A 72,089-nucleotide genomic window follows, 5' to 3' on the forward strand; every position below is an offset into this window, starting at 1 on the left:
GAAATGTATTTGTTAAAAAAATCGCAGCCTTTAACTTATAGTCACTTGAGAGATCTATAAATTGAGCCAAATTATATACATGTTTTATGTCAATGAATACCACTGTTTGTGCATGTTTTGTTTTTTTTGGAGGGCAGGGGTCTTATTTGCGCAGTGCTCATAGTTTTTTAGTCGATCAATAAAATTCATTTAAAGCTTACAGACCAGCTATAAGGGCAAGAAGCTTATCAAGCACTCATGGTTTAGATTTTTATTAAACACACATTAATATACATATAAATGTACATTAAACAGAAAAAAATATTGATGCAAGATGTCATTCAACTTTTACTCTTTTATGTATAGGACAAGAACTATAGAAGATACAGAGAAATAATATACAGCAGAAATGATAGGCAATGTAAAATTTGCAGAAGCCAACTAAACCTAAATGGTAAGGCACTTTTTAATTTTAAAAAAGTTATTGAACTTGAAAGATGATTACTAGTATCATGATTACTATAAAAATTCAAAGTAGTGGTATATATATTAAATATGAAAACTATCATGGCTTTGAGAAAGCAATTGTAGGCCTGTTACGACCTTCAATAATGAGAAAATCCATACCCTATACTATAGTCAAAGTAGGCAGCTATAAAAGACCTAAAGATGAAACATTGAATCAATCCAAACTGTAAAACTAATCATGCTAAATGTCTAGTTTATAACAAAATAAATTACAAAAAATAAATATGACCGGTATGAAACAACAACAACAACCACTAAATTTTAGTGTATGACTAAACTGACAAAAACTACAGGCTCTGAACTTTGGACAGGCACAATAGGAATATGGCAAGGTTATATAAAAATAAGATGTGGTATGATTGCCAATAAGACAACTCTCCACCAGACAACCAATGATGTAAATTTCCTGCAAACATGGACTTGACTACTGTAAATCAACTAATTTTTCGTGAATACTTTATTTGGCATTTTATACTTTCTAGTCTACATCGCAGTTATTTATTTTTCTCGAGTTCAAGTTTACTTAATGTATTTTAATAAGGAAAGATACACATGAAAAACATTTATTGCTGTTTCTCTATCCATTTATAACATTTTATTTGTTTATTTTGTGTATTTATAGGTGATCAGACATCTTGGCTTTCATGATCAATAGGTCATTACTGAAGAGGAAACTTAAAGTTGAAATTTATTTACATAGTGCATAATTGGATTAATTTGAAATGGAATGTGTGCTTTCCTGCAAAAAAGAAATAGGAAATTTCAACATTATCACATGATAATGACCATATAAAACAAAATGGAGTTCTATCATAGATACACAAAAACACTATTGCATAGAAGCAACAACATATCTTAATCAAAAGAAAGGAGAATGCAGAACAAATACTATTTTGTTGTTGAAAAAAGGAACACCAGTTTTATCCACTCATTTACATCACTCCCTCATATCAAATATACAGAAGAAGATCATTGAAGAACAATTTGCAAAAATGATTTCTCTTAGAATTGAAGGGAATTGTTTAGTGAATGGAATAATGTATTCACTGAATTCTTACATAGTGGATTGAATAACTGTACACAAGCTGAAACAGAAGAAATTCTAATTTAAAATAACACGAAAAGTGTTTATTTTATTATTTAATCTGCAAATATATAAACAAATTCTTTAGAACACCACAAATGATATAATGACATTCAAATTGGTTGCTGATTAATGTATCGCATTGAAACAATTACAAAGAAAACAGAAGCATTTGCTCCAAAAAAATTATAAATCAAAGTTAAATTTATATAAAAAGTATAAACAATACCTAGATCTAAACAGTCAGACTGTATTATTTTCAATGTCATTAAAATGTTGAGTCAAACATTTATTAAAGTTTTAAATATCATTTGCATCAATTATACAGTCTTTTAATAATTATATTCATACTGTTTGTATACATGGTGTAGTGAAGAAATGTTTAACAAGTAAAAATAATGAAAAACATTTCCTTAAGGGAAATTTGATTTTCAGAAATTTCCTTGGAGGAAATTTGACGAACAATGATTTCCTTAGAGGAAATATGTTGTCTTGAACTTTAAGTATTTCCTCCAAGGAAAATGTGAAGCTACAAATTTCCTCACAGGAAAAAGTATTTCCTCAAAGGAAAATTTGAAGCTGCAAATTTCCTCAAAGGAAAAAGAATTTCCTCTAAGGAAAAAGAATTTCCTCTAAGGAAAAAGAATTTCCTTTAAGGAAATAGAATTTCCTTTAAGGAAATAGAATTTCCTCAAAGGAAATAATTATGCAGCAAATTCCCTAAGGGAAATCTTTTTCCCTTGAGGAAAAAACAAATTCCCTTGAGGAAAAATCTTTTTCCTTCAGGGAAATTTGATTTCCCTTGAGGAAAAGTACTTTTCCTCTGAGGAAATTGTTGAAAAAAGGGGCATAACTTTTTCAACAGTGGTGCTAGAGCCAAAAAATTTTAGGACATATATCAGAGAACCAATACCAACCAAGTTATCAACTTTGTTTTGACTTAACTCCAAAAATTAAGGTGACAACTTTTGCACTCAGCGGAATTGCAAACTTGTCCCGGAGACTGTTATATGCCTAATAATTTTGGGTAATTCTCCCCCCTCTCGTTTTTTAGCATGCAAAGACTAAAACAATGTCTTATATGCTTACTCTGTAAAAGTCAGAGATCTGAAATAGTTTTCATCGGGCCACGCTTTATTATCAATATATTTGGATCTACTCTTCAACAATTTTGGCCTTCAACATGACTTTTGTAAATTCATAACTCAATTTTGTTTTATATACTATAAGATCATTGAATGAGGCGAATGTCATTTTGATGTTTTAAATACATCCTTTACTTTGAAAGCATGTATTTGTGGCCTTTGTGTGTTGTCTGCTCCTTAGGCAGGTTGTTGTCTTTTAGACACATACCCCATTTCCATCATTTTATTTGTAGACACAGCTATCCTGGCCATTCTGTTATGTATTTAAGTGTCAACTAGAATGAAAGTGTTTTACTATTGCCTTCAAAGTGGACACCCACAATTATAAATCATCAAATAAAGATATGTTTATAGATAGTCACAAGAGAATCATAAGACACGTCCTAAAGAAATATAAGAGGTTAATAACATATGTTGCGATAATTGAAACATATCCTTATTTTTCGATTTTGTACAAGTTAAAATTATTTGTAAGCAATATTTTGTACAGGTTATAACATATACGAGGTACTTTTGTACATGTTATAACTTGTATTTTTGCTTTATACAAGTTATAATATGTACAATATTTTTGTACATGTTATAACCTGTACAAAATCGCAATTGTACATGACATATATATAAATAAGGAGTTTTGCTACTCAGTTTAAAACAAAAGCTTTTCATAACACTAGTATACATTGATAGGGGATTAATAAAGGAACTAAAAAGCAAAACAAATACATAATTTGTCAATGTGTCTCGCAATTGTTATCATTCAGTCAACATTGTATATTATAATATCACATACATGTAGTGTAATTATTTTCAAAGAAAATCCTTGTATGTATTATAATGCATCGATATTAATAGAAACAAATATCAGCATCTCTCATTTTTTCTTACTTTAAATCAACCCATTCAAAATAAAATCTGTATAAAAACAATTTTCATCTGAAAAGTGCGATTTTCAATGCCAATAGTTTTCGTGGTTTACCCCTCTTGGTTTCTTATTTTTAAAATAAAATAAAGTAGGTAGTATATGCCGGAATGAGAAGTTATATCAAAGAAAAACTATCAATTATATAAACCAATGCTAAAGTTCTATAACATTAAACAATTTAATTAAACGCGATACATACGTTATTACTTTTAATAAAATTAATGTCAATCTAATTAGAAAAAAAACTAAGCAAATATCATCTAAAATTCGATTTTCAATATAATAGCAGCATGATTGTTAAGGGACCAAGTTAGGTCTCAAGACAAAACATTTATTCATATGCATTTGTTGCAAAGATTGCAAAACGTCATGTCCAGGTATTAACCTCGATTATTGTGTAATTCTATATGTAGTTGTCGATTACGTCCCTAGTGTTAAGATGGCTTAATTGACATATCAATACTGAAATCATACACTAGCTAATACCTGATTTAATTATTCCGAGTTTGCAATTGATCACATTCGTGAAAATGATGTTGATGCAAAAAGGAGTATATTTCACTGTGATTTCGATTGCTGTCATACTAGGATCAGGCCGTAAGTGATAATTTTTTCAGATAAATATTTAGGCGTTTCATATATTATATCTAATAATTATGTATCGTTTAATTTGAGAGCATTGTTTAATTACTCGAAACAATATTATTTTACAGATCATTTACTGTTTGCAATAATGGAAATTGAATTTGTATTGATTTACCTATCGTGATAATGTTTAATAGCTAATGTTGTGATTTTGTTTTCATTCTTTTCAGTATCCAAAGATTTACGAAAATTGTATGTTATATATACAAATATATATACATATAAATAAGTTTTAATTGTAACTAAGGTTTCAACTTCATCGGGCAAAGTTGGTTTTAGATTTATTTGGCTATTTATTTTAGGTATTTTTGACATAGAGATCTTTAACGGTTTCGGTACTAATTCATCTTCGGATTTCAAATGTTCGGCTTTGTGCGTTCCTGATGAAGATAAATCCAGAAAAGCGCTTTCGACGCAAGGAATTATCAAAAGTGTTGTTTTAATTTTTTTTTGTAATGACTTTTATCTGCAAATTATGTATACATCTACAGAAAATTGTATTCACATGACAGGTCAATAAACGGCACAGATTTTAACAACCTGGATAAATTTGGAGTGCGTTATCTTAAATCAAATTTATGAGTGGCCGTTCATGTCATTTGCGCGATTATATACGCGTATATAATTTTCAACGCGTATATATACGCGTATATTGTGGTTTTCAACGCGTATATTGTGGTTTTCAACGCGTATATTATCGTTTTATACGCGTATATTGTTAAAATAAACACGTTTATACTTTATTCCAATTTATTTATCATATACGCGTTAATATACGCGTTGAAAACCACAATATACGCGTATATATACGCGTTGAAAATTATATTATGAGTGGCCGTTCATGTCATTTGCGCGATTATATACGCGTATATAATTTTCAACGCGTATATATACGCGTATATTGTGGTTTTCAACGCGTATATTGTGGTTTTCAACACGTATATTATCGTTTTATGCGCGTATATTGTTAAAATAAACACGTTTATACTTTATTCCAATTTATTTATCATATACGCGTTAATATACGCGTTATTTGCATAAATATACGCGTTAATATACGCGTTAATATACGCGTTAATATACGCGTTATTTGTGTTAATATACGCGTATGAAATCATTATATACGCGTTAATAAACATTCGTTTGTCTTATTGTTTTAACCAATGAAAGCTGCGTTCTTAAACTGGTTTGCATGTGACAATTGTATAACGGTCCGTGTAACACTTATCAAATCAAAGCTTTAAAAAGTTTTGAAATTTTAGATTTTTGGAATTTTGATCCAAGTTTTAAAATATCAAAATTTCAAATTGTGTTAAAGTTTTGAAATTTTGAAATTTTAACCAAATTATTAAAATATCAAAATTCTTAATATCGTTTATAAATTTGATAGTTTAGAAATTTGATCAAACTTCTAAAATACTAAATCTAACGCGCAATTTTAATTATTTCACTTTTTGAAAGTTTGATTTTTCAAATGTTTGCTTAAAATATCAAAATAGAAAAGGGGCAATAAGAGGGATACCTGTAAAAAAGCGAAAGGAAATAAAAGCGGAACGATAAGAAACAATATGAATTAAAAACATACTGATACTTAAAAGTTTATGTATGAAATAAAACGGACAGTTGTAAGCGGTGAAAAAATAATGACAAAATTAATATTTCTTCAAAGAAGATACCAGACGTACGGCTCTGATATTGACCATTTTACCTGCTGGTTTTTCTAGCACCCATATTTTTGGAGAAACAGGAGTAACAGTAAAAACTGAACAACTCGCAGTAGTTCATATAGTATGGTTATGTTGAGCATGTATATATACATTTTCTACTAAACTCTTAAGCAATAAAAAAGCCCAATACACGATGTATTACTTCTTTTGATTTCATTTTTTTTTCTGTTTTGCTTTACGACTTCTTACTTTCTGCAATCATGTTGGCTAAAGAATATGTCATTTCATGTACAGAATGAACGATCATCTTAAACGTTTTTATCTATTCTTTGTAAGTTGTTTGCCCTAAATATTCAGCTTTAAGCGTTCCGTAAGAAGGTTGGTCAAGAAAAGCGCTTCATGATACTGAATGCACGGTGTCCTAATTAAGGTTGTGCTAGTCCACAACGTGGGAGGTTTTTAATATAATCTTATTTACGCTGAAATTAAGACGGTACTAAGATCCAATATCACAAAATTGGAGCCAAGATATTGTTACAAGGTATCTACAACAACTCATCATAGATTGATACCAGGTTATAAATTTTGCCGCTTTTTTCGCCAGACGCGCGTTTCGTCTACAAAAGACTTATCATTGACACTCGAACCAAATTAAGTTAAAAAGGCAAATAAAGTCAAATTAAATTGAAAAGGCCAAATAAAGTAAACTTTTAAATCCAACGTATAGCTCTGGTTTTGTAAAAGTTGAAACCTTTCATATCATATATAAATGTATACCATAAACATTATTTTCACGAGCATTTATATTTATGTAATAGTTACCGCTGTACTACATTTAGCACCCAACCGTTTCATTCATGTTTATGTAATATTTGCCGCTGTACTACATTAAGCACCCATCTATCCAGTTGTAGGTGTTGGCATTTTGAAAGTTGAAAATTGTTTTCAAAGTTTATATCAGCGATAAATAGTAATCTTCTGGGAAACCAATATTTAGATAGTCACTATTTGTCACTATGTAATAATAATATTCTGTGCCAGCAGAGGACAAAAGAAAAATTCTCCATGCCTTTAATGTTAGATATGAACCAGATAAGTTGATTAATAGCGATGAAAAACTTTAAAAAAAAGTTAGCGCTTCGACACATTTAAAAAATAAAACTTTCAAAAAGTGAAATTATCAAAATTGCACGTTATGTTTAGTATTTTAAAAGTTTGATCAAGTTTCTCAACTATCAAATTTATAAACGATATTTAGCATTTTGATATTTTAATAATTTGGTTAAAATTTCAAAATTTCAAAACTTTAACACAATTTGAAATTTTGATATTTTAAAACTTGGATCAAAATTCCAAAAATCTAAAATTTCAAAACTTTTTAAAGCTTTGATTTGATAAGTGTTACACGGACCGTTATACAATTGTCACATGCAAACCAGTTTAAGAACGCAGCTTTCATTGGTTAAAACAATAAGACAAACGAATGTTTATTAACGCGTATATAATGATTTCATACGCGTATATTAACACAAATAACGCGTATATTAACGCGTATATTAACGCGTATATTAACGCGTATATTTATGCAAATAACGCGTATATTAACGCGTATATGATAAATAAATTGGAATAAAGTATAAACGTGTTTATTTTAACAATATACGCGTATAAAACGATAATATACGCGTTGAAAACCACAATATACGCGTTGAAAACCACAATATACGCGTTGAAAACCACAATATACGCGTATATATACGCGTTGAAAATTATATACGCGTATATAATCGCGCAAATGACATGAACGGCCACTCATAATATAATTTTTAACGCGTATATATACGCGTATATTGTGGTTTTCAACGCGTATATTAACGCGTATATGATAAATAAATTGGAATAAAGTATAAACGTGTTTATTTTAACAATATACGCGTATAAAACGATAATATACGCGTTGAAAACCACAATATACGCGTTGAAAACCACAATATACGCGTTGAAAACCACAATATACGCGTATATATACGCGTTGAAAATTATATACGCGTATATAATCGCGCAAATGACATGAACGGCCACTCATACAAATTTTACTAGGTTAGAAACGGTTCCGATTGGTTACTCCTACATATTATTCTGTCTATGAACCTAGACAAATATTCGGTATTAATCACAATTAAATGCCAAGTGTGTGGATCCCAATTTTTTTATCGGTGCTTATATTGTTTACAGAAAAAAGTTTTTTTACAGGTATTCTGTATTTTTCAGTCACGTTTGTATCCTCGTACAGTGTCAGTGATGCAGAAAATATACACACAGCTTTACTGACAAGTTATAACAAACATGTTCTCCCAGAAGAGCCCGTAACTGTACAGGCTGAGTATAATCTTCTTACTATTAATTCACTTGTAAGTTAATAAAGTTATAAAGTTGTATTAATAAACCAGTGTCCATAGTGAAGGGGATTGTCCAATCTTGACTCAGAAGAAATTCACTATGACATTAGTTGTAATATGATGTATTTATATTTATTGTAAATGTAGAGTCTAGTGAAAATATAAAGTACGGTGACCTATAGTTGAAAATGTCTATGTCATTTTGGTCTTTTGTGGATGGTTGTCTCATTAGCAATCATACCACATCTTCTTTTTTATATATCAGTTTGAAATAATGAAAAACAAGAATTGAATTGTTCTCCATTGTTTTCTTTGCCTAGCTTTGTTACAGTTGTTGGGATGGTTTCATACGTATGATCAAATAGTTTTTAGATAAGTAATTTTACGTCATCTAAGTGTTATCTCAACACACGAACCACAATTATAAGTCAACATAATGCCATGTACAGAAAATTTAAGAATGTGGGTTACAGTCTTTACCAACAAAGAAGTTTGACCGGTTTGATCGCATGTCCATTAATATTAAACGGGTTCTTTCCCACTTTTGACAAATTAAAGATAAAACAAATCTTATTCATTTGATGGGCATTTAAAACAGTTCTATCCAACTTCTGACAAATTAAAAAGAAAGAAAAACTGTTGAAACGCTCGTCAACGCTTAACAGAGTTTAGACGATGTATGTGATATTAAATTATTGCCAATAAGACAACTATCAACAAGAGACTAAAATGAAACAGACATTAACAACTATAGGTCACCGTACGGCCTTCAACAATGATCCAAGCCCATACCGCATAGTTTCCTATAAAAGGCCCCGTAAAGACAATGTAAAACAATTCAAATGAGGAAACTAACGGCCTTATTTGTATAAAAAAAATGAAAAACAAATATGTAACACATAAACAAACGACAACCATTGGATTACAAACTCCTGAAAAGCGGTCCCTTCTAAAACGATCTTGTCATATTGGGACCATTTATAGCTGACTATGCAACAGGTATTTCACTCATGTTAAAGACCATACAGTGCCCTATAATTGTTAAGTTTTGTGTTATTTGGTCTCGAATCGAGAGTTATCTCATTATCAATCATACCACGTCTTTTTATTTTTATATTTTTTTTTATATATACATGATTTGACCTTAACGCTTGGCATATCAAACAAAAAAGATAAAGATTACATTTTAAGCCCAAATCATCCAAAGTATAAAATAAACTGATTACTAATTTCGTCGGGCCTTTGTAATAAGTCAATGAATTTAATGATCTAAGCACAGATTAGAAACTCGTTACAGCTGTTTTTTGCTGGCGTAATTGAGGATGTTTTCAGTTTGTTTATGCCAAAAAAAATGTCGATATTTTACCCTTCTAATATATCAATGTAATTAAAAACTTTGGCTATAATGGATTTACATCCCCAATCGGACAATACCAATGAATAGATAATTGAAATAGTTTAATGTTTAAACATTTCAATTTATCAATTTACTGAAATGTCATTATTATAGGAGAGTAATGAAGATGAATTTATTTAACAAATTTCTTTTGAACGCCTTGATCAATAAGAATCGACAAGTTGCATTTTCAGCTATTTCAGCTCTAACTTCAAAGTTATGTCGATGCTTTGATGTTTTAATCGCAGATCAAGAACTAGGATCAAATCTCTTTGTTCTAAGTGTGTATTTTTCCCATTTGAAATATCTATTAATGTTACATGTGTTTATACAGTATAAACAACTCAAAATGAAGTTCTGTTTTTTCTAATATAACATGTATAATGCCATGGAACATTTGGCTATTAACATGATTAGCTAGATTTTCTCATTAACTGTTCTCTAACTGTAGATTGGATATTATATCATTACAATCAGGGGTTTACGAACAAATTTCAACATTATCCTCATGTATTTAACCCTATGTTAATAGATTATTAGATAAATAAGTATTCCTTAATTTTTCAGAATTACTTACGCTGTTAGGAAACTTATAATGTTTCAAATATTATTTGTATGCTGATTTTCTATATGAATTCCTGTTAATGAGACGTGCATTGTTCGAATTACTGAAGTTCCTCCCTAAATATAAATCCTTACTGTATTTGGAACATTTTCTTATGTGCAATGCTCTTTGATTCCGTATTTTATTTTGCCTTCCAATAGTTTCATTTCGAACACCACTTATTAGTATATAAAACGTTCTTCATGTATGCCCATTTAAGTTGTAAATTTGAAATCTTTGATGATATTCTTCCTTCATAATAAACAAATACATAACTTAAGATTACAACAAGTTGCTTTCTTTAAAAAAAGAAATGCAATCGTAAACCCAAATGCTTGTTTGGCCTTATATATATTAGATAATTGTTTAATAAAGATGTATTGTCTTATAATACTTTTGTTGCGCATAAGAATTAGAAACTGACATTGCCGGTTTACTTAATGTAATACCGGCTTCACACATCAACGTATAGATCCGACGTACGTCGGCCGTGGTAAAAAAAAATCATGCACGTTACCAATACGCTAGTAACTTTGATGCATTCAACCTGTCAATCATATCTGTATCGTGTGCACAACGAGCTTAAAGCGTGTATTGGTTGTGTGTAAAGCGTACCTAAGCGTTTCTCCTAGTCTTTCTATATTCCCAATTGCAGGTCTGTCTATATGTGAATGTTTGTCAATAAGTCTGTCACATTCGCCCTTCTGTTTATATGTTTACCAGTCCGTCTATGTCCACTGGTTCGTCTCCTACGTCGTTCGGGTTATTGGGTCATCTCGTGCTATGCAGATTAAATACCATATACCGACTTGCTTGGTCAATAACTATAACATAGAAACATGTAAAACAGCAGAACAACAAAATACATATTAACCCTTCGACGGGAAAGGGGAGGCGACTGCCATAGTCCGCGCTTTCCCCCTCTTTCCCGCATAACATTCCGAAAGACTACATCACTCGTCCAATATATACTGCGTAAACCCCTGAGGGTTTACGCAATAAAACTTAATTTAAAATCTAAATCATCAAAATCCTACACAGCGTACCATAGGTACCGTATCATACATCTATTTCAACATTTGAAATTGCCTGTACCAAGTCAGGAATACGACAGTTGTTTTTGATGTGTTTTGTCATTTGATTTTGCCATGGGACTTTCCAATATTATTTTTCTCGCAGTTTAGTATTTTGGTGATTTTACTTTGTTTTCAAAAGGAGGCAATAAAACGCAAAATTATTATAGTAAAATATATTTAAAGAAATATGTTAAACATTTAGATTTATTATTGTATTTCTTTTGTTATAGGAAATGAAAACTCAAACATTGACAACGTCTGGATGGTTTACCGTGGTGAGTATCATTTGCGGCAACATCATTAAAATGTCTGTCTTTTTCGAGAAGTTGGAAATATTGTCCAGTGTCAAATGTTTCTTTCTCTTTAGTGATCAATTATATGACCGGTCACCCTTTCAAGTATATGGTAATTTTTATAAATTTCCTGTTTCAAAAAGCATGTTTTTTTTTCAAATACTACAGATTTTCTTATCACAGGCATCGATACTAAGTAGAATTGGCACAACATTTTGGAATTTGTGGCCCTCAATGCTGTTCTACTTTGTTCTTGTTTGGCCTGATAACTATTTTGATCTAAGTATCAATGGTGAGTCTAATGTGGACGTAACGCGAGTCTGGCGTATTAAATGATAAGCCTGCTTCATTTTATAAATATATTGGGGTTTTAAAGCTGTGACTGAAGGCCATTTGGTATAAAGCGTGGGAGCGCTTCATTCTTAAAAGGTACGCACGGTCAACGCTTTTACAACCCTAAGAAATTTCAATGAGCATTCACTAGTAATAATTACATTGTTTTACTAAGATCATGGAAAGAAGATTGGAATCAAGTTTTTTTTGTTATTCTCCTCTGAACTTTTTTTAGGAAACGTGTGTCATCATGAATGTTACAATTTGTTTTGAAATGAATGACGCAAGATTGCTGTAAGCCTCTCCTGATCGACCATTTCATATTTTCAATCGGAGTTAAATTAGCTACATGTAGATAGTTTAATTTCACATCGAGGTACCTTTTTACAATACAATTCTGATTTTAGGTTTGGAATGATAGCAGACTTGCATGGACAAAATCTTCTTATGGAAACATAGAACATATTTACGCTTCGCAAAAAATATTATGGCATCCTGAATTGATCGTTGAAAACTCGTAATTATGTTTTTCTTATATTTTTATATCATTATTATCGGATTTTGATTAGAAACAAACAAGGATTTACCTCTTTTATGCCATAAAAACACTATCACTTAGTTAATCCTATATAAATATAGAGACAAAACAATCTTCTGAATATTTTCCTTGATCCTACAAGTTAACCTGTGAAGTATCTCATCACGGCTTCGATAAAAGTATGAAAAATTTTAATTGATCGTTGGTTGGCAAACTTTTCAAAAGTGCATGATCAGAGAACAAAATAACAAAAAGGAACAAAATAACAAAAAGGAACAATAAACCTGCAATAGCCACAATCCGAAAACTTTGGAGTCACACTCACAATTATAAAGGGTAATATAATTCATGATAGGGACCTTGCAACATGTAACTCCCGGGTCCCCCTTAAAGTTTATGGAAGGATTATCGCCGCGTGAGAAATTTTGGTGCTCTCTCTAGACATGAGAAGTCATGATAAGTTAGCTGATAATCAGGGCACTTGTTGAAATTATCGATTTTTATCTGTCACTTCCCTTATTCAACATTTATATTCATTGTACCTATTAGCTATCAAGTTTTTTTTTTTATTGTCGTTCACGTTTTTATGAGTGTTGCTCCCTTTGTCAGTGTGATGTCGGTTGACTAAGTGTAGATATTCGATTTCATTACAATTATGTATGTGTTACCGACAAATCTGTGAGGTTGACTGTCCCTCTGGTATCTTTCGCCCCTCTTTTTTTTCAAAACCTTATAATTACTTACACATCAATTTATTTTGAAAGATTAAAGAAAGTCGTATACAACTTTTATTTTTAACTTCAGGGTTATTGGTTTAACAAATCTTGGTCAAGACGACATTCAGTTAAGGATACAGTATGACGGAGAAGTACGATGGGAACCACCCGCAGTTTTGTCTACGTCATGTGACATGGATGTCACGTTCTTTCCATATGATATCCAGACATGCGAAGTAGAACTAGCCAGCTGGGGCTTTCCTTCAACGGCAGTTAATTTATCTTTTTTGAAAACTCATGTTAACCTTAATAACTACAGGGAAAATGGCGAATGGGACCTACTCTCTACTGACCAACACCATGGCGAACTAATTGAAGACGACTTGACCTTCTCTGAATTGTTGTTTTCCTTGCACGTGCAACGACTTCCGGGTTATTATTTAATGAGTGTAATATTCCCTGTCATTGTCACAGCTGTACTGACATCAGTTACGTTTATGTTACCAGTAGAGTCTGGAGAGAAGGTTGGATATATCTTAACTGTACTTCTAGCCTTAGCTGTATTACTGACATTGTTTTCGGATAGTTTGCCAACAACTTCAAAACATACTTCCGTTCTGGGTAAGGATGTATTTTGTTAAATATTAAAGTTCATGGGTGGCTGCACAAATAACACACTGTAGCAAATATTAACTTCTATCAGTATCTGTTCATACTGTGCAGGTAGTGTTGATTGTCGCATTGTTAAACATGATTGTTCCGCATTTGTTTATGGTGTTGACATGTTTTTCTATCAATTCCCAAATTCAATTTGATAACATACACATGTATTATGATACTGAATCAAATTTAAAGTACACGTATTTATTCAATTTAGATAGTAACTGAGCAATAAAAAACACAGAATATAATGGTTCATACAAAAAAAAAACGAGCATGCATATGAAATGATATATAAATAATGTCTGTAATGGAACTAGGTGGTGATGTGTGATTTAATTGAGTAGGATGCATGTTGAACAATGAACTGGTGTATGTTTTAAGTGCTTAGTTTACCGCACCATTCGTGGATATTATTGACGTGAGATTTCAAACAAAATTAAATGACTTAGTATATTACATGAAATAATCAATACTTGCTTGCCTTTTGAATGAGAACAATATTATCTTCAATATATATATAATAGATATAGGAAGATGCGGTATGAGTGTCAATGCATATAATAAACATTTTGCCTCATTTTGATATGTTTTGTTTTATTTTTTCAGTCATATTTCTAACCGTTACGCTTGGACTAGCTTCGTTTGTTATCATATTGACCGTACTTATTATCAGACTTTACCATAAACCTGATAGTGATGCCATGCCTCATTGGGTCCATCGATTTGCAAACAAATGTAGAGGAATGAGATGCAAAACAGCTACAGTGGAATTATCTGACGACAAGGTATCTAGAAAGGTCAATACTAAACACGGTGGCAAGTCTGCATGGAACAATAACGACACGGTTCGGCCTTCTGAAGAGGATAAAAATACCAACAAAGACCTTGCTGAATTTTTCGACAAATTCTGTTTTTTCGTGTTTACGATTGTCTATCTGATTGTTGTTTTAGGATTTACCATGACACTTGGTACGTCTTCATAATTTAAACAGTGCATACAGAAGTATTGACAAGTATTGAAGAGTGCTCTTTTCAGTAGTACAATACATTGTTGTGTTTCTTCGTCACTGACGTGTACCACGCACTTCTTGTTGTTTAAGATTTGGAACTTTCTAAAAATGTTGTATACTCAATTTAAACCTTTGTTCAGTATTAAACTATTTATTTTCTAATTGACATTCATAAACGGCAAAGCATTGCTGACCTGATTTTGCCCATTATAGCGAACAATGAAATAATCATTGACATAATGTGACAGTGAATCAGAGTTATAAGAGTTCTAGATTCATGCAATGTCAGAAATTATTTGTGAATGTAGACTATGTTTCAAGTTTCATCACGTGATCAACATACAGTATGGGCTTTGCTCATTGTTGAAGGCCGTACGGTGTCCCATAGTTGTTAATGTCTGTGTCTATTTGGTCTCTTGTGGACAGTTGTCTCATTGGCAATCATACCACATCTTCTTTTTTATATACAGGCGTTGACATAATACTTAATGGTTGAATATTGTTATGAATAAATGATATTTTTATTATATTTAGGACAAGGTGAACCCTTAAGGTTTTGCTTCATTCATAAGGGGGTTGGGAGATGACAAGAGAGCAATACAAACATGAGTCAAAAAAGATGTTTTTGTATAACAAACAAATATTGAGTAAAGTTCTAATTCAGACATCAAGTAAAGTAATATATGTTTTTCCGTTTAAGGTAACAATTACGACATCCTTCTTTTAAAGAAATTCCATATGTATGACGCTCGCTGTGTCTTGTTTTAAAAGGCTTTGAAACTTAAAAAATGATATTCAATAAAAATTCCTGGAGTTTTTACAAAATTTGGATAAGCGTTTCTTCATTGATATGAAATTGGACGCTACAGATTTTTCTTGTGTTTTTTTTAATCATAGAATATATTACATGGATTTAGTACATTTGGACAGTCAACATTACGCGTTCACAAGTTGAGAACAGCAACAATAGGAACATGTAGAAATAAAATTGAGAATGGTAATGGAGAATATGTCAAAATGACAACAACCCGATCAAAAAAACAGAAACAGCCGAAGGCCATCGCACTGGAAAATATCCTGCAACGGGAGCGTATTTCAGCTAAACAAAACTCTGTGCTATAGTTAAAAGACGTCATACTAAACTCCGAAATATTTAAATGAACTAAATCAAAATTAAAAATCATACTAAACTAACAAAGGAAAGGGGCTCATGACTTGGGACAGGCGCAAGCAATGCGGTGGGGTTAAATATTTTGTTAGTGAGCTCTAAACCCTCCCCCCATACCTCGTGACAATATAGGGGGAAATATACAGTTATACGCACAGTAACAAGTAGGGTTAAATTTAAAAGAAGTTCGAGTCCGATGTCAGAATAGGTAACAAAAAAAATATCCAAATAGTCATTGCCAAAATCTACATTTCAAAAATAACATCTTATACGGTTTTCCAAATGGTGCACTGCTACACATTTAGGTTTCTGTTTTTGTATATATTTTTATTTAATCTGCCGTGAGTGGTCTTCTACCATGTTTACAAATGGACTGGTATAGTTTCATTCACAGTCATCACACTTTCTAATCTCCAACCGCATTAGTGTACATGTAGATACATGTAGGAGGTTGTTATACTATAATTAAATTAATTAACATCAATAAGATGTCTAATCTTGGATTTGTCCTATTAATGCTGTCTATGATACGAATTATTCCTGTCAATCACCCCACGTTTGATCAAATATATACATTGTACATGTATAATAAGACAAGAGGGATATTAATTACATGTAGTACTACATAACTGATTAAAAGGATATTCACTGTGTATTGAACATAAAAACAATTTCACGTGTTTATGTACTCATTATACAATCTTGGCTTTAATATGTTTGGCTGCTGTCGTTCCTGATTAAAGTAATAAGAAAAAAGTCTTCGGATGAAACTATTTATTATTTTTCATTTTAATGAGTAATACAAATTATGGAAAACGGCGTAGTTTGCAAATTTTTGAAATTTTGTTAAGGCTATTCTGAAAACAGCTTTTTATAAAATATTTCTGTTTCTTGTAGTATTTATAAAGCATGCATTGCCAAAGGACCATCCCTTTATTGAAAATGCCAGCGTTTAATCAATTTAAGTTTAAAGACATAATCCATATCCGCTGTTCCTGTTTCTTTTAAATGCTATTGTAGGTTTTTTTTCAAGAAGGAGATTAATGAAATGTGGGATCAATAATCTTTAAAAGACTTGAAAAGAACATTATATGAAAATGAACAAATAAAAGGATTATTAAACAAATAAAGGAAATGATATACTACGATCAAAGGATGACCTCTACAGAGAAAAATCCGGAGTACATTTTTTCTTCCGGAAGAACACGTCGAGTACGATTATCATTCTGGTCCTGTTTAATACGTGATCGATAGTACAAGTCTTATTCAATAGAATGAATTGAACGTCAATAGTTATTGTAAGATGTGGTATAAGTGCAAACGAGACACCTCTCCATTCAAGTCACAATTCGTAAAAGTAAATCATTAGATAAGTCGTATATAAAAAAGAGGAAGTGGTATAAGTGCCAATTAATGCGACAACTCTCCATTCAAGTCATAATTTCTAAAAGTAAACTATCATAAGTCAAAGTATAGGCTACAATACGAAGCCTTGGCTCACGCCGAACAGCAAGACCAACAGTATAATATATATAAAAAACGGGTACATGTTGTATAAACCACATCAACAAACGTCAACCACTGAACATGAGGATCCTGAAGTAGGACAAGTTTAAAGAAATTATCGCGGGTTTAAACTTTTGAACTCTATCAACCTTCATCCTTACCTGAAACAATAGTGTAACATCTTAATACTTTTAGAAAGACATGCATGTGTTTGCAGACGTTGCAACAGCTCAGGCGACACACATATTGCTATACCTCTAAGGATATTCCGTGACGATTGAAGTACAAAATACACAAAAAATGTAAACTTGTAGTACATGTATGTCACTATATATTGTCAACACTTCCATTGTCAGCGTCATCAAGCAGTGAGACCTACGGGCCTACGCTCCAATTTTTTTCAGTGGATTGAACTTATTTCAACTTTTTTGTATAGCATAATTATATTCTTATTGATGGCCAGAATTTTTTTCACGTTGTTATGAAAGAGGACATTTATTTTCATTGTATGTTTGGATTTTAATATCATGTTGTAATCTTCTAACCACATTCATACACCACCAGGTGATAAATAAAAAGTATCCACTTCAGATGAAATGTCCGTTTGTAAATAATAAGCCTACCCGGGGCTCTATGAAATAAGATTCAGTTTTCGACATTAATATTTACAAGTATAAGGTACAGATTTGATACATGTACAAGCATCGATCAACGAAAATATTATTGCTTATCTTAAAAATCTTAAATAACCCTATCCCGGGGCTCTTTGAAATAGGATTCCATTTACGACATTGATAATGTAGGTACAGATTTGCTAACAGCGTCGATCAACAAAAGCATGCATGTAATTGCTTATCTTAAATATCTTTAATGAACAGTCCATGCAAATCGGGCTATTGCCTACTAATTTAATCTTATAATCACCATTGCTTAATCAATCAGTTTGTAAAAATAGGGATAACATTAATAATAAAGTTACGCAGATGTATCATCAGAGGCAAATTGTTTATTATGTATATAAAGTATTAATTATTGTTTATTATTTTTTGTTATTGGTCCTTAATTGTTATCAATCATGATACTGTAAGTATTAAATGGATGTATGTTACATTTAAAATGTATCACATTCACATACATTTTGGAGGAACCGACATATTTTCAAATTTTTAATCGCGACATCTCGATCTGACGTTATACATGAAGCATTCGGACAATATTTAAGCAGATTGGTCGATGTACACAAAAAAAATGTATTTCTATAAATTATTTGACCGTGCTTAATCAATTACGTTGGACTGATTAGTCTCAGATACATACTGTTTGTATAAGTTTTTATTGGCTTTGAACTAGCTGCTACATAAGTAAGAGCGAATACTACAATTAGATCTTCAATTAAATGTAGACTAAGTGACTTTAGTTTTTAGGGATCCTGTATCCGGTCTCGTCCGTTCTGTGGTGATGATTTTGTTTCATGTTTTTCTACGCTTATATCAATTTGAGTTTGTTGTAATGTTACATCGCTATCCAATGAATAGGCGGGATTGAACGCTCGCTAACATGTTTAACCCTTCCTTATTCTGGACAGACAGCCGAGGATTGACCTGTACTGCAGTGTTTGTCGTTTGCTGCTACATATCTTTTTGTACTCTGTTCATTAGTGCCCCACTTAGTGGTGGATCGTCCTATAGTAATCAGTCTGTCTTTCTATCCTTCAGTCCGTCCGTAATGAATTGTGTCCATTCCTTATCTAGTGAATCGTTTTAATTTCATACAGTAATTTATACTTTGAACACCAGAGGTTGTGTAATAATGTTTGTTCAACTACCTTGTCCAAAGGTCGAGGTCAAAAACTTTTGTTTTAGTTGACAACATCATGGCCTATGATCATAGTTAAAAGATCGGGTGCGCACTATATATAATAAGAACTGTTTTCAATACACATTTATTTACCACACGTTATTTACAGCTATCTTCTACGCCATTTTGTCACCGGTGGGGAGTTGTCTTTTTGGTAATTACATGCATACCACTACCACATCTTATTTTTATATACTTTCATCACTTTGTTGATTAAAACTTTTATCCGACTTGAAATAAAATCATACGCTTCTTTTCTTTAAAATATTCTGCCTTCAAGCTCAATTGTATTTGATATTTTTACTTATTATAATTAACTTTAGCATATACATATTTGCTGTCTTTACAGTAGATAAACCATGTCTCTGAGCCTGTAAAACCTCAAACGATGTCCATTTGAAAGTCTACTTCAGATGCAGATCTGGATTTTATTATTTTTTGGTAAGGGGGAGGGCTATAAGCTTTTATTAACTAGGCAGCGTAAGTATATAGAACTTGTAAAAAGTATATATAAGTCAGGAGCCTCTGGCCTTTGATAGTCTTGTATTATTTTAATTTTAGATCCTTGTGTACAATTTGGAAATTAGTATGGTGTTCATTACCACTGAACTAGTATATATTTGTTTAGGGGCCAGCTGAAGGATGCCCTCCGGGTGCGGGAATTTCTCGTTACATTGAAGACCTGTTGGTGACCTTCTGCTGTTGTTTTTGCTATGGTCGGGCTGTTGTCTCTTTGACACATTCCCCATTTCTATTCTCAATTTTATATATTAATCACATATAAAGAAAATATACAAACGCGTAGAATGTAGTTGAAGATCAAAATAATTTCAATCGTGTTGTGATTATCTTAAGTTTAACCGTATATAATAATTGGATAATATAGTTTTTGTAATACATTTTTGCTGTCAAAACTTCGAATCATAGCTAAATATAGTATACAAATAAAAAATGTTCAGATCATTATCATTAATTTAAAATATAATCCAACATAGAACAAACAGCCTTATGAATATTATTTTGACTTAGATTTGTAAGTGGTTTTTTTAATTGCGTTGTATGCTGTTTCTCCAATTTTTTTCTAATGCATTTATAATTTTAAATAATACATTATTCACATAACATTTCAGTCTTAATATTATATAAATAAAACACAGTGTGATTGAAGTAGAAACTTGTTTTCATTCGCTGTAATATTGTTCGCTGGACTTAGTTACTATCAATATACGTGTAGTTGGGTTTTTGTTTTATAAAAAAGGAGATACAACAGAGGTTATCGAAAATCTTAAATAAGTTAAGGGTGTGACGTTTTGGGAATGTCGTATTTAAATAGTGTATAGGGTATTCAAGTCTCTGGGGGTCTGGGAAAAAGGAGGGACAAAAATGGAAAGTGGTTTAAAATTCCTAAAAAAAAAAGGAAAAAAAGAGCATTGATACGTCACCTTAAAAATAACCCAAACGAAATCGATCATATCCGAGGATATAAAAACGGCGAAACCACAAGCATCTGTAAAATTAAAAATGACGTTTTTAAGCATTTTGAAATTTCAACATCTTTATTAGCCGATACGGAACGAAATCCCTAGGACGCTTTAAAAATGAGTCCACATTTATTATCCAATAATATTTATTATTTATTAAAGGATTTTAATCATGACTGAACATTTCAACAACAGATAAGATCATTTCATTAATAGTTACCACACTTCAGTTTAATACTCAATGGTACATGTATATCAATAATGAATAGCTTAATACTGTAATACCACTTAGTTCTTCATCAAGTACATGTATACTTGTATATATCTGTAACAATACATACAGATGAAAATATTGTAAATATTGAATGTTGTTAAATTGTTGTGATTTCTATTTATAAATTACATAACAGAAGGGTTAAACTTTAAGCGCAATTTAAAACATTTATGATTTAAACTTATTCATCAAATTTGTCTAATATATAGAGAATAATACATGGCAAAATCCGTATCATATGTCGTATCATCCCGAGACATCAATATCAGCCCAAGGGCCTTTAGGCCCGAGGCATGATATTGGTCGAGGGTGATACGGCATGTGATACGGATTTTGCCATGTATTATACGCTTTATCATATATTTCAACAGAAGAGTTTTATATTATATGAACTGTTTTCTGATCCATAGCACTGGGTTACCTTCAGTTCTGCTTTTGTCTTGTTTCAAAGCTTTAAAATAACTGCTCAATTATTTATACGAAGCACCTAGGTTACCTTACAATCTGTTGTTTTGAAAATATTTTGTTTATTATTGTATTATTGAGTGTTTTGTATTTTTTATAGTTGCATTTAGTGTGCCAAAAAAATTGTTGTAAAAACTTGATGTTCGTGACGTTACATACCAAACAATGACGTCATTCAAAAAATTGACCTATTTTTAGAAGAAAAAAAAATCTTTTTTTTTTTAAATTTTTAAATTTTTTTTTTTTTTTTTTTAATAGAAAAAAAACTCTTAAGCAAAAAAAACCCTAAAAAACTGACTTAAGTTTAAAAAAAAAAAAAAAAAGGTATGCGATACGGGTTTTACCATGCGATACGGGGTATGCGATACGGGTTTAGCCATGCGATACGGGGTATGCGATACAGGGTAGGTGATACAGACTGGAAAAAAGAACCTTTATTAGATATACAAAATAGCTGTATTTTGTACTAAATATATGATAAATGTTTATATTAATTATTGGTTATAGATGAAGAAATGTATTAATCCGTTTTGATAATGTTTTAATTTATTTTGACATAACTGACCTAGTTATGATAAGAAAATCCGTGTTTTGAAAATTCAAAAGAAAACACACTTTGTGTCCAACCCTCTTTTTCTTTTTCTTTTTTTATTCAGAAGTAACCCCCCCTTTGAATCTTAACTAATTGTATTGTACAATGGTTCCTCAATAAGGATTGGTTACGTTTCCTCCATGTAATTTATATATAATAACTAATTTCGTTGAGTTCAATGTATTGTATGTTAAAATTTGAAACGGCAGGAACTCAGAGGTCGTTTACAGAAGTTTTAGAAAAATATTTCGTCGATCATTTCACCTTTTACAACTGGCACCTTGGTCAGAAACGAATAAAAAAAAACCAAAAAAAAAAACAATACCTGCTAAAATTTCGAAGAGGGAATTCAAATCTTGATTGACATTTAACCTATAAGCATGCATAGTCATATTCATTGTCGATTTTTATTTCGCCGTTTTTGGTTTTTCTTCGGTTTTGTTAGTCTTTCTTTACGTTATGATCTTTGATTGGACAATTTTTTTTATTCGCCTTTTTTTTAAGGATCGAAATATACGCCGTTGCACGTAAGGCTTCATATAATCAATACATTACAATGTAAATCGACTGCTCTCTTTCTGTTTCCTGTTTAAATGCCATTGGACAAAATGATTTCTGTAATCTTTAAAATTTGGTAGAACTTCATATCGATTCATACACATGCGTGCTGCATGCTGACTGAAATAAAGTATCTTTTATTAGCTCTTCTGGTTAAATGGGTCAGGTTAGCTTTTCTCATCAATTGCCGTTCGTTTACTTTTACAAAATTCTTCTCCTCTGAAACTGCTAGGCAAAACTTAACCAAAGTTTGCCAACATAATTATTTGGGTTCCTAGTTTAAAAGATGTGCCCGATGACCCCAACCTATATTAGATACAGATAAACATTAAATTGCAAAACATGAACAAGACAAGTTCTACAAATAAGTTGTCTAGATCGTCCGCTAAATCCTTATTGGAGCTATAACTCTTTCGTGAAAATGTTTACCATTTTTTTGCGTTTTTACCTTCTTTCGTAAAAAAATTAATAGATACATGCAGATAGAAACTTTAGTAAGTATTTATTTATCCTCTTTTGAGCTTTGGGCAAAATACTTAAGAAGATAGAAAGAAACTAAACAGATTAAATGATAAGCAATCCAAGATCAACATAACACAGATTTTTGTCAAGAATTTTATTTTCGTCTCAGTCATTGTTGAAGAGTGACCTGTGTTGGTTATGCACATAGACTAAGGTGACTCAGAGCTACACAGGCTCTATAAAGCCTCTAGTTTTCATGAAAAGTCATATTCTGTTCAAGCATCTGATATATAATTTTTCGCTAAAGATTAAAGCGAAAGATTAAAGATACAGAAAAGGAAAAACATTTATCATTAATTTCTCTGGAAACTGCAATAGAAAAACCAACACAACTACATTGTAAATAGTTTGTAATTGTCATGTTTATATATCTTTAGTAAACTTCTAATCTGTTACATGTACACCACTGTCCCAGGTAATGGGTGGATTAATGCGCCTTCACATTCTGTATTAAACTGTCCCGCGCCAGCAGCTTGTTGTTCAGTGGTTGTCGCTTTTATGCGTTAACTCATTATCTAAATAAACGTTTGTTGATAAAACAATGTTTAAAACAAAACGTTCAGTCACAAATATATATACTATAGAACTTGGGTTTAAAGTTTATTAAGTAAAACTTCTTTTTAACGGATCAATGTTATTGTTAGGAAAATCTCTTAATAACGATCATGATCAGAGACAGATAGAGACATTTTCACAGCTATACATATTTAAAATACTTAAACCAATGATTAAAATATTGTGGATCACTGAGTTCGCTTTTCCCTTGTGTAAATGTTTATAAAAACATTTAAATTAAGTAAATTCGTAACAACTGGAAGACTTCACGTTCATATGGTGTTATTGAAGTTTCTATTTTATGATTCAATTGAGGATTGAGATTTAGTACAGTTACCCTATATAACAACATTGCTTTATGTCGATTCATGATAAAATAAAACGATCACAAAGTCAACTGAGTTAAGTGGATGTTTGCCGTTGATGTTTTTTTTCTAATTAAACCGTAATTATTTTGTAATTCAATCGTCATTTTTTTTTTAATTATATTTTAAATGACATTGACTTTTATTTTGTCCGCGTTTATACAACTGCACAATGATTCCATCGAAAGGGAGATACAGTTGTACTGGTGCTAGATGTTTTCGATTTAAAATAATTATCAACTATTGTATTGAGATATTATATTATAGATTACAGATTACTGGGTTAGCTGCTTAACCCTTTAACCGGAAGATGACATGTTATACATTGTGGTGGACAAAAAGAGGAATTTTGTTTTTCTTTTGTTTCATAGGTAAGAAATATTATATTTTTTAAAGTTCGTTTTAATTTCAACACAAAATGGATTGTTGAGTACTATAATTATTTTCTGTGTCAAGATAGTTTTACAGAACTTTCAAAATACTTATAACGCGAACGCTACATGTACATTCCTTTCTCTATTTTATGTACATGTATACGGTGTAAACATTCTATACCGTTTTAATTCTGAATGGTATAAAGGTGAGAGATTGAGAGAGGTGCTCCGCAATGATACTGTAATACGGATCCAAATATGTTAATGGACGAATGTAATGCCTACCTCGAATTCATAGAATGATGTATCATTGTTGGGCTGAACGTTAAACGAAATATTTAATATATACATTGCATGTATGCCTTTACGTTCATTTATATGTTTTGGAGTTTAGTATGACGTCCATAACGAGAACACACTTTTATTTGGGAGCAAGCTGAGGCCCGCTTGTGGTTGCGTGATGTTCTCCCTGTGTTGAAGACCCGTTGGTGGCCGTATGCTGTTTTCTGCTCTTTTGTATCTTTGACGTATTCCCCATTTATTCCCAAAATTCAGTATATAAAATTCATTCAAAACAAAACATCATACTCGTCTATATATGATACTAGTACATAACAGTCTCCGGGACAAGTTTGCAATTCCGCTGAGTGCAAAAGTTGTCACCTTAATTTTTGGAGTTAAGTCAAAACAAAGTTGATAACTTGGTTGGTATTGGTTCCCTGATATTTGTCCTAAATTTTTTTGGCTCTAGCACCACTGTTGAAAAAGTTATGCCCCTTTTTTCAACAATTTCCTCAGAGGAAAAGTACTTTTCCTCAAGGGAAATCAAATTTCCCTGAAGGAAAAAGATTTTTCCTCAAGGGAAATTGTTTTTTCCTCAAGGGAAAAAGATTTCCCTTAGGGAATTTGCTGCATAATTATTTCCTTTGAGGAAATTCTATTTCCTTAAAGGAAATTCTTTTTCCTTAGAGGAAATTCTTTTTCCTTAAAGGAAATTCTTTTTCTTTAAAGGAAATTCTTTTTCCTTAGAGGAAATTATTTTTCCTTAGAGGAAATTCTTTTTCCTTAGAAGAAATTATTTTTCCTTAGAGGAAATTCTTTTTCCCTAGAGGAAATTCTTTTTCCTTTGAGGAAATTTGCAGCTTCAAATTTTCCTTTGAGGAAATACTTTTTCCTGTGAGGAAATTTTTGACAAACAGTTTTCCTTGGAGGAAAATTCAAGACAACAAATTTCCTCTAAGGAAATCATTGTTCTTCAAATTTCCTCTAAGGAAATTTCTGAACATCAAATTTCCCTAAAAGGAAATGTTTTCCCTTAAGGAAATGTTTTCCCTTATTTTCACTTGTTAAACATTTCTTCACTATACCATGTATACAAACAGTATGAATATAATAATTACAAGACTGTATAATTGATGCAAATGATATTTAAAACTGTAATAAATGTTTGACTCAACATTTTAATGACATTGAAAATAATACAGTCTGACTGTTTAGATCTAGGTATTGTTTATACTTTTTATATAAATTGAACTTTGATTTAAAAAAAAATTGAAGCAAATGCTTCTGTTTTCTTTGTAATTGTTTCAATGCGATACATTAATAAGCAACCAATTTGAATGTCATACCATTTGTGGTGTTCTAAAGAATTTGTTTATATATTTGCAAATTAAATAAAAATATAAACACTTTTCGTGTTATTTTAAATCAGAATTTCTTCTGTTTCAGCTTGTGTACAGTTATTCAATCCAATAAGTAAGAATTCAGTGTATACATTATTCCATTCACTAAACAATTCCCTTCAATTCTAAGAGAAATCATTTTTGCAAATTGTTCTTCAATGATCTTCTTCTGTATATTTGATATGAGGGAGCGATGTAAATGAGTGGATAAAAATGGTGTTCCTTTTTTCAACAACAAAATAGTATTTGTTCTGCATTCTCCTTTCTTTTGATTAAGATATGTTGTTGCTTTTATGCAATAGTGTTCTTGTGTATCTATGATAGAACTCCAATGACCTTTTTTTTATGAACATTATCATGTTATAATGTTGATATTTCCTATTTCTTTTTTGCAGAAAAGCACACATTCCATTTCAAATTAATCCAATTATGCACTATGTAAATAAATTTCAACTTTAAGTTTCCTCTTCAGTAATGACCTTTTGATCATGAAAACCAAGATGTCTGATCACCTATAAATACACAAAATAAACAAATGAAATGTTATAAATGGAGAGAGGAACATCAATAAATGTTTTTCATGTTAATTTCCTTATTAAAATACATTAAGTAAACTTGAACTCGAGAAAAATAAATAACTGCGATGTAGACTAGAAAGTATAAAATGCTTAATAAAGTATTCACGAAAAATTAGCTGATTTACAGTAGTCAAGTCCGTGTTTGCAGGAAATTTACATCATTGGTTGTTTGGTGGAGAGTTGTATTATTGGCAATCATACCACATCTTATTTTTAAATAACCTTGCCATATTCCTATTGTGCCTGTGCAAAGTTCAGAGCCTGTAGCTTTTGTCAGTTTAGTCTGACACTAAAATTTAGTGGTTGTTGTTGTATCATACTGGTCATATTTATTTTTTGTAATTTATTTTGTTATAAACTAGGCAATTAGCATGATTAGTTTTACAGTTTGGATTGTTTCAATGTTTCATCTTTAGGTCTTTTATAGCTGCCTACTTTGACTATAGTATAGGGTATGGATTTTCTCATTATTGAAGGTCGTAACAGGCCTACAATTGCTTTCTCAAAGCCATGACAGTTTTCATATTTAATATACCACATCTTTGAATTTTTATAGTAATCATTATACAAGTAATTATCTTTCAAGTTCAATAACTTTTTAAAATTAAAAGGTGCCTTACCATTTAGGTTTAGTTGGCTTCTGCAAATTTTACATTGCCTATCATTTCTGCTGAATATTATTTCTCTGTATCTTCTATAGTTCTTGTCCTATACATAAAAGAGTAAAAATTGAATGACATCTTGCATCAATATTTTTTTCTGTGTAATGTACATTTATATACATGTATATTAATGTGTGTTTAATAAAAATCTAAACCATGAGTGCTTGATAAGCTACTTGCCCTTATAGCTGGTCTGTAAGCTTTAAATGATTTTTTTTTATCGACTAAAAAACTATGAGCACTGCGCAAATAAGACCCCCGCCCTCCAAAAAAAAAAAAACATGCACAAACAGTGATATTCATTGAATTAAACATGTATATAATTTGGCTCAATTTATAGATCTCTCAAGTGACTATAAGTTTAAGGCTGTGATTTTTTTTAACAAATACATTTCTCAAACCTTTCAAAGATTCTGAAAATGGACAAATTTTAAATAACTTTGCAACAACTAAAGTTCCTTAACTCTGCATCTTATAAAAAAATATGCATGATAAATAGGGAATGATACTCCAGCTTGCATATTATTCAAAGTTTTAAAGGAACATAACTGAAGAACGGTAAAAGTTTTACTACCAAAATTTGAAATTGATCTGATTAAAATTGTGATAAATAGTATTGTTTTAAAGTTTAATAAAATTTGGTTGAGGGAAACTTAAGTTAGAAGGCCGAAACAATTTTTTCCATTTTTAAAGAACATAACTATCGAATTTAGTAAAAGAGACACTACCAAAATTCAAACTTAATCTGTATTTTGTGGTGATAAGCATTGTGTATTGATTTCATAACATTTGGTTGAGACAAACTTAAGTTTAGAAAACAGGAAACCAAAAAATCAGCATATTTCCCCCATTTTTAAAGGGGCAATTGAATTTAGTTGAGGCAAACTAAAGTAATGTAAGAGAACAAAAAACAACTTTGGGACAGACGGACAAGCGATCAAGTGTTAAACATTATGCCCCCTCCACTTTGGGTCATAATAATAAAAAGGGTGTTTATGTCAAGATATAAAAACAATTCACCAAAGTTTCATAAAAATTTGATAAAGCATTCTTGAGACTATCCTAATCCCAAGTCATGATAGTACAATGACATAAATCAGATTTTTTTTTTTAAATTAAAAGGAAAATTATCATGTTTATGTTATACAAAAATAATTCATGAAAAGTTTCATGAAAATTGCTCAAAGCATTATTAATAGTATACGTACTGGAAAATCCCCCCTTTTATGAATAAAATCCCTAACTTTAAATTAAAAATTTTAAATCCCTAAAAATTAAAAAGGACCTTAATTATCATGATTATATGTGACTTGTTATTTAACATAACAAAAAAACCAAAGGCAATCAAAGAGAAACTGACAATGCCAAGGCAAAACATAAATGCAGAAAAGAAAAACAAAACAAAACAAAACACTAAGCAACACCAACATCACCAAAAAACTAGTGTTAAATTTATGTGCTCAGTCAGTCAGTGAGAGTTCGCAGATCCTGACCTACTATATCTATGCTTAAAAACCTAAAATTCATAAAGTTCTAAACATATTTTGTAAATTTATACTCGATTAACAAGTGAAACTGTGAGCTACTGCTCACTGATGATACCCCCGCCGCAAGTGGATAATATAAATAGTGTAAAAATAGTGTTTAGTAAACAGGAAGTTGTCGAGTGATGAATCTGAAAACGCATCACACGGTATAGCTGACTTATATAAATCCTGAAACCAAATTTCAGAAATCCTTGTATTGTAGTTCCTGAGAAAAATGTGACGAAAATTTTCAACTTGGCTATCATGACTTGTGTAAAATCATACAAGTGTTCGGTTAACAGGAAGTTGACAAGTGATCAATCTGAAAACGCATCACACAGTATAAATGACTTAGATAAACCCTGAAACCAAATTTCAGAAATCCTTGTATTGTAGTTCCTGAGAAAAATGCGACGAAAGATTTTCATGGGACAGACAGATGGACTGACAGACAGAGGTAAAACAGTATCCCCCCTTTTTTGAAAGCGGGGGTATAAAAAGTTGTCATAAATAGCATAGACACCTGTGAGTTTTGAGAACCACATGTGTTAATTGTGCGAGTATAATCATTGATAATCATGCACAAGATTGACTTTTAAAAGCCTATATATATATTGAAATTTTCTGAAAATATTGCATGCATTTATTAATATGACCAATTTCAAGAAATGCACAAAGCTACAAGATGATTTATATAATTGTAATTTCAGGAATTTACAGTAAAGGCTTTTATCCCCACTGCATTTTGCACTTTTTCTTATTCAGGAGCCAGAAGTTATGGCCTTTGTGACCTTTGTATGATTTTTATTTTAGTTTCTTTTTTTGTATTGAAGAGTTTATAGATATAGGAAGATGTGGTGTGAGTGCCAATGAGACAACTCTCCATCCAAATAACAATTTAAAAGGTAAAATTTAGTATGACGTCCATTATCACTCAACTAGTATACATTTTTGTTTAATGGTAAGCTAAAGCATGCCTCACAGGCACGGCTCCAGGGGGGCTGAGGGTTGGACATGTTGGAACCCCCCCCCCCCCTTTTCTTTACTGGACGATCAATGCATTTGAATAGGGACATGTAGTTTGACACCACCCCCCCCCAAATTTGTCCTGGGTTAGGAACCCCTTTATGTGACTCAGGATCTACCCCAGTCTCAGGTTTTGGGATTTTCTCGTTGCAATGAAGACCCATTGGTGACCTATGGCTGTTATCTGCTCTTTGGTCATGTTGTTATCGCTTTGATACATTCCCCATTTCAATTTTCTTTTCAGTTCTATTATAAATATTAGAAACGAGTTTGGCGCGTTTACAAAAATATAATTGTCTGTGCCTGAGACTACTATATGTGTTATAGTGTTATATGTGTTATAGTAGTCTCAGTCTGTGCTAACAGGGGAGTATGTGTGCATACCAATATTTAAATTTTCTATGCCTTCTTTTTGAATATTTTGTGCATTTCTTGGTAAAATACTGTCAGACCTCGAGTGCTGTTGTTTTACAAAAACGGTCAAGAAATGTAGGGGAAAGAAACGAACTAAAAAGACCAAAATAAGCCAAAATTAATGGGGGTCTCATTGGGGGTTCTGTTCACGGATCCCGCTTAGTTACTATTTATTTTTCAGATTCCCGAATGATGCCATTACGCTTACACTATATATATATATATATATAAGTGAACAATTCTGATATTTTTGTAATTTTCCATGTCCCGCTGAACTTCATTTCGCGTTTTCACGGCACAATAATTTGAGGGAGGATATATAGGACCTTATCGGGACTCCGGGATCGGGAGTTTTTAAGCTCTTGATTTCGGGATTGACCCTTTCGGGATCCGATAATTCTTTTTTCGAATTTCGGGACCTCGGGATTTCGTGTTTTTAAGCCCGGGGTTTCGGGATTGGGTGTTTTAAGCTCGGGATTTCGGAATCAGTACCCCTCCTACCCTTCCTCATAATTTGACTTTCATGTGTCACGTTTACAAAAAATACGCCTCGACAATCCCGAGTCCCCCTTATACATACATAATGAATAGTTTACTATGTAGTCAGTAGTCGGGTCAAATACACATTGGCACTCACACCACATCTTCCTATATCTATGTATACTTTTAGACGACCTTAGATTCATTTCACAGCGAAAATACTCATTTATATTGAACATTTTAGATCACTTCACATTTAGATTTTATAACTTTTAGAATTAAGACCATACAGTATAGATTTAAGATCATGTAATCGAAAGATGATAATTTGTCAATGAGCAACTGTAACCAGGTACTGCATTTTTTTTTTTGCATGCGTCAAGAAACAGTTAAAAGTTAAACTTCTCATCTGGACTTTTTAATTAGTCTGTATACCGGACCTCTTCTCTATTTTGGGATTGAAAAAAATTAAAGTTAAAAATGCGGTTTTGAGCCTATTTCTTCTTTTTAATTTGGTAACACGTTAAGCCATTAGTGACACTATGGTATATTACCAATTAGTTTATTGAATAAATGCACATTTATACCCCAATGGGGTTGAAGGCATATATAAATGAACACAATACATCATACAAAAATAACAACAAAAGAACAAACATTATATACATATAGGTATCTATCATGCAGTTGTTGAGTCCACTCTCCTCAGTGACCATGACTTTTTAACAAATGGAGCCGTATACTGCATAATTGACGGACACGAAAGACATAAAACCAATTTATCCACATTATCCATATTATCTATATCAGAATAGGTATTTCTATAACTTTCTGCAAAAATTCAAGTCTCAAATCTTTATTTTTAATACATGTAAATAAAATATGTTCTTCATCATCTATTACCAATAATAAGGCCATATATGTCGGTGTGTAGAAATACCGCAAAAGATTTCTTAGTGCATTAAGAAGAAAGTTTTTGCATTAAGGACACTAAAACGATGTTTTAAGATCACAGCGAGCATGAATATAAGAGGATATGATTAAAAACCTCATATCTAAAAAGTTAGGTATCAATAGATTTTGTAATTTTGAAGTTAAATGACTTTTTAATAAACGCGTGCCACTCGCCACGTGACCAACGGTTTATTGCAGATTCCCGAATCATCATGTTCAATCAACCTAATCCAATAAACAATTGTCTTTTGATCGTTAATTATTGATTAATCAATGGTTGTTAACCTAACGGTTTAGCGTGGTATAATTTCAAGTTTATGAAAGAAAAAGAAAAAATAAATTTTGTGTTTTAAAACTTTGCCTTTGTTATATATATTTAGTTTTTAAGGAAATTGCTATGCAAGCTTTTTTTTTAATTAACGAACTCTATTTTTTGAGATACAAATTGAGAAACAAAGGCTTTTGATATTTCATTTTCTTACTAACAACACAAGAGTTCACATACTATCTTTATTCCTTGAAAGACATTTGAGAGTATGTGGTGTCCATGGGGTTCTTCAAAATCCGATTACAGAAGTAATATAGAAAAAACTCGGCCAAGAGGTAAAATTATTTTACGATTATAGAATAAATCATAACTGTCTTCTATGAACGATAACTTTTAACTGGTGTCAATGCTTTTTTTTTTAACAATTCATCTTCATTTCAACAATTGAAGATGAATACCATTTTATTTTATAATGTAATAAGCACTATGGGCAGGCGCGGATCCAGAGCTTGAAGTGGGGGTTTGGGGGGAGGGGTTATGTGAGAAATGTTTAGAACACTAGAGAAGTTTTCTTGTTATACCAAACCATATGTTTTTCAATAAATGGCACACTTTTTGTTCATCCGGCATATGGTTACTCTAAATAAACTTTTAAGTATTAATTCTATAACTTTAATTATTTAATCGAAATCATGATTGATAAATGGCATAGTTAGAAAAATGAATGAAGTATTGGCAACTGGACGTTAAGCAACCAAATATCAATCCTCACTTTTCCGTGAAGTGTTCACAATTATTTGTCTTTTAAAATTAAAAGGATGAAAAATCCCAAACTGAAAAGAGTTGAAAATACGCTATTACTTTAGAAGTAAAAAATATAGCAGGCAGAATAAATACGGCAGAAACAAACAAATGAAAAAAAATAGAGAACAATTTGAAATACCATATACTAGTACATGTTTAATCAGTATACTAGCAGATTATTCATAGTTCAAGGTTGAGCGAACATGAATTTCTTCCGGCGATTATACTAAAGGTGACAATCACATTTGAGGCACGTGTCGAGAAAACATTATAGAAAAGATATAATTTAAAATTATGAAAGGAGTAGGTCCGAACCGATTTTGGCCTCAAATTTCAGGTTCATCTGACGAAAGATTTTGATCACTTTTGAAACACTTAAGTGTCTATTTTATTTGATTCTATTAATGTATGTGGAAGATTTTCACTGATTTTGTCATTAAAAACGATCCGATTCAAGCTCAAATATGAAAAATCCACCAAATATGCCGGAAAATGTCACTTTTCAGATGGTTTTTGCCATTGAGCATGACTTTATGGTGCCAGTACCCGATATATGTGCCATGTATTGTAAAAAAAAAAAAAAAAGCCCGTATTTATGAAGCTGAAGCATTCTACTGTCCAAAAAATAACTAAAAGTTTACTTTTAACAATTTTGTAAAACTGCTATATTTTGGGGCCAAAAAGGTGTCTTACCGGACCTTCTCCTTTTACAAAACGATATAGGAAGATGTGGTGTGAGTGCCAATGAGACAACTCTCCATCCAAATAACAATTTAAAAAGTAAACCATTATAGGTTAAAGTACGGCCTCCAACACGGAGCCTTGGCTCACACCGAACAACAAGCTATAAAGGGCCTCAAAATTACTAGTGTAAAACCATTCAAACGGGAAAACCAACGGTCTAATCTATATAAACAAAACAAACGAGAAACACGTATATATTACAAAAACAAACGACAACTACTGTACATTAGATTCCTGACTTAGGACAGGTGCAACCATTTGTCTATTTATATATGCCATATCATTTGTGACAGTTGTATCATTCCATCAGGTCCTTAGTGCACATTTTTGTTCTTAGTGCACTAAGGAGGCCCTTTGCGGTGTTTCTACGGACCCCATATATTTGAAGCTGTTCAAAATTCTGTACATTATAGGTACGTGTATCAGATCGGACAATTATTGTCATATTTATAAAAAGAATTACTGTATAAGTTACATAGTATGAAATATGTCCACTGGACCGACCGTGCAAGTGCTATATATATTATATCATGTATATAGCCAGAGAATATTAAAAAAAAGATGTGGTATGATTGCCAATGAGACAACTATCCACAACAGACCAAAATGACACAAACATCAACAACTATAGGTCACACAAGGTCGTTAAAAACTTCCATTTGTTGTTGTCCACTGAAAATAAGCTCATAGAAACACGAATCCCCGTTTACTCAATTTCACCTTTATTTGTTAATATTTCTTTTATCTTTTTCTTTTGATTTTATCATATCTTTTTTGTGAAATATTTTGTGTGGTCGAACATGAAATTGCCTCCGATGCTACAAAGAAAATTTGTTTAATGTCATCTGTTGCAATATATGCTAAGTACTACACGTGGACAGGATGTTCTCCAGAAAATAAGTTATACACACCCCGATATAACCCGAGGGCACACGCTACTGTCATATGGAAAATTACTGGGTCACCTGTAAGATGGTAATCAGCCATGCAACTAATTAGGTTACTGACCATGTCACTTCAATTTAAAAAGTTGATCGTTAGATATCAAAATGATAAATTCATTTTTAATTAAAAATTTAAGAACTAAATGATTTATCATTATAATGAAGTGAAATAATTCAACCAAACTCGTATAAAGATTATATTATACATATTTTTTAATCTATGCCGGAAAGAATTGAAAACTGTATTTATAATTTTTAATTTGTTTTATGGAAATCTGTGTAGGTCTCATGAAATGGAACTCCGGCGGGCATGCCTAATTAAGATTTTAAAATTTATTGAAAAATATAACAAAAATTTAGGTTTGATATTAAATTAAAGTTACCTTTCCGCGCTGTAATTTATTTGATATGACATAATCAAGCCTTTTTTTTGAGGGATTTATGGGTTTGTTCATACAACGTATAAAAAAAGAAGTGTATGTTATTAGTATTTCCAGAGACATATAATACAAAACAATATAATATTGTATTATATGTCTCTGGTATTTCACATGCCTTGTTTTCGCCTTGAAGCTCATTATTCAGAGTGTTTCAGACAAGATGATGAAAATAACGTGCAAGATACTATTTTCGATTATCGTGAAGAGACAATAATTCCCATTCCTCCATGCACTCTACCCCTGTTGAATTGTATATTTATAATTCCTCGTGCTTTCAATTAGCCCTCCCCCTTTCGTGGTTACCGTTATGCCAACAAATACCCGAGGCTTGATTTACATGTAAAAATCATTGTCGGATCTAGCCATGATAAAGGGGGTTCCAACTACATGTCTCCATTAAATAAGGGGTGTCATTGCCGCTGGGTTTCTGTTACCCCACCCTTTTCATATAATTTAGATTTCAAAAGTGTATACCTATAAATTCATATATTGTGTAGGTTAAAATGTTATCTTTTCCTATATTGTTTGCGTTTTGATTGGTGTGTAATGCAACTGTGCAATACCTAAATGTCAAAAGAGAGTTTTCCCGACCTGTTCACATATTTTTAAGGTTCCTATATTAAAACTTTTCCTGATGCACAGGTAACCTATTCCAACGGAACGTCCTATCACCTTGTAAAGGAACTTGAGAGGATTCCCGAGATTATCATTTATGCAATGATTGGTCACCAAAAGCTAGGGGAGTCCAACCCCGGATTCCATCCCCTTCGACCCGCCACAGAATACAGATATAATTGATAATTGTTATTTAAAAGTCATATACTATAGCCACTATATAGTACTAGAACCGAACACCTGTTTTGGGTTATATGATCTTATATATACCTTAAATAACTGCGAGAAAATGAATAAAACACAAGTTGATAATTGTCTCTTCTCTACTAATTGTAATGTGCATGCCATATTCACTCTGATTTACTTGTGAGACCACCGACACTAATAATAATTACCTACAAAATAGTAGGTGCTCCTTTACTGGGAAGGACATTTCGGATCCGATCAATTTATTGGTTCCATTCCCCCACTCAGAAAAAATGCCTTGCAATGCGTCATAATTATCTGGACTACTAACTTACTTCCATATAACTTCGAAAACAGACAATAATCTATTTCATTGGATGAGATTGGGCTCACGGATTTTTTAATGGATTGGTAATTTTTATTTATAGCATAAGTTTACCAAACAAGATTAATCACATTTTTCACCCTACAAATCAAATGGTTGCCTCCTGACTGAGACTAACACCTACACTAGCTAAAATTTATTTTGTGTGACAACTCTTCACCAATGACCTGAGTGAGAGGTTGACGGGCGGATCCAGAACTTTTCATTAGGGGGGGGGGGGGGGGGGGGGGTCGGGGGTCAGATGGGGGATTCTTGCCTCAGTCATGTTTCTGTGATTCCCTATATAATCAACAAAATTTTTCACACTAAAAGGGGGGCAGGGATTTCTCCTTAATAAGAAATTTCTATTTTCAGCATAAGCTCATATAAATTTGCCTTTTGAAGAACTGAAATTAATATGAGACGGCTAATGATTTTTTAGATGCTTTACATTAAAATACATCCATGTGACATACACAATTATATATAATAGATCCAAATTTAAAAAGCTATTTTTTTCAATATTTAAATAATGTAGGATCAAATCTTGATACTTGTATGTAGTTGAAATTGTTAGCTTTAAACATTAAAAAATGAACACCCAAAATTTAAACATAAGAGTGACCATGTAGTCTTTATTAATGTATGCTATTGTTATGAAACTAGGTCATTGTAGGTAAACTGTCATCTATTCCCTTAAATCTTTGTTCCCAGTCACCCCAAGTTTGATTTAAATTAGTCAAGTATATCTACTCTATTAGCATGATTAGGTCTCTAGTTTGGATAGTTAATAACTTGCAAATTTAAATCATACTACTCCCAAATTTATATTTCTTTAAATATTATGGATGAAATAGCAAGTAAGAGATGAAATTAAATTGGATGACATGTGGCATTTATTTTTGTTAAAGTAGTATGTCTGATGTTGTCAAACTTAATTATAGACCCTTAAGGGGCGGATCCAGTCATTTTAAAAAGGGGTGGGGTGGGATTCTAACCCAGGACAAAAGGGGAAAGGGGGGGGGGTCCAATTACATGTCCCCATTCAAATGCAAAAAAAGGGGGTTCCAATCCCTTGAACCCCCTCTGGATCTGTGCCTGCCCTTTAAAAAGAAAATGATCCTTATTTTGAGTTAAAGCTTATAGATTTTTCTATAATGCTTCTCAGGGGCGGATCCAGCCATTTTCAAAGGGGGGTCCCAACCATGAGTAAAGAGGGGTTCCAACTATATCTCCCATTCAAATGCATTGGTCGGTAAAAGAAAAGGATTCCAACCCTTGAATCTATGGTCAGGTTGTTGTCTCTTTGACACATTCCCTTTTTCCATTCTCAATATTATCATGTAGTCGTCGTTGTCCCAGGACATTTAGTTTTCGCTTAATTACTTTAGTACAAGTTAATAGAAATCTGTGAAATTCAAACAAAGTTTGTGACCAGAGTTTTTGTTCAGAGTTTAGGAATAACATGAATTAGGGGCCAAAAGGGGCCAATATTAAACTTTGTTTGATTTTATATAAAATTGAATTATTGGAGTTCTTTGATATGCCAAACCTAACTGTGTATTTAGATTCCTAGTTTTTTGGTCCTGTTTAAATTGGTCTACCTTAAGGTCAAAAGGGTCCAAAATTAAACTTATTTTGATTTTAACAATATTTAAATTCTTGGTGTTCAGATATATATGCTGAATCTGAATATTTTACTTAGATTTTTTTATTATGGGCCCAAATTTCAAGTTGGTCCAAATCGGGGTCCAAAATTTTAATTTGTTTGATTTCAACAAAAATTGATTATATGGGGCTCTTTGATATGCTGAATCTAACCATTCGTCAAGATTTTTTATATTTTGGCCCATTATCAAATTGGTCCACATTGAGTTCTAAAGGGTCCAAAATTTAACTTTATTTGATTTCATCAAAAAATGAATTATTGGGGTTCTTTGATCATGTTGATATGCTGCATCTAACCATGTATTGAGATTTTGAATATTGAACCATTTTAGAGGTTAATTGTCAATTTAAAATTTTTTAAGTACTTGGACCACATTCATTCTGTGTCAGAAACCTATGCTGCATCAACTATTGAATCACAATAAAAATTTAAAATTCAGAGTTGTATTGAGCTTGAATGTTGTGTCCATACTTGCCCTAACTGTTCTGATTGATTGATTGATTGTTGGTTGCTTAACATCCAGTGGCAAATATTTCATGCATATTCAGGACGAGAACAAGTTCACAATATATACAATAGGTAGGTTGATACAATAGAGGCCACCTGGGATGATGGTCAGAGAAATTTGGACTGCCACCGGAAAAAGAGGGTATATTGGATAGGGACAGTAATTTTGCCTTGCAACAGGCCACCCAAACTGTTCTGGGTTCAACCTGTACGTTTGTATCAAGCTGAGCCATGCATAGCATTTTTATTGGTTATTTATATTAATTTGAAATTTTGACGAGTGAGACACATACAGATTATACTGTTAACAATATTTCAGAGTTTAACGTAGTCAAGCGAAACAAATTATAGAAGAATAGTTGAATCATGTCTTTTTTGTCAAATGAAAAATTAGTACGATCACAAAGAAAAAGTATGGGAATGTTTGTTTTTTAAACTATTGACCAGGGTGAAAGTCTTTGAAAGTCATGACTGGCAAAAAGTTTGTGAAATGAAATAGCACAAATACTCCATTCTTTTTAAATATAACTGCATATAAAGAAAAACACAAACTGATGTTTAATAATAGTTTTTACCCTTTTTATGTTTTATAGGACAAGAAATATAGAAAAATATAAACAGTTACAAAAGAAATGAGCGCAAAACAAGATAAACAGAATACAACAAGGCCTAAATGGTAAGACCACTTCTATATACTGTAAATTCAGATTTTACAGGGAATGGACAACTTATTGTGATTACAAAAAAAATCTGCATAAAGATCTATATAGTTGCATGATATATATTATCTAAATAAAAAAGTCCAACATTTCCGGATAGTGCATATATTATTTAATATTTACAAGTACTTTTAAAATTTTCCCGTTCTATAAAATTAATGTAGAATGTGACATTATAAGATCCATAAAGGAAAAATATTTATAACCAAATTCAAGTCAAAACTAAATGCGCATTAGGCTTTCAATAGCATTACATTTGACTTTCCATATTTTACTTTAGAACGTTTATCTCCCTTTTGTAATTGTTTTATGACATTATGTACTTAAGGGAGCTCGCGGGTCTAAATCATTTTTTTTTATTTAATATAAGATTTCGCTATTTTTTTCTATAAATGAACTTTATCTTATACCTAATAGAAAAATGAAATAAAAAAGAGGGGTCACCGATCATTTACGCTCACAATCTCCCTTCGAAAGAAACATACATTTTTGTAAATGTCCTTTTTTTCTGTTGAACTAATAGGAGAAAAAGAGGTAATATCGAAATAAAAAAATAACCTAATTACAGAAATCGCTTTAATTTTACAATTATTTAGTTTATGTATAGCTTATTTGAAAACAACAATAAAAAATATAGGTCACCGATGAGAAAAAACAGATATTTCAATTTGAATGCCAAAAAATAGCATTTTTGCACCAAAGGGAGATAATTTCGAGCTTTTTCAATGATATCTACATTTAAAAAGTCAGCTGGGGCCAACACGAATTGATTTTTTGAAATGATTTTTGTGCCATATGATGAAGTAACAACTACTTAAGGTAATTTATAAAATTTGTAATGAAAATTAAATGTTTAAATTTTTTCTGAAAATCTTATACCCGCGAGCCTCCTTAACTACCGTCTCATAGTTACAATTATTCGCCTTTCACCTGAAGATTGTTGTAGAGCATGAAAGTACTTGTGAATATTAAATAATATATGCACTATCCGGAAATGTTGGACTTTTTTATTTAGATCTATTTATCTATACTCAAGACTTTAACAATTCGATATATATATATATATATATATGTTTCTGTTATCAAAATATGATTTTATTTTTGCGATACTCACCCAGTCATATTATTCGCATTACTAAAAAGTTTGGATAATTTCTTAATTACAGTTATAAAAGAAATTGCCTTTGAAAGATGACTCATATAAAAATAAGAAAATGTGGTATGGTAAATTAGTGACTTATCCACCAGAGTTCAATGAAGCGGATGCAAGAAATTAAAGGCCAATCATGGGCCTGCCTTCAATAATGAGAAAACTCTTCCTTTATAGGTCATTCATTAAAGATCTCAACATATAAAGATTTAAACAATCCAATTTAGTTCAACATGTTCAAAGGCAATAACAATTAATAAAAAAAAATCAGGCCTAATATAAAATATTGTTTGTTTCTCCAATCCTGACCGACCCTGCAAGAATGGTCCTACTCATAAAATTTTATTGTCAAAACTAAGCCAAATATTATTATATTCATTTCTGATTTTTCGGGCTTACCGGATCATCAGATAATATTCAGGCTTGTGGGAAAAATAAAATTATTTACCTACCTACCTACCCACACCTAGCTTGTCAGAATAGGGATTAGGGAAACAAACAATATATTAATTTAGGCCTCATGTCTGTGAGCAATCAACTTGACCATAATATAGGACAGTGGTTCAAATATTAACACAACATATGAACATTCTATAACAACTATTGCAAGTGGCTCAACTTTAAATATCACTGCAAGGCACTAAACAAAGAATATTTAATCTTGGACACAAAGCACTGAAATAAGAGAACTCATAAGCATGACAAGTAAGAATATCAAATGAAAGTTTCTCAAAATGTTCATTAAAACATGATAAAATAAGCTTATTTATATTGCTGTTTTTTTCTCAATTTATAACATTTTGTTTTATTTTGTGTATTTACAGGTCAGATATCTTGGTTTTTATGATCATCAACAGGTCCTGCAGGTCTATACTGAAGAGGAATTTTAATTGTTAATACTTTTCTACATAATGTGCTAATTGGATTATTAATGTGAAATGAACTCAACTGTGTGTTTTTCTGGAAAAAGAAATAGAAAAAAATCCTACAAAATTGCTATAAACAAAATAGAGTACTATCAAAGAACACAATTGCGTAAAATGTAACAACCTACATTCATATTCACTGATGGATCATGGAGAAATTAAGAAAAATAATAGTATATATATGTCATGTTTGTTGTCGAAATAAACACCTGCTTTATCCATTCATGTACATGGCTCCATCATATCAAATATACAAAGAAGATGTTTGAAGAACATGTTGACAAAATTTATTCAACAAATTGAAGGAAGATGTCTTGTGGATTGAATTATTTATGCACTGAACTGTTATGTAGGGGGTCGAATACACAGCAGCTGAAACAGAAGACAAGTTAATTTGACATGAAAAGTGTTTATTTTATTTTATATTCAAATATGAGCACAATATTAATAACATCACAAATGGTATGATATTTATAGTGTTTTGCTTATTATTGTACTGCTAAACAGTCAGCCTTTTGTTTTTGTATGTTTAATACTCACCATAGAAATGTGTATTACAGTATTAAAGTTTTAATTATCTTTTGTATCAATAATTCAGTCTAGGAGAAAAATATATTAATACTGTTTGTACTGTTATGAAATTTCCATAGAGGAAAAACATTTCCTTAAGGGAAATTTGATGTTCAGAAATTTCCCTAGAGGAAATTTGTTGTCTTGAATTTTCCTCCAAGGAAAAGTGTTTGTCAAAAATTTCCTCACAGGAAAAAGTATTTCCTCCAAGGAAAATTTGAAGCTACAAATTTCCTCACAGGAAAAAGTATTTCCTCCAAGGAAAATTTGAAGCTACAAATTTCCTCACAGGAAAAAGTATTTCCTCCAAGGAAAATTTGAAGCTGCAAATTTCCTCAAAGGAAAAAGAATTTCCTCTAAGGATAAAGAATTTCCTCTAAGGAAAAAGAATTTCCTCTAAGGAAATAGAATTTCCTCAAAGGAAATAATTATGCAGCAAATTCCCTAAGGGAAATCTTTTTCCCTTGAGGAAAAAACAATTTCCCTTGAGGAAAAATCTTTTTCCTTCAGGGAAATTTGATTTCCCTTGAGGAAAAGTACTTTTCCTCTGAGGAAATTGTTGGAAAAAGGGGCATAACTTTTTCAACAGTGGTGCTAGAGCCAAATTTTTTTAGGACAAATATCAGGGAACCAATACCTACCAAGTTATCAACTTTGTTTTGACTTAATTCCAAAAATTAAGGTGACAACTTTTGCACTCAGCGGAATTGCAAACTTGTCCCGGAGACTGTTACATGTACATGTACATGTAGTTAATATATTCATGTACATGTAAGTTGGTGAATTGGCACCCTAACCAATAAACCAATAACTCTGAAAACGCATGTGAGAAGTCAGGAGTGTTTTTGTATGTGTCAAATTGTTCTCATATCACAGAAATCTATATGTGTATTATTATTTTTTGAACCTTTGATATTATATTTAGTGAAAACGTGATATAATGTATTCCGTTTATTTATAATGTTTGTTTGTGTGTATCTAAGTTCTCTGTAAAGTTTAATAGATTGTCAACTGATAAGTGTTGTATGACATTTTTTTTTTATTTGTATAATTGAGAAATTAAATAAGCTCTTCAACTGCTTAAAAAGAAAAGAAAAGAAAATTAGTATCTTGAAAGTCTAAGTGTGTTTCTTATTGAATTTTTTTAAAAGGGTAAATATATATGTACATACTGTAGTAAATATCAGTTAATATATCACTATGTGTTAAATAACACTCAAGGTATTTATTATATATAAATTGCAATTTCACTTGACATTGGTACAATTAATTCTTAAAAATCCACACTCTGGTGACCATAATTTACACCCGACCTGTTTAGTACTTTGAGACACAAAATTGAGGAGATATAGGGTACACATCAGTGAGACAATAATCTAAACAATAGATGACCATTCGGTATTGGCTTTGCTCGTTGTTAAAGGCCGTATGATGACCTATACAATGTACAATGTAGTTGTTAATCAATTATTTATATAGATTTTTGTATGGTGGATGGTTAAAGCCATATATCGCGTTTTCACTTTCATATTCTATAAGGCAAAAACGCGTAAATTTTTCCTTTCGACTTCGCGATTTCGCGTTTTTGCGTATTCGCCCTATAGAATACGAAAAGTGAAAACCCGAAAAAACAAAATGGACTTAACTTTCAAAATGCAGGCTCAATAAGTTACAGTACCTGTAGTCTCATACAACCATAAAATAAGAATCACATACATTTAATAATACAAAAAAATAGTTCATATGAGGTAGGGATTTATTATAAGGTGAAACTCCCTCCTCTAAAATAATGTTATTCTGTGAAATTATTCGCCAAGCTTAGTTGCTTTACTACATGTACCATTTGACGTTTGCTATGGTACCACACTCCGACTATAGAGCCGAACACAGCACAAAGCCAACTATCATTGGTCTCCTGGCAACACAACAAATGTGTCTTGCATTCTGAAACGGGCTTCATGTGGCCTCTACTCTAGCATTTATACTTGTTTGGCGAACTGGACGCAACATACATGTTACACATACAAATTAACCTGACTTGGTATACATAACAACAAACATGGTCTTACTAGAATCATACATAACAGCAAACACGATCATACTAGATTCATACATAACAACAAACATGGTCTTACTAGATTCATACATAACAGCAATCATGATCTTACTAGATGCATACACAACAGCAAACATATGGTCTTACTAGATTCATACATAACAGCAAACATGGTCTTACTAGATTCATTCATAACAGCAAACATGATCTTACTAGATTCATGCATAACAGCAAACATAATCTTACTAGATTCATACATAACAGCAATAATGGTCTTACTAGATTCATACATAACAGCAATCATGATCTTACTAGATTCATACATAACAGCAAACATGGTCTTACTAGATTCATACATAACAGTAATCATGATATTACTAGATTCATACATAACAACAAACATGGTCTTACTAGATTCATACATAACAGCAATCATGATCTTACTAGATGCATACACAACAGCAAACATATGGTCTTACTAGATTCATACATAACAGCAAACATGGTCTTACTAGATTCATTCATAACAGCAAACATGATCTTACTAGATTCATGCATAACAGCAAACATAATCTTACTAGATTCATACATAACAGCAATAATGGTCTTACTAGATTCATACATAACAGCAATCATGATCTTACTAGATTCATACATAACAGCAAACATGGTCTTACTAGATTCATACATAACAGTAATCATGATATTACTAGATTCATACATAACAGCAAACATGGTCTTACTAGAATCATGCATAACAGCAAACATGATCTTAATAGATTCATACATAACAGCAAACATGATCTTACTAGATTCATATATAACAGCAAACATGGTCTTACTAGATTCATACATAACAGCAAACATGATCTTACTAGATTCATACATAACAGCAAACATGGTCTTACTAGAATCATACATAACAGCAAACATGATCTTACTAGATTCATACATAACAGCAAACATGGTCTTACTAGATTCATACATAACATCAAACACGATCTTACTAGATTCATACATAACAGCAAACATGATCTTACTAGATTCATATATAACAGCAAACATGGTCTTACTAGATTCATACATAACATCAAACACGATCTTACTAGATTCATACATAACAGCAAACATGGTCTTACTAGATTCTACAAACATTAAAAAAAAGGGACAGATTGTAATAATAATTGTATTTTAACTTAATGTCGAAGGAGCTGCCCAATAAAAATCTAAAAGATTAGCTAACTGGCTGTCATGAAATGAAAATCATTTAATTATAATAACAAACAAGAAAGATTGCATCAAACATGTCTTACAATATACAAGTAAACCAAACATGGTCTACAATCATTTATGTGCATGTATGTACTAGTCAACAAAAGGAATAAGACATGCTAATGCATTTTCTATAGAATGAAAGTGAATTCAAGATACATTTTACTTTCTTAAATATTATAGTTGTATTTTTATTCGTTTTAGATTTATTGAAGCTGTCGACATCGTACAGTGTTAGTGATGCCAATACTATCCACGACTTGTTATTCAACCAATCTGGTTACAAAACATTGGTACTACCAGACTTCCCGGTTAATGTTAGTGTAGAATACAACTTGCTGACTGTTAATTCATTGGTAAGACTTATATATAAAGCTTGTGTTTCTATTGGTGTTTACATTAACCATAACAGGAAGAACAGAACAAAATGACGATACATGCATATGTATGATGATCAAAATAAAATTCACAAATACATGTATATCCCAGAAATCACCAGGTACCGATTATCGTGTTGTCTGCATGTAAACAGTTTGTGGAAAAAAGGTCCAAATGATTGAAAAAAAAATCAGTTATATATACTCTTCGATACTGTGACAACTCACATATTCCAAGGTTTGTTTTCGAACCTCGAATAGCAATATTTCGTTTGGTTCTCATTAAATTTCATGATAAAAAAGTAAGTTGTTAGATGGATCTTAAAATCCAACATTATACTGGTGCTCATATATCATTAATGTAGAAAAAAAAATGTCAGTATGACACTTGTTCAACTTTTTAGTCTCTCAGTATAGTATAAGAAGAGTAATACTATATTTGAATATGGTAGACACATTTAAGTTACAGAAAGCTCATTTTGTTAATGTGTACAATATATCTGATCAAAGTCGTACAGATCGATATTTTGTAATAATTTGAGTTGTAAATTCGTAAAAGCGGGTTTGATTTAGCAAATAAATGTTAATTAACGTTATAATCTTGTGCAGATTTTCCCAATCACGTCGATTTGTTGTGACATTATATCAAGGCTATCCCTAAGCAATGATATCTGTCTCATCAGTAAGTTAGCTCTAATAGCCAGGTTGCGTTCTGTAATTTGGGGTCAAAAACTGATCTACATTTCAACTAAATATGAAGGTTCTATCGATTATTTCATCTTAATCCCTCAGACGTAATAACCAATCGTTAGTCTTCAACAGAAGGCATTATTAGTCTGTTGTTCTGACTTCACTGCGTCGAATAAATAACTAGGGTGTATATCAACCTCAATATCCCCTTCAAATATTACGAAAAGTTTATCATCGACCATGTCGACCATTCACCTTTTATTTTTTTAGTAAATAAGTTTTTTTTCTTTTTTTTTCTTCTTTTTTTTGAGGAGGGGTATATTATATATCAAATTAAACTATTTTTTTCACTTTGTTGATTTCTGAAACAATTTGTCTTCAAACTTTAAGTGTTTAACAATTTTATTCCGAGAGAATTCCACTCTCAAATTAAAGATGAATGGTCAGTGCATAGTTCGTAAGTTTATCCCTAGAACATTTACATGTATCTCTTGAACATGGCGATGAAACCGGCAGCTAAGTTAAGCATGACTATAAGTTTTGTCGTCTTTTACAGTTTGTTATACGAAGAGAAAGATATTTGCGACCAACTTGTTGACGGTTTTCATCTGAGAAAATCAATTTATTAAAGATTGTTCTAAATAACAGCGTACTCGGGACAATTTTCTCTTTTATTATAAAATTATATCGTAAGAAAGTCTAAAAGGTAAAATGAGTTCATCTGGCTTAACTCTTCCTAACACTTGTTATTTAGTAGGTTAATCAAATAATTTAATGGTGTTTAAATTTGCCTAATAGTATATAGAATTTCAAAGACATACTACTTCGTAATGGTTAATGTATATCAATGTCTATTTAAGTGAGTGTTAGGTACATGTCCACGTCCACCTTAAGGTTTCCCTCGCTTTTATAAACATTTGACCAATCACGATAATGTGTGCTATGAAAGTTTAATTGTTTGTACCCCCGAAAGAAAATTTTGACATTTCATTGGTCAAATTCCATTTTTGATGACGTTTTTAACCAATCACGTCGTTTTGGTATACATGTACACTTTGGAGAATATAACCCAACATGCATTAGATTCTGGAATGGCTGATCGATACCTGTATCAAGCTTAAGACGCAACAGTATCAATTAATATAATTTCTCTAACTCTATGGAAATTTATCCCTTTCCGAACCCATTGTATAAAAAAAAATAATCAACGTGTGGTTGCTGGTGATCTCAAAAGATCATTGGATGATTTTAAGGGTCATGACCTTTTTAGCTAACTGAATGAATCAAAATATGATAACGGTGTTAATGAAATTGACAACTTCGTGCAATGTGAAAGGCACTCGAAGGGGATTTTCGGTTAACAAAAAAAGAAAATGTCTTTTTAATCATCAGAGAAACAGATTCTTACATAGTTACTCGTGGATTATCGGATTTATCCAATCTCGATAGTTAAATTATAAATTTTAAAGTCCTCACCGAGGCGGCTCGGACTTTAAAATAGATAATTTAACTATCTCGATTGGATAAATCCGATAATCCACTGGTATCAATGTAAGAATCTATATTTACATAATTAGAAATTACCGATAAATTATTAAATGTGTTAAGTGCAACATTACTCTGAGTTCAATCAACAATTAACTTAAAGGTTTGCATTTCAATCAATCGTTTAAAAAAAAAAGTTGAGAGTCAACATCAATTATAATATGCCGTGTACTTTATAAAATAATCAACACTCAGATGTATCAGTTTCTTTTGCGGTATAGAAAATCAAACATAAAACGGACACTACAAAAATAAACATTATAGGCACTAGTTATGGCTGTTTTGTTATCGGCTTGACCTGGACTTGGGCTTTTTTTTTTATGTTTGTATGAAGTTTTAAATTACCTTACTATCGTTTTTTACAGAATGATATGTTTGATTCTATTTCTAGAAAAAAAAATATAACAGTTACCGTTATAGGCTTGCAAACTAATGATGTTAGTAATTATTTCGGAGTTAAGTATGACGTCCATTATCACTGAACAAGTATGCATTTTTGTTTATGGGCCAGTTCAAGCACACCTCCTGGTGACGGAGTTTCTCGCTACATTTAAGACCCATTGGTGACATTAAGCTGTTGTCTGCTCAGTAGAGGTAACCGGTGAGATCACGAACCGACGAATAATGACGAACCAACGTATTGGGAGCAGTGATTTTCATATTGGATAAAGCTCATTAAAATTGAAAAATCGACTTAAATACCCCTTGACACCTCACAAAGTTTCCTTTATTAGAAAACAGTGGTAAAATACGGAATTTCAAGTTTAAAGATGGATATGTAAGACTATGTATTTTTTAACTTATTTTTTAACTTATATATACATGTATACCGGAATTGCATATGTACGAATTAAAACGAAACAGTACGTATAAATGTATAATACTTGTTGTGATCACCTTTTACACGTTTAATAGTCACATGGAATAAAAGCATGATTTAATCATGGGGACAATCTTTTAAATACCAAGGGGCATGTGTTTGAAAGAAAAACATATAGAAGATGTTGAAATGTATTTGTTCAAAAATAAATATTTCAACTAGTACAATGTACCATTTAACTTGAAGATTTTTTCATGCCCCGCCCTCTCTTCATGTTAAGTGGTCGGTCCCGCAGGCACTTGTCTCAGAAAAAAAATCCTATATACCTTAAAGGAGCACTAGCTACGATATATATACAAAAATAAAGTATGATTTTTTTTAGATTAATCATTAATTGAATTGGAATAATGAAATAATAATTTGCTTTTAGCAATCAATTTGCTTTAATTTTGTTGAAATAAGCGATTATACATAATTTTTGACGGATTCACTTGCAAGTGAATACGTCATCATCATTCTAACCGATATTCATGTGAACTCAATTTAACCCCCTAGCTAGAGACTGACAACGCATGCATTGTACGTGAACAGGTTATTTAAAGAAACAAAATGTCAACAATGAAGGTGAAACTACGGTAAATCATTTGATTACTAATTCGATCCACATAAATCATTCTTATACGGTTAAAAACAATAAGAAACTTATATTTTTAATCTATAAATTCAAATCAAACAGACCTATAAAAATCCAATTGTACGTGCTGGTTTAACCTATTCATATCTTTATTTGTGTTTACATCGCTTATATGGTCATCTGAGGTCAAATCGATAGTTAATTAGATGGCATCTGGATTTTAATACACACGAAACGAACCTACATATCATCTACCCCATGCTCCGTAAACTGTTTATTTTAAACGTTTGATAGATTGGATAAATGTTTTACATTGTTATTAATCAAATGTGAGAATTTGAGTCAAATTGGTGACCATGAATTTGACAGCTAGTGCCCCTTTAATATACCACTTGTTATATTAAGATTTATAGGATTTTTTTTTCTGAGACAAGTGCCTGTGGTCGGTCCGGGATTAATGATTTTTTTTTAATTATTTGTTGCAAATTCCTTGCAAGGGACAACAAATAATAATAAAAAAATAAACATTTGATAACCCCCCATTTTCCCCGTCTCTTTTCTAAATATTATGTTATAACGCAGTTTATATAGCGGGTATCGATCATCTATCTTTGAAGATGGTATAAGGATGCAATCATTTGATTCTGAGGGTGCGGACCTGGCAGATTTGGTCAATAACATTATTAATTTTTGAAGAAGAAACAAATCAACTGCTACAGTAACAGGCAAGAGTATTTATTACACATACATGTATCATTTTACTGTAAAATAGAATTTGGAGACCTTTTTTATAAGGTGGAACCCAGCATATTTATTACTATTTTTTTCTGTGGCCAATAAATATATTTACAAAATCTACTAGCTCCGATCCTAGAATCAAAGGGTCTTCCCCTAACCCCCGTTTAGTATGCGGTATTTCTGGTATTATTTCTGATGTTAAACTTAGGGAAAAAGAATAGTACGCTGAAAAAAATTGGAACTGTTGAAATACGCTGGAATTATAAAATGGTATTATTATATCTTATTTGGTTATTCATCGTTTATTCACCGAAAGAACACATAGTATATATGAACATGATGAAGTTATCGTTAAGTATTCGGTATTTTTTTCTTTATTTATTTTCCCCTATTACAAAGAGTACAAGGAATCTCCCCCTTTTTTTTGTTATTTAGCTCATTCTAAACAACGATCCGAATGAATACAAGTTAAGAAATAATTCCTTCATGTCATGCTCTATGCTCATTTTAACATGGGTAGGCATTATATTTGTCGATATTTTACACTGAGCGTTAAAATGAGCATAGAGCATGACATGAAGGAATTATTTCGATTCTAATAGGACAAATACAGTAATTTATAGGTCGAAGCGTACGAAAATACTGTATAAATGTTTGGCTTTTCCCGTTTTCTCCCCGAGGAGTTCATATTTAATAATTACATATAGGTATCTGCAGACGTTCCGCTATAATTTGTCATTTTTCAACTTGTCAAATTGATGACTGGGTATGAAATTTAAACCTTTTTTTTGGACTAGGCTAATAATTCCAGGACTAATATATGACAAGGCGAAAATTATCAGGCAAATCTATTTTTTTTTACCAAAATCAGAATCAAAATATTTTTTTCTAAAAAATATAAGCCCCCATCCCCCTCCATACCAAAAAATGCTCTGTGACTAAACATATATAGAATAAAAAGAATAAAACAGACAGTAAGCGGGTCTATCAATAAAAATGCATTTATAATCTTAAAGCGAGATAATCATGAACATTTAGGCATCTTAACTTGAAATTAATGATCCCGTTTCGTGTCATACGGCAAATAAGGTGATACGTTCGTGATTCGTACGTGATTCGTGATCTCACCGGTTACCTCTAGTGACACATATCCCCTTTCTATTCTCAAGTTTATCTACTCACAGTACTGCAGGACTGCCTTTGTTTTATTAACTAAAGAACTTTTTTTATCATTGCAGCGGATTTTTTTTTTTAATTAAGTATCATGTGGTACAACTATAGAATTGTAATCATGTTGACGTACATGTACTTTTTTTAGATCCCCAATAGTCATATTCAATGTTCATTCTTGGCTTTCAAATGCTTGTGTTTAAGCGTTCATACTTTTTACGTACACCAAGAAAAGCATTTCGGACGCATGAAAGTAATAAAAGTGTTCTTTTTTAATATTTGACTCAAAACTAAATTAGTTGAACGGCAAAACTAAATGACTAAATTTATGACTCTCTTTTTTTTACAAGTTGCAATAGGTCAATAATCGACATCATTTGATCACAGTGTTATTTAGTACATGTATCATTCATTTTAAATTATAAGATGTTATTTAATATGAATCATTAGTAAAACCACATGCATAACATATAAGATTGCAAATGCCGTTAAATTTTTACGTCTGCATGATCAATCCAATGTATTTTTGATTGATGAATGGTACATTATTATGAACAATCCTAAACGTACATGTAGGTTTAATGATTGTAATACACATTTCAAAGAGTGACAATAGTACATGGTTTATCGAACATGTAACAATCATTCAAATGTATTTAATATGCAAATTTCAATTATGTCTGAAGCTGCTAATTCTGTCATAATTTTCATTTAAAATTGCAACACATTTAAAATTCAATCTCTGAGTGAAGCTTGTCCAGCCCAGTTTTCTTTTCCCAATAATTTCCTACAATATAGAAATAAGAAGATGTGGTATGATTGACAACCAGACATCACCCAACCAGAGGCCACATGACGTTGACGTAAACACATAACACATAGTTACATACAACATGTAGTCCGCTATAAACGGGACCGACGTGAATTTATAATTAAAACTTTAATTTTTCTCCAAAATTAATTGGAATAGACTATGTAGTATGCTCTATTTATTTTCACTGATAAATAACGATTATATTAACTAATTATACGATTATCTTATCATAGAAAAATGCTTGCTTAACGATGGAAATGCTTGCTCAAAGCCAGGCTGAATTCTATCTTGTGCATGTGACTCGCTTTATATGGCGTTTTTATACTGTTTGTACGTCTTTGTACAACTACTCACATCAGTGTTCCCCACTATTAGCGTTTTGCAGATACATGAAATCCGTTATTATTTTAAATAGTGCATCAAACAACAGTTTGTAATTATCAAGTGTATGTCTAATATGTCTTTTAATGGATTTTGATTTCAATCATTGTAAACAACTACTTAAAATGTAATGATCCGTGCTTCTGCTTTGAAATCGTCCAAAACGTACACATTAGGAACTTGTTATTTCCCCAAATACCCATTAAAATTTATAGAACAGTTAATATATTATACTTCATTATTCGCTCATTCTACCTTTTATCTTTGCACTGTTTAGTGCACATGTTATGCTTTGTCTTTAGAGAAAATGTGGGTGGGATATAAATGGGTGTTCGCCAATGAGACAACAATCTAACAACACAAATGTAAAGAAGACATCTAGTGGGTAACACATAGCCTCTAACTGAAGACTCGTCCTAAACTTGCATGTAATATTTGCCACTGGAATTTATGCAACCAACAACCAATCAATCATTAACAATTATAGACAGTGCGTGATTATACTTTGTCATTATAGATCCAAATATAAATCATCTTGATTCTCTAAAACTCTGAATTAATCAAACAGAATTTATCAATATTCTGCATTCAACACTACGTTTTCGAAACAACATATAAATGCACAAACTTTTCGTAAAATATTTTACAGGCACCTTAGTGAGTTTATTAACAGTCATGGAATATCTGTTTCAAAGATACTTACGGATATGTTCCTAATGTCGTAACCACAATCCCCACCCCCTCCCATTTTTCACCGAATGTGACCTTTCGAATTATACTTGTGACAAGGTTGTACTAACACGAGCACAACGACGGGTGTCATATTTGGAACATAATCTGCGCACTTTTCAGGAGCACCTGAGATCATCCCTAGTTTTTGGTAGGGTTCGTGTTGTTCGGTCTTTAGTTTTCTATGTTATGTTTTATATACTTTATATACCATTATTTGTCAGTTTGGCTTTTCTTTGGTAGCCATATGGCGTTGTCATTTTTTTTCAACTTTGAATGCACCTTTTCTATCTTTCGACTCTGTTCTAAAACACAAGTCCAATAGTGGCATCATGTTCTTGTTTATTATAATTCAAACAATTCTGTACACAGATAAACGTCTTTTAGATAGAGATTAAAGAGATAAATGTCTATGATATTGCCAAGTATTAACATTTTCATGTATCAATATTTACTAAAGTTGAGAAAGGAAATTGGGAATGTGTCAAAGCGACAACAAACCGGCTATAGAGCAGACGACAGTCGAAGGTCACCAATGGGTCCTAAATGTAGCGAGAAACTCTCGCACCCGTAGGCGTCCTTCAGCTGGTCCCTTAAAAAATATGTATATACTAGTACAGTGATAATGGAAGTCATTCTAACCTCCGAATCATACACGAGAAACTAATTTTAAAAATTATGCAAAACTTACAAAGGGCAAAGGCTGCTGACTTTGGACAGGCGCACATTTGCGGCGGGGTTAAACATGTTTATTAGATCTCAACCCTCCCCTATACCTTTAGCTATATACTGTATATTTGATTTCGATTAAAGCTTTTTAAATTTATATTCAGATTCATCAAGTTCTATTATATCAAATGAATAGGCTCATTACGTTATGCGAAATACATCGATCACGAATCTCAAATAATCGACAATTAAAAAATACATCAATCTAATTCAACAAGGCATTTGTTTTCTTTCATCTGTCAAGACCCACAATATGCATGCACATAATTTGTTAGTAGCATTCAAAACTAACGATATTACAAATGTAAGAGCATAATCAAATATAACTACAACAAATAGACAGACGTATTCATCTATCACAATGTAATGTCGATTTGATGTTAAAAAAGCAAACAAATTCCTCAAAATGAACGTAACAACCTGATACGTTGTATAGTGCACATATTTATTTTGTTTAATCCTAAACAATTGACAATTTAAAAAAAGAGATCAATTCAAGTCAACGAGGTATTTTTTTCCTTTCATCTGTCAAGACCCACAATATGCAATGTACATCATCTATAAGAAGCATTTAAAAGTATCAATATTACATGTATTTATCAAATATAATAACAACTAATAGACCGAAGTATTCATCTATAACAATTCATTGTCGATTTGATATTAAAAAAGCAAACACTTCTTCAAAACAAAAATGTTACAACCTGATACTGTGCATAGGGAATGTTTATTTTGTTTAATACCATTTCATATAAATGCATTTTGTTAATTACTCAACAATACGATTGGGAAATATGATTTTTTTTTTATTGGAGTGGGCTTTTAAAACTAAGTACCTCGATTTATTCAATTAAACGGACAATTATTTCCCATGTATTAACATATTTTTTTGTTCAAATAAACTTTAAGAATTAAACAATACATGCACATGACCCGCATAGTTCATAAATGGTACTGTAACAGTTGTATATACTTGTTTAGTCTGATTATAGAAACATGTAACTTTTTAGAATGATTATTTAAAATGTGACTGTATTATTGTTATAATAATGATTACTGTAAATATGTTCCGCTTTAGGTTAAAGTTTCTGGTTAGAGTTTTTTTATCAAGGAATAAAATGATGATGCGAGTGGAGCTTTGCATTTTTGGTGAAGTTTGTTTTTGATGAAGTTCAGGTCCAATCAGCTTGAAAAAGGTGGGACAATAGGGGTCCGTGAACATGCTAACAACACTTCAATTGTGGCACAAACAGTTACAAACAAATGCAAAAAGGCTGATAACAGTTAACACAGTGGGTTGAAATCAGTGAACAGCTGACATTTATCTTAGATAACAGTTCACAACACCTTGAAAAAGGTCAAAACATGTTAGCATAAAAAAGTATTGCACTCCCCTCCTCCTTTTAACTTTTACACATGTCCCTTTTGATATGAACCTTTTCATTTCAATGATAAATTATAGTTTGACTTCACTTTCCGGGTCCACTAAACATAGAAAATGACTGTGCAAGAGGGGCATTCGTGTACTATGGACACATTTCTTTTTTTTTTTTAAAGAATATAAAAAATAAAAATAAAAACAAAAGATCGTTTTTCGTAATAACAATCGACTACTTGTTCATTACTTTTATACTATAGTAGTACAATTCATTTATTTCCGTTTCTTTAATTTGTGTTATCAAACACAGGAAAGTGGGTTAATTTCAAGGAGTATTCCACTGAGTTCGAAAACAAACCTAACTATTTTTATTTAGCTAAATGTCAGTAAGTCACAACTTAACATTATTCTCCTTTATACAACGTCTAGAACATCATTTTATATGGCAAAAGTCATTTTGCAACATACGTTTGCTTAATTCATGTATATAGATTTTCAGATTTTATCTGCCGATTTTTAGAAGTTTTTCCTTATATCTCGCTTATTTTATTTTTATAGGATCTGAAGTCACAGACATTGTCTACATCAGGATGGTTTACCGTGGTAAGTATGTCTATTTATTATTGAATACATGTTTCAATGAGCAAAACCGATCGTACTGCAAAAAAAATCTAACATGCACTATTAAATGACTTGCGTTCATGATTCCAAACATATTCTGATAATTATGGTTAACATAATTATGATTTCGTTTTATTAAGGAATTTATATTTTTTGCAAACACGTGCACGAAATGTTTTTAAATTCATTTCTCCATATTCCAGTTGATATATATTATGATCGTGCTCATACAATAATGACCTCAATCCATGAGAGGGCTCCTCGCGAAGAAACTACCCAAACAGAATTATAAGGAGGAAAGATTAAAGTGACACACAATAAATGTTATAGGTAAATACTAGTCAACCCAGAGTCAGAATAATGAGTATCACTACGTTCCTCCTGTGGACTGCCTTTTTGTGTCGACTAGCACATAAAATCATAATTAGCTAGTTTGTCTCATACAAAGCATATTGATATTACTTTAGAATATTATCGTTCTAACTGTGTCTCTTTTTTAGGTAAAAATTTGTATTTAAAATTCAAATTTATTGTTAAATTTATATATGTTTTTAAGAAATGTAGTCTATTATTAAGTGCTGTGGTTCCCTGCCTGAAATGTGCCCGACTTCGACCCTTTTCGGTTTATCAGCTATGTTCACAGTTTTCTACTTTTAAATATTTTGGTTTATATCACCTCCAAAGAGAAATGGATTGTCGTAATGTATATCTGGTGCAGTAGCATGGGTACTGTTAACTCGTATTAAGTTAAGTTCAGTGCATTCATGAGGCTATCTATTTACCTTTTATTTATTCGTAGGTATGGAATGATAGCCGCCTGACCTGGACAAAATCATCCTATGGAAATATTGAATATATATATGCAACAGAAGACATAGTATGGCATCCTTCATTGATTGTGCAGAATTCGTACGTAATGTGTTTGTTAACGAAAAAATATATTTTAATAGATTTTAAACCTATATTTAAACAAAAAAGAGTATCCAATTACAAGCATATAGCTACTAGTTAGATACGCGTAGATAAACATACACATGTAGTCAATATTAGAATCTTGATGCTATTTTTCATTTACTCTTTCTATTTTAGGCATTACAATAACTTTTATCTTTTCCTTTTATTTCAGTATTTCAGAATTAAGTAGTCTTGGTGAGGATACGACAGTCCGCATACAAAATAACGGAGAAGTACGATGGGAACTACCCGCCGTTTTGTCTACATCATGTGACATGGACGTCACTTACTTCCCTTATGACAGTCAAATTTGTGACATAGAAGTAGCTAGCTGGGGATTTCACACAGAAGCTGTTCAGTTAACATTCTTGAAAACGAATCTGAATTTACAAGACTATAGAACAAATGGCGAATTTGACCTTGTAGCAACTTCTCAGCACTCATCAGAGTTATTAGAAGACGGCCTGGCGTATTCGGAACTTTTGTTCCGAATAGTGTTTGAGAGACTTCCGGGTCATTATATAATGAGCGTTATATTTCCAGTTATCGTTACTGCCGTACTAACATCCGTTACGTTTATTCTACCTGTTGAATCCGGAGAAAAAGTCGGATATATTCTGACAGTTTTGCTTGCTCTGGCTGTTTTATTGACGTTATTTGCAGACAACATGCCTACAACTTCAAAACATACATCAGTTCTGGGTAAGTTTGGAAATGTTTTACTCGTTTCCTGTGAGCCATTGGTATCAATTGACATTGAAAGTGAAACATTTGCTTGACTGAATCGATCTAGAAAAACGTTTTCTTATGCAGTTTAATTATTTTCTTTATCATATTAGTAAATCTATCATGAAACATGAAATCAAAAGACCTGCAAAATCCAATTGCATGAGTTCGCAATCTATTTATATCTTTATGTTTTTGGCGGGTTAAATGACCATCGGCAGTCTTCGGTAGGTCATCTCAAGGATTAGTTGAATTGCGTCAAGTCTAAAATCCACACGTAAACCTGAGACAAACTATCAGGTTTAATCATTCTAATCTAAACTTTATATAACTTTAAGGTACGTTTAGGTACGTTATAAGTGGATTGTAAAAAAATAAGACAATCGGTGAACTTGAAGTTGAAGCTTAAAATCCTTTTTGTAGAGTAAATATATGGTAGCTCGTTTTTAGAAAGCAATACTATTTTATAGCAACATATCCATGTTATTTAAGTTTCGTTATCAAAAGAACAAAAATTGGTCTATAGTTATCAAAGGTACCAGGATTATAATTTTAATACGTCAGACACGCATTTCGTCTACATAAACCTTATCAGTGACGCTCCGATCAAAATAGTTGAAAAGCCAAAACAAGTACAAGGTAAGTACTCTGATATTGAAAAGTGAAATTGTGATCTATTTGTTAAATAAGATATTATTATTTTTTTTATTTTTCAGTGGTCTTTCTCACCGTTACATTGGGATTTGCTTGTGTTGCGATTATCGTTACAATATTAATCATACGACTATATCATGAACCAGACCACTATATTGCCCCAAACTGGGTTCATACGTTGGTAAGAACCTGTCGGAAGTCACGATGCGGCCCTAAAAGTATAAACCATCTTGAAAAAAGTGCAGTCACTGAAAATAAACCACCGACAGACATGTCTAACTGGAACGACAAAGACAGTAATTTAGACAATATTAAACCGTTCACACCGTACAGCAACAAGGAATTAGCAGAATTCTTAGATAACTTCTTTTTTGTGTTTTTTACAGTTTTATATATTTTGGTAACCCTTTGTTTCACAATAACACTGAGTGTCGCAGAATGATAGAAAAAGACAATAAAATACGAAGCATGTTTCAGTAAAACGTCAACATAGTTTTAGCAGCTACTACTATTATTTCTACAGGTTAGATAATGTTCATACAGCTATTCAATATTAAATAGCATAAATTGTAATGCATCTATAAAATTTTACTGCAAATAAACTCATAAATACTAGAATTAAAATTTTATATTTACGCAAGACGCGCGTTTCATCTACAGAAGACTCGTCAGTGACGCTTGAATCAAAAAATGTTTTAAATGTCAAAGTACGAAGTTGAACAGCATGAAGGACCAAAAATTCATTCAAGTCTCGTGAAAACAGCTAAGGTAATCTTTTCTTAATGTTGAAAAGCCTTATTTTTCTTCAAAAATTCATCAGCTTTGTTAACAGTTAATTTATATAATTATGAACATATCAATGATAACTCTAGTCAACACAGACGTGCTGACTACTGGGCTGGTGATACCCTCGGGGAAATAAATCTCCACCAGTAGTGGCATCGTCCAGGTGATTGCAAATAAACTCATCATAGATACCAGGATTTTTCATATTTACGCAAATACAATTGCTATCTTGTTGGTAACACATGTACATAAAATCAACACACTCAATTTGTTAAGTTGTGAGCATGATCAGGGTTAACCTTTCAAGAACGATCATACCAACAATGTAGATTTTGCCTTCAAATAAGTAGTTTTGGATTAGTTTGTCTTTAAAGTTTTAAATTACACTTTTTCTGTCATTTATTAAACTATTTAAGAACTATTTAAAACTATAACCACTTGAACATGTTTAATCAACAAAAACACCCTGTTCATCTTCAATGGATAATTATATAATAAAAATTCGTCATAAAGATAGATGCATGTACATGTAACTCCCATGTAACAAAACATGTGAAGAACATAAAATAACTGCATTAAAAAATGAAAAGAACGAAATATAGCTGTTATATTCCTAGCATGGTACAGGTATTTTCTGCATACAGTGTTTGGTTATGTCTGACACAATGCACACATGTTCAAAAGAAGACAATAACAAATGACCGATCGTAGACTACACACATGAACAGTTAGTGAAAAGATAATTTAAATAAAGGCAACAATAGTATACCGCTGCTCAAAAGTCGTAACTCGATTAAGAGAAAACAAACCCAACTTGCAAACTAAAATCGAAGGACACACATTAATTAAAAAAAAAAACCATAACAAGTAAAACACTGAATTGCAATAAAATCAAAACCCAACATGCATAGCAACGAACTATTTGATAACACAAGAAAAAAATGTTTGGTGAAACTTAGTTTAATGGCTAGCCTAACCTCCAGCTTATATGGCATTTTTAACAATAATACTGCTAGCACAGTATGTGAGATGTATACAGCAAAAACATACACTCAACAAAGAGAAAGGAACATATAGTTGAAATAAAAGTCTTTAAAACAAACAAAAAAGCAGAGAAAAAACGAACATTAATGACAACATAGGAAAAAACAAACAGTGACATATTTTTCTAAGGAAGAAATAATCTTGAAACTCATTCAATAATTTATACAAAACTAATCCAAACAGTTACTTATGATTATAACGGCATTGAAAGGCTGTTTCAGACAAATGACGTGACGACGTTATAATTATTTTGATAACCATGGTACTTTATTCATGGAAAATGAAAATTTACTCGACACTAATTTCAAACAAGACATATGTGAAAAGTACTAAAAATACGGCATTCAAAGCTTGACTGTGTTGAAGAATAAGACATAGCACAATCTACACTCGAACCCACGATAGATCATTATAACTGAATACACGAATGTTGGATGTTTTAGTATAAAGACACGTCGCATAACATGTTTGGTACTCAGCAGACAGACATCATATATGCGATACAACCATTTAAGACAATTGTTGTCCCAGCAGAAAAAAGCCCCAAACAACATCGTTTTTTTGTGTAAGTCTCATTACACACACTGCTTCATAAATCAATTAGGTGTTGACAATTCACTTGAAAACTCAACATATTCTTACCAAAGAGTGAATTAAAGGGAGGATTTTAAATTTTGAGACTGTCTCATTTTCTCAAGAGTAGATTTTTTAAAGAATATTGCAAAAAACTAAAATTTTACCTCAAAATGTTATAACTTTATCAATATTTAAAAACTTACCAAATTTGTCTTTATTCTTCTATCATTTGTCTCTATTTCTTCTTTCTGAACATTGATGAAAAAGAACAAAAGCTCAGGCAAAAATATCTCTGCACTTGTTTAACTATATATCAAGGACAAGAGATAATCCCAAATGAGCAATCATTTTTATTCTGCTGTACAATCTTCATCAGTCCTGAAGCAATAAAAGTATAATAACATAAAAGTTTAGCTTAAATCAATAAGTAATATAAAGGAGAGCTAAAATTTTAGCTGGTTCTTTTTCAGACCAAAAGCTAAAATTTAAGCATCCAGAAAGATAAAGTTTTAGCTTTGCAGAAAATTGATAAAATTTTAGCAAACATGTACACAAAGATAAAATTTTAGCATTTGACAAAACATTATATTGCAAATAAAAAATAGACTTTAGCGTTAAACGTTGAGTTACAGGTATTTAAACACTGATGATGGCATTACCCCTGTTAACCTTAAGTTTAATTGATTGTTGGTTGCTTAATAATCAGTGGCAAATAGTTATTGCTATCAACAAACAAGTGCCTATAGATATGGGACTCTGTGAATAAGGTCAAACACTGACGGACAAACATTAACAGTAATAAATGCTGAACAATTCCTCATCTTTATTGGTAAAATCAAACAAGTGGCTATATGGCACTCTGGGCATAAGGTCATACACTGACTCACAAACATTAACAGTAATAAATGCTGAACATTTCCACATTGTTATTGGTAAAAACAAACAAGTGGCTATATGGCACTCTGGGCATAAGTTCATACACTGACTCAAAAACATAAACAGTAATAAATGTTCAGACAATTCCTCATGGTTATTGGTATAAACAAACAAGTGGCTATATGGGACTCTGTGAATAAAGTCAAACACTGACTCACAAACATTTACAGTAATAAATGTTAGACAATTCCTCATTGGTATTAGTAAAAACAAACAAGTGGCTATATGGGACTCTGGGCATAAGTTCATACACTGACTCACAAACATTAACAGTAATAAATGTTAGACAATTCCTCATGGTTATTGGTAAAAACAAACAAGTGGCTATATGGGACTCTGGGCATAAGGTCATACACTGACTCACAAACATTAACAGTAATAAATGTTCAGACAATTCCTCATGGTTATTGGTAAAAACAAACAAGTGGCTATATGGGACTCTGGGCATAAGTTCATACACTGACTCACAAACATTAACAGTAATAAATGTTAGACAATTCCTCATGGTTATTGGTAAAAACAAACAAGTGGCTATATGGGACTCTGGGCATAAGGTCAAACACTGACTCACAAACATTAACAGTAATAAATGTTAGACAATTCCTCATGGTTATTGGTAAAAACAAACAAGTGGCTATATGGGACTCTGGGCATTAGGTCATAAACTGACTCACAAATATGAACAGTAATAAATGTTAGACAATTCCTCATCTTTATTGGTAAAAACAAACAAGTGGCTATATGGGATTCCGGGCATAAGGTCATACACTGACTCACAAACATAACCAGATGCTCCGCAGGGCGTAGCTTTATACGACCGCAGAGGTTGAACCCTGAACGGTTGGGGCAAGTATGGACACAACATTCAAGCTGGATTCAGCTCTAAATTTGGATTGTGATTAAATAGTTGACACAGCATAGGTTTCTGACACAGAATGAATGTGTTCTAATGAACTTAAAATTTTTGTTTTCTCTTAGAGAAATTCACTATGCTGTTGAATATTAATCCTCTCAAAAAAATGTTTGAAGAAATTTTCATTTTATTTATGAAATTTCATTTTAAATGAGAAAATTGAACCTAATTTTTTTAATCACATCCCCCTTTCCCTTATTCCAAATTAATCTCAATTAAATTTCTAATGGAGTTTGCAACAATAAGTTCTCATTTAAATACATCATAAGATATTAAGATGTAAAAAAACTGCTTGTTATCACTGAATGGTAAAGATTATTTTAATTTATCAGTTGGTAGTAAAAAGTGAATACACATTGTGTATAACGAAGATTTGAGTTGATTCTGGACAAAGAAAGATAACTCCAATTAAAAAAAATTATTGCTATTTCACAATATTGTGCAATTAGATATTTCTTGCTTACTATTCTGGACAAAGAAAGATAACTCTAATTAAAAAAAAATATTGCTATTTCACAATATTGTGCAATTAGATATTTCTTGCCATTGTGCAATACTGTGCAATTGAAAAGACTTGCTATTGCACAATACTTAATATAATATTTTAGATCCTGATTTGGACCAACTTGAAAACTGGGCCCATAATCAAAAATCTAAGTACATGTTTGGATTCAGCATATCAATGAACCCCAAGATTTCAATTTTTGTTAAAATCAAACTAAGTTTAATTTTGGACCCTTTGGACTTTAATGTGGACCAATTTGAAAACAGGACCAAAAATTAAGAATCTACATACACAGTTAGATTTGGCATATCAAAGAACTCCATTTATTCAATTTTTAATGAAATCAAACAAAGCTTAATTTTGGACCCCGATTTGGACCAACTTGAAAACTGGGCCAATAATCAAGAATCTAAGTACATTTTTAGATTCAGCATATCAAAGAACCCAACCGATTAATTTTTTGACAAAATCAAACTAAGTTAAATTTTGGACCCTTTGGACCTTAATGTAGACCAATTTGAAAATGGGACCAAAAATTAAGAATCTACATACACAGTTAGATTCGGCATATCAAAGAACCCCAATTATTCAATTCTTGATGAAATCAAACAAAGTTTAATTTTGGACCCTTTGGGCCCCTTTTTCCTAAACTGTTAGTACCAAAACTCCCAAAATCAATACCAACCTTCCTTTTATGGTCATAAACCTTGTGTTTAAATTTTATAGATTTCTATTTTCTTATACTAAATTTATGGTGCGAAAACCAAGAAAAATGCTTATTTGGGTCCCTTTTTGGCCCCTAATTCCTAAACTGTTGGGACCTAAACTCCCAAAATCAATACCAACCTTCCTTTTGTGGTCATGAACATTGTGTTTAAATTTCATTGATTTCTATTAACTTTAACTAAAGTTATTGTGCGAAAACCAAGAAAAATGCTTATTTGGGTCCCTTTTTGGCCCCTAATTCCTAAACTGTTGAAACCAAAACTCCCAAAATCAATCCCAACCTTTCTTTTGTGGTCATAAACCTTGTGTCAAAATTTCATAGATTTCTATTAACTTAAACTAAAGTTATAGCGCGAAAACCAAGAAAATGCTTATTTGGGCCCTTTTTGGCCCCTTATTCCTAAAACGTTGGGACCAAAACTCCCAAAATCAACACCAACCTTCCTTTTGTGGTCATAAACCTTGTGTTAAAATTTCATAGATTTCTATTCACTTTTACTAAAGTTAGAGTTTGAAAACTAAAAGTATTCGGACGACGACGACAACGACGCAGACGACGACGCCAACGTGATAGCAATATACGACGAAAATTTTTTCAAAATTTGCGGTCGTATAAAAATGCTGAACATTTCCTCATTGTTATTACAAGTGGCTATATGGGACTCTGGGCATAAGGTCATCAACTGACTCACAAACATGAAGAGTAAGAAATGCTAAATATTTCCTCATAGTTATTGGTAAAAACAAACAAGTGGCTATATGGGACTCTGGGTATAAGGTCATACACTGACTGAAAAACAACAGTAAAAAATGCTGAACAATTCCTCATTGTTATTGGTAAAAACAAACAAGTGGCTATATGGGATTCTGGGTATAAGGTCATACACTGACTGAAATACTCCAACAGTAATAAATGCTAAACAATTCCACCTTGTTATTGGTATAAACAAACAAGTGGTTACATGGGATTCTGGGCAAAAGGTCATACACTGACTCACAAACATTAACAGTAATAAATGCTAAACAATTCCTCATGGTTTTTGGTATAAACAAAGAAGTGGCTATATGGGACTCTTGGCATAAGGTCAAACACTGACTCACAAACATTAACAGTAATAAAATAAAGACAATTCCTCATCTTTATTGGTAAAATCAAACAAGTTGCTATATGGGACTCTGGGCATAAGGTCATACACTGACTCACAAACATTAACAGTAATAAAATAAAGACAATTCCTCATGGTTATTGGTAAAAACAAACAAGTGGCTATATGGGACTCTGGGAATAAGGTCAAACACTGTCTCACAAACATTAACAGTTATAAATGTTAAACAATTCCGCATGGTTATTGGTAAAAACAAACAAGTGGCTATATGTGACTCTGGGCATAAGGTCATACACTGACTCACAAACATTAACAGTAATAAAATAAAGACAATTCCTCATCTTTATTGGTAAAAACAAACAAGTGGCTAAATGGGACTCTGGGCAAAGGGTCATAAACTGACTCACAAACATGAACAGTAAGAAATGCTAAACATTTCCTCATAGTTATTGGTAGAAACTAACAAGTGGCTATATGGGACTCTGGGTATAAGGTCATACACTGACTGAAAAACATCAACAGTAAGAAATGCTGAACAATTCCTCATTGTTATTGGTAAAAACAAACAAGTGGCTAAATGGGACTCTGGGCATAAGGTCATAAACTGACTCACAAACATGAACAGTAAGAAATGCTAAACATTTCCTCATAGTTATTGGTAAAAACTAACAAGTGGCTATATGGGACTCTGGGTATAAGGTCATACACTGACTGAAAAACATCAACAGTAATAAATGCTAACAATTCCTCATGGTTATTGGTAAAAACAAACAAGTGGCTATATGGGACTCTGGGCATAAGGTCATAAACTGACTCACAAACATGAACAATAATAAATGCTAAACAATTCCTCATCTTTATTGGTAAAAACAAACAAGTGGCTATATGGGACTCTGGGCATAAGTTCATACACTGACTCACAAACATTAACAGTAATAAATGTTAGACAATTCCTCATGGTTATTGGTAAAATCAAACAAGCTGCTATATGGCACTCTGGGCATAAGTTCATACACTGACTCAAAAACATTAACAGTAATAAATGTTAGACAATTCCTCATGGTTATTGCTATAAGCAAACAAGTGCCTATGTGGGACTCTGTGAATAAGGTCAAACACTGACTGACAAACATTAACAGTAATAAATGCTGAACAATTCCTCATTGTTATTGGTAAAAACAAACAAGTGGCTATATGCGATATGGGACTCTGGGCATAAGGTCATAAACTGACTCACAAACATTAATAGTGATAAATGTAAGACAATTCCGCATTGTTATTGGTAAAATCAAACAAGTCGCTATATGGGATTCTGGGCATAAGGTCATACACTGACTCACAACCATTAATAGTAATAAATGCTGAACATTTCCTCATTGTTATTACAAGTGGCTATATGGGACTCTGGGCATAAGGTCATAAACTGACTCACAAACATGAACAGTAATAAATGCTTAACAATTCCTCATCTTTATTGGTAAAAACAAACAAGTGGCTATATGGGACTCTGGGCATAAGGTCAAACACTGACTCACAAACATTAACAGTAATAAATGCTATGCAATTCCTCATTTTTATTGGTAAAAACAAACAAGTGGCTATATGGGACTCTGGGCATCAGGTCAAACACTGACTCACAAACATTAACAGTAATAAATGCTATGCAATTCCTCATTTTTATTGGTAAAAACAAACAAGTGGCTATATGGGACTCTGGGCATAAGGTCATAAATTGACTCACAAACATGAACAGTAAGTAATGCTAAACATTTCCTCATAGTTATTGGTAGAAACAAACAAGTGGCTATATAGGACTCTGGGTAGAAGGTCATACACTGACTGAAAAACATCAACAGTAATAAATGCTGAACAATTCCTCATTGTTATTGGTAAAAACAAACAAGTGGCTATATGGGATTATGGGTATAAGGTCATACACTGACTGAAAAACATCAACAGTAATAAATGCTGAACATTTCCTCATTGTTATTGGTATAAACAAACAAGTGGCTATATGGGATTATGGGTATAAGGTCATACACTGACTGAAAAACATCAACAGTAATAAATGTTAGACAATTCCTCATGGTTATTGGTAAAAACAAACAAGTGGCTACATTGTATATGGGACTCTTAGCAAAAGGTCATACACTGACTCAGAAACATGAACAGTAATAAATGCTAAACAATTCCTCATCGTTATTGGTAAAAACATACAAGTGGCTATATTGGACTCTGGGCATTAGGTCATACACTGACTCACAAACATTAACAGTAATAAATGTTAGACAATTCCTCATGGTTATTGGTAAAATCAAACAAGTGGTTATATGGGATTCTGGGCATAAGGTCATACACTGACTCACAAACATTAACAGTAATAAATGCTAAACAATTCCTCATGGTTATTGGTATAAACAAACAAGTGGCTATATGGGACTCTGGGTATAAGGTCATACACTGACTGAAAAACATCAACAGTAAGAAATGCTGAACAATTCCTCATAGTTATTGGTAAAAACTAACAAGTGGCTATATGGGACTCTGGGTATAAGGTCATACACTGACTGAAAAACATCAACAGTAATAAATGCTAACAATTCCTCATGGTTATTGGTAAAAACAAACAAGTGGCTATATGGGACTCTGGGCATAAGGTCATAAACTGACTCACAAACATGAACAATAATAAATGCTAAACAATTCCTCATCTTTATTGGTAAAAACAAACAAGTGGCTATATGGGACTCTGGGCATAAGTTCATACACTGACTCACAAACATTAACAGTAATAAATGTTAGACAATTCCTCATGGTTATTGGTAAAATCAAACAAGCGGCTATATGGCACTCTGGGCATAAGTTCATACACTGACTCAAAAACATTAACAATAATAAATGTTAGACAATTCCTCATGGTTATTGCTATAAGCAAACAAGTGCCTATGTGGGACTCTGTGAATAAGGTCAAACACTGACTGACAAACATTAACAGTAATAAATGCTGAACAATTCCTCATTGTTATTGGTAAAAACAAACAAGTGGCTATATGCGATATGGGACTCTGGGCATAAGGTCATAAACTGACTCACAAACATTAATAGTGATAAATGTAAGACAATTCCGCATTGTTATTGGTAAAATCAAACAAGTGGCTATATGGGATTCTGGGCATAAGGTCATACACTGACTCACAACCATTAATAGTAATAAATGCTGAACATTTCCTCATTGTTATTACAAGTGGCTATATGGGACTCTGGGCATAAGGTCATAAACTGACTCACAAACATGAACAGTAATAAATGCTTAACAATTCCTCATCTTTATTGGTAAAAACAAACAAGTGGCTATATGGGACTCTGGGCATAAGGTCAAACACTGACTCACAAACATTAACAGTAATAAATGCTATGCAATTCCTCATTTTTATTGGTAAAAACAAACAAGTGGCTATATGGGACTCTGGGCATCAGGTCAAACACTGACTCACAAACATTAACAGTAATAAATGCTATGCAATTCCTCATTTTTATTGGTAAAAACAAACAAGTGGCTATATGGGACTCTGGGCATAAGGTCATAAATTGACTCACAAACATGAACAGTAAGAAATGCTAAACATTTCCTCATAGTTATTGGTAGAAACAAACAAGTGGCTATATAGGACTCTGGGTAGAAGGTCATACACTGACTGAAAAACATCAACAGTAATAAATGCTGAACAATTCCTCATTGTTATTGGTAAAAACAAACAAGTGGCTATATGGGATTATGGGTATAAGGTCATACACTGACTGAAAAACATCAACAGTAATAAATGCTGAACATTTCCTCATTGTTATTGGTATAAACAAACAAGTGGCTATATGGGATTATGGGTATAAGGTCATACACTGACTGAAAAACATCAACAGTAATAAATGTTAGACAATTCCTCATGGTTATTGGTAAAAACAAACAAGTGGCTACATTGTATATGGGACTCTTAGCAAAAGGTCATACACTGACTCAGAAACATGAACAGTAATAAATGCTAAACAATTCCTCATCGTTATTGGTAAAAACATACAAGTGGCTATATTGGACTCTGGGCATTAGGTCATACACTGACTCACAAACATTAACAGTAATAAATGTTAGACAATTCCTCATGGTTATTGGTAAAATCAAACAAGTGGTTATATGGGATTCTGGGCATAAGGTCATACACTGACTCACAAACATTAACAGTAATAAATGCTAAACAATTCCTCATGGTTATTGGTATAAACAAACAAGTGGCTATATGGGACTCTGGGCATAAGGTCATAAACTGACTCACAAACATGAAGAGTAAGAAATGCTTAATATTTCCTCATAGTTATTGGTAAAAACAAACAAGTGGCTATATGGGACTCTGGGTATAAGGTCATACACTGACTGAAAAACATCAACAGTAAAAAATGCTGAACAATTCCTCATTGTTATTGGTAAAAACAAACAAGTGGCTATATGGGATTCTGGGTATAAGGTCATACACTGACTGAAATACTCCAACAGTAATAAATACTAAACAATTCCACCTTGTTATTGGTATAAACAAACAAGTGGTTACATGGGATTCTGGGCAAAAGGTCATACACTGACTCACAAACATTAACAGTAATAAATGCTAAACAATTCCTCATGGTTTTTGGTATAAACAAACAAGTGGCTATATGGGACTCTTGGCATAAGGTCAAACACTGACTCACAAACATTAACAGTAATAAAATAAAGACAATTCCTCATCCTTATTGGTAAAATCAAACAAGTGGCTATATGGGACTCTGGGAATAAGGTCAAACACTGTCTCACAAACATTAACAGTTATAAATGTTAGACAATTCCGCATGGTTATTGGTAAAAACAAACAAGTGGCTATATGTGACTCTGGGCATAAGGTCATACACTTGATTCACAAACATTAACAGTAATAATAAATGCTAAACAATTCCTCATGGTTTTTGGTAAAAACAAACAAGTGGCTATATGGGATTCTGGGCATAAGGTCATACACTGACTCACAAACATTAACAGTAATAAATGCTAAACAATTCCTCATTTTTATTGGTAAAAACAAACAAGTGGCTATACGGGACTCTGGGCATAAGGTCATAAACTGACTCACAAACATGAACAGTAAGAAATGCTAAACATTTCCTCATATTTATTGATATAAACAAACAAGCGGCTATATGGGATTCTGGGCATAAGGTCAATTAGGTCATACACTGACTTACAAACATTAACAGTAATAAACGCTATTAAAACAATTCCTCATGGTTTATATTGGTAAAAACAAACAAGTGGTTCTTTGGGACTCTGGGCATAAGGTCATACACTGACTCACAAACATTAACAGTAATAAATGCTAAACAATTCCTCATCTTTATTGGTAAAATCAAACAAGTGGCTATATGGAATTCTGGGCATAAGGTCATAAACTGACTCACAAACATGAACAGTAAGAAATGCTAAACATTTCCTCATATTTATTGATATAAACAAACAAGCGGCTATATGGGATTCTGGGCATAAGGTCAATTAGGTCATACACTGACTTACAAACATTAACAGTAATAAACGCTATTAAAACAATTCCTCATGGTTTATATTGGTAAAAACAAACAAGTGGTTCTTTGGGACTCTGGGCATAAGGTCATACACTGACTCACAAACATTAACAGTAATAAATGCTAAACAATTCCTCATCTTTATTGGTAAAATCAAACAAGTGGCTATATGGAATTCTGGGCATAAGGTCATAAACTGACTCACAAACATGAACAGTAAGAAATGCTAAACATTTCCTCATATTTATTGATATAAACAAACAAGCGGCTATATGGGATTCTGGGCATAAGGTCAATTAGGTCATACACTGACTTACAAACATTAACAGTAATAAACGCTATTAAAACAATTCCTCATGGTTTATATTGGTAAAAACAAACAAGTGGTTCTTTGGGACTCTGGGCATAAGGTCATACACTGACTCACAAACATTAACAGTAATAAATGTTAGACAATTCCTCATTGTTATTAGTAAAATCAAAGAAGTGGCTATATGGGACTCTGGGCATAAGGTCATACACTGACTCACAAACATTAACAGTAATAAATGCTAAACAATTCCTCATCTTTATTAGTAAAATCAAACAAGTGGCTATATGGGACTCTGGGCCTTAGGTCATACACTGACTCACAAACATTAACAGTAATAAATGTTAGACAATTCCTCATTGTTATTAGTAAAATCAAACAAGTGGCTATATGGGACTCTGGGCATAAGGTCATACACTGACTCACAAGCGTTAACAGTTATAAATGTTAGACAATTCCTCATGGTTATTAGTAAAAAAAAACAAGTGGCTATATGGGAATCTGGGCATAAGGTCATACACTGACTCACAACCGTTAACAGTTATAAATGTTAGACAATTCCTCATGGTTATTAGTAAAATCAAACAAGTGGCTATATGGGACTCTGGGCATAAGGTCATACACTGACTCACAAACATTAACAGTAATAAATGTTAGACAATTCCTCATGGATATTAGTAAAATCAAACAAGTGGCTATATGGGACTCTGGGCATAAGGTCATACACTGACTCACAAACATTATCAGTAATAAGGGTTAGACAATTCCTCGTGGTTATTGGTAAAAACAAACAAGTGGCTATATGGGACTCTGGGCATAAGGTCATACACTGACTCACAAACATTAACAGTAATAAATGTTAGACAATTCCTCATGGTTATTAGTAAAAACAAACAAGTGGATATATGGGACTCTGGGCATAAGGTCATACACTGACTCACAACCGTTAACAGTAATAAATGTTAGACAATTCCTCATGGTTATTGGTAAAAACAAACAAGTGGCTATAGGGGATTCAGGACATAAGGTCATATGTATACACATGAACAATAATTAAATAAATGCTAAAAAATTCCTCATCGTTATTGGTAAAAACAAACAAGTGGCTATATGGAACTATGGGCATCAGGTCATACACTGACAACCCCTTTAAGGAAGGAGCATATCACACAGTATTTTAAAGTATAAACAGAAGCCCAGAAATTACATTGTACATAACTGTATATATACCCTATAAACATACATTTGACTGACAAAGATTTGTAATAAATTAAATAAATGTATATGCAATTCATGGAAGGAATATATGTGTTTTAATTAAAACAAACATGACAAATGCACATTGTTATCCTTTTATA

At 32.0% G+C, this 72,089-nt stretch overlaps 2 protein-coding genes and 3 long non-coding RNA genes across 5 annotated transcripts in view; 4 read left to right on the forward strand and 1 right to left on the reverse strand.

Moving 5' to 3' along the window:
• Nucleotides 1-1,983, forward strand: part of LOC134693172 (uncharacterized) — a 4,560-nt gene extending 2,577 nt beyond the window's left edge. The window contains exons 2-3 of the long non-coding RNA XR_010102353.1: nucleotides 346-433; nucleotides 1,130-1,983. This is a non-coding gene — a long non-coding RNA (uncharacterized LOC134693172). The remainder of the gene's footprint in view (nucleotides 1-345; nucleotides 434-1,129) is intronic.
• A 2,211-nt stretch (nucleotides 1,984-4,194) lies between these two features.
• On the forward strand, nucleotides 4,195-15,580 carry LOC134693813 (neuronal acetylcholine receptor subunit alpha-3-like). Its single transcript, XM_063554728.1, has 6 exons — nucleotides 4,195-4,255; nucleotides 8,242-8,381; nucleotides 11,676-11,720; nucleotides 12,479-12,588; nucleotides 13,414-13,946; nucleotides 14,595-15,580. Exons 1-6 carry the CDS (start codon nucleotides 4,198-4,200, stop codon nucleotides 14,969-14,971), a joined length of 1,263 nt encoding a protein of 420 aa, XP_063410798.1. The 5' UTR covers nucleotides 4,195-4,197; the 3' UTR covers nucleotides 14,972-15,580.
• Nucleotides 15,581-24,207: 8,627 nt separating this feature from the next.
• Nucleotides 24,208-58,817, forward strand: LOC134693812 (neuronal acetylcholine receptor subunit alpha-3-like). Its single transcript, XM_063554727.1, has 6 exons — nucleotides 24,208-24,712; nucleotides 45,476-45,627; nucleotides 55,835-55,879; nucleotides 56,697-56,806; nucleotides 57,024-57,553; nucleotides 58,294-58,817. Exons 1-6 carry the CDS (start codon nucleotides 24,652-24,654, stop codon nucleotides 58,671-58,673), a joined length of 1,278 nt encoding a protein of 425 aa, XP_063410797.1. The 5' UTR covers nucleotides 24,208-24,651; the 3' UTR covers nucleotides 58,674-58,817.
• LOC134693816 (uncharacterized) lies at nucleotides 26,778-30,671 on the reverse strand. Its single transcript, XR_010102484.1, has 3 exons — nucleotides 30,574-30,671; nucleotides 27,596-27,683; nucleotides 26,778-26,909 (listed from the first exon to the last, which is right to left on the reverse strand). It is a non-coding gene; the product is annotated as an uncharacterized LOC134693816 (long non-coding RNA).
• On the forward strand, nucleotides 36,333-41,589 carry LOC134693814 (uncharacterized). Its single transcript, XR_010102483.1, has 3 exons — nucleotides 36,333-36,449; nucleotides 39,172-39,254; nucleotides 41,272-41,589. It is a non-coding gene; the product is annotated as an uncharacterized LOC134693814 (long non-coding RNA).
• Nucleotides 58,818-72,089: the final 13,272 nt, after the last annotated feature.

This window comes from Mytilus trossulus, chromosome 12 (assembly GCF_036588685.1).
Source record: "Mytilus trossulus isolate FHL-02 chromosome 12, PNRI_Mtr1.1.1.hap1, whole genome shotgun sequence".
NCBI classification, from domain to species: domain Eukaryota; kingdom Metazoa; phylum Mollusca; class Bivalvia; order Mytilida; family Mytilidae; genus Mytilus; species Mytilus trossulus.

Bases quoted from the DNA above. Each gene is read 5' to 3' on its own strand.
- LOC134693812 (XM_063554727.1), top strand. From the start codon at position 24,652: ATGACATGTTATACATTGTGGTGGACAAAAAGAGGAATTTTGTTTTTC. The intron at 24,713-45,475 runs GTAAGAAATATT...TATTCGTTTTAG, and splicing joins GTTTTTCTTTTGTTTCATAG to ATTTATTGAAGCTGTCGACA. The intron at 55,880-56,696 runs GTAAGTATGTCT...ATTTATTCGTAG, and splicing joins CATCAGGATGGTTTACCGTG to GTATGGAATGATAGCCGCCT.
- LOC134693813 (XM_063554728.1), top strand. From the start codon at position 4,198: ATGCAAAAAGGAGTATATTTCACTGTGATTTCGATTGCTGTCATACTA. The intron at 8,382-11,675 runs GTAAGTTAATAA...CTTTTGTTATAG, and splicing joins TTCTTACTATTAATTCACTT to GAAATGAAAACTCAAACATT. The intron at 11,721-12,478 runs GTGAGTATCATT...TTCTGATTTTAG, and splicing joins CGTCTGGATGGTTTACCGTG to GTTTGGAATGATAGCAGACT.